Genomic DNA, 72,089 nt, shown 5'->3' with positions numbered 1-72,089 from the left:
TAAGCGATATAATATTCCTTAAAAGATAGTTTGTATCTGTTTCTTGGTTTATTATACTTTTTCTTGGCTGTCGGACAGCATACACCTTTCGGGAACTTGATAAGGTGATTAGGCAACCAGTATAATCCTTGTGACATGAAGGGTTGCATAACTTAAGTTACAATTGCTAGCCGTCAAAGAAATGCTAGTTCGAAAACCAATAAAGCTAACTAACCCTGGGCAGAAAATAAGGCTCGTAAATAGTGAATGTTGTAAGACGCTTTTTTAAAATTGTAGGATCCACTACAGAGAGACGAAGGTGATGTAAGAATAAGAAACTTATTTTTTAAAAAACAAAAATTTCAGTTTTTTATAAATATTTCTTTTTATGGAGAAAAAACTCCATCCTAAAAAGTCGACTTGTTTTGCATCTCTAGTCAAGGGCAAAGGATAAATTCCTCTAAATTTAAAACAATTTCAATCGCTTGTTTCATCTGTGCAAGGTACCGCAAGAAATAATAAGTTGATAAGAGAATATGAAACTGTAAACTTAAGATAATTAGCGATTCTACTAGATGCTTCTGTTGGAAATATATAATTTCTCCAATTTAATGAATACTCTTCCGTAATTTTTTTTACCGTCATTAGGAGGCTGTGCATCCAAGAAGAATGTAATGTATTTTCTAGTAAAATCTCTTTCTGAATTTCTTTTACCCTCAATATTGTAATTTTATTAATACGTAAAATTACTTACTAAATTTTCATTACTTTCAATATTGTAATTTTTATTTACAAGCCAATTTACTTTATACATTTTCATTACTTTTAATATTGTAATCTTTAATAATGCGTAAAGTTGCTCTCTAAACTTTTATTACTTTCCGTATTAAAATCTATATTAATACTTAAAATTGCTTGCAGTGTAAGCTTTCATTATTTCAATATTGTAATTTTCATTAATACCTAAAATTGCTTTCTAAAGTTTTAATACTTTTAATATTGTAATCTTTATTAATACCTAACAATACTTTGTAAATATCCGTAAGTTTTTAATATTGTGTAAAGTTCATTTGTAAGTTTCCCTTCTTACTTACAATATTGTATTTTTTTACTTTATAAAGTTTCATTACTTTTAATAATGTGATTTTAATTAACATGCAAAATTGTTTTGTAAGTTCCCTTTACTTTTAATATTGCGAATTTTACTATATCGTAACATTACTGATAAATTTCGATTAATTTTAATATTGTAATTGTTATTAATACATAAGATTATTTTTAAAAACTTTACTATTTTAATGTGATTTTTATTAATACGAAAAATTGCTTTCGAAATTTCCATTGCTTGTAATGTTGCAAGTTTTACTAGTACAGAAAATTGCTTTTTAAACTTTCATCATTTTCAAAATTATAAATTTTATTAATGCATAAAATTTAAAATCTATTCTAATACGTAAAATCATTATTAATAGAAATCGAGAATTTCGAAAATAGTCTTTTTGACTTCTCTGTTGGTTTTTCCGTTGTATATTCAAAAAAGAAAAAAGAAAAAAGAAAGAAAGAAAAGAAAAGAAAATTACACTTTTTCTCATACTGAAATTTATTTCATTCATGAAAACTAAAATGATATGTTTAGCTTAAAGTTTTACGATTAAGCCTATCTACTAAAGGAGGTGGATAATTAAAGAATGTGAATAGTTGTGATAGAATTTTTGCAATGAACGTATGCCGGGTAACGGGAGATCCATGGGAAACCACACGCATGACTGTGTCCACTGTAAGGACACATGGTTTGATATCGAACTAAGAACCTCTTGTAAAGCCATCAGAAAAAATATCTTCCCCCCTAAGTGCTCTAATTCCATTACTTGGGGTCCAGATAATTTGCAGTTGTGAGAACGTACGCCTGGACAGATGCAACCTAACTTACACGTAACTTTTCTCAGCACTGACAGCAGTTGGTAACTCTGATCCAGTGTTTATGCAGGTAAAATTGTAAAGTAGGTGACTAACGAAACAGTTCTTCATTCTAAGATGAATCTCTATGGTTCGGATCGTGTTGTCCAATGAACTCTACGTATTATTCTCAATATTACTGTGTATGTAACGTATGTTTAGAGAAATAAAAACACTGACCACTCATGAATCAGAAAATGCTTGAAAGTAGATGAAAATATAAAATGTAGAACAAATGCTGGAAATAAGTTTGTAAATAATTGCCTCCATTGACAGAACTTCTCCAGTTCTCCTCATTCCAACATCTTTTTTTTTCTTTCTGGAGGGGAAAATATCTTCCTTGTCACACTGAGTATGTATTGAAATTGAAACATTTGGAAAAGTTTGAACCTGACCAGGGTTTGAACCCCGGTACAACGAATAGAAGTTCAATGCGCTAACGGCTTACCTACCGCGTCACTTCAGCTTCTACCCAACGTATTACCTAGTTAAATCGTTTCATGTAAATCTATACAGAAGATACTAATGGTCGTATAAGGAGACGTTCCTTATGTGAGTGTTACAATGATTTACTCGAGACTTTCTTCTTTAACTCAAGAACAAGTTATATAGACCTTCGTCAATGAGAAAAATATCACGAAACGTTCTTCAAGTTGAAGCTACCGCATCGTTTTCAACGATGGTCCCGATTTACATTACTATTCTTCGTCACATTAACTTCTCATTTCCAAAGAAGAAAAGACGGCAAACAATATTTTCGCCTTCTTTAAATTGTATCAACCAGTGTAGAAATAGAAAGTTCTATTTATATCTTCTGTAACTATTAGTTTATTTTCTTATCTTTGTATGAGGAAGGTGTGGTACATTGGCAAAGCATGTGCATGTGATTATTATTATATATTACTTTTTCTAGACGAATTGTTTCTAAAGTGAGCTCCGGGGGTCAAGAGTAACCCCTGCCTCTACATCATGAAGTGAAAAATATAGATGAGTGCGTATAATTGTATGAATTTCGATGGCAACTGTCGCCGATCGGAAGAACATAGAAATAAAGTAAATAGATGCGCGCAATTTTATTAAAAAATTACATTATTACATGGCGAACGCATTTTATCTGATCCAAACGGTTATCGTGTAATATACCGTTACAGGAGCATTCAGATTGGCCAAATTAAAAAGACCTCAACGATTTATCCCTCTACATGTGACGTCTCCTTCATCGCCTTCGTGTCACGAAGTCGGAAGATCACGTGCCTACGGATCGTAAGGTTGGTGGTTCGCGCCCACGCCGGGTTACTTGTTAGTGTTTTCTTAGACTCCCTTTAATGTAAACAAATCACTCATATAGATAATTTAACATATTTTGTGTGAGTAATTTTGTGGTTCATTGGTGTTTCATCGCGTCTCTGCCGCTGGTGGAACGCTATTGGTATAATTTTCAAAACTGAAGTGGGGCCATAGCGGATCGTCGCTGCTAGGCATCTAATTTTTGCAGAGAAGTGGCTAGTTGCCCATCGCTGGTCCACCGACGCTTTCGGCATGGGATACCCTGTGCTTCAGGTTGTTTCCAAGTTTTCTTTTTCTACCTTTCACACATCAAATCTTCGCGGGCCAACTGTTGAGATGGCCACACATCACGTCTTCGTGAGCCAATTGTTAGAGAGTTTTATTTCCCAATATCGAGTAAACTGGATAAAATGTTGAACTCGACAATATGCAATGTATATTAATGGTTCGTGAAAGAATATAATTATAAAGAAATACCTGAAGATATGTATTTAATCTGTAGTTTCACATAACATTAGCTTCGATGTTCAGGCAGGACGTTAAACTTGCTCATATCTAAATGCTGCAAAAACATCCACTAATACTACTTCTATCACTCAGTTTCAACAATTTACTATGACAATTTAGATTTGAATTCTCTTGAAGACACACATACACATACATAACAAAGAAACAATTCAATATGGCACATCAAAATATAAACTAGATGAACTTCTTTGAAGACACTTCATTTTAAAACCAAAAGGTAGGAAAAAGATAACAAAAATGTCGGTATTGTGAACTTAGAAATTATTTCTCCGTAAGAAATAAAATCTTTTTACGTGCAAAGCTATTCGTCAATTACCGTGTATAAAAATGGATTTATTGAAGATTTTTTATCATATACATTTCAGTAACGGTATGTTTTAATCATTGAAAAAACAGAGATGGTATGCCTTTATCACTGAAAAACCAGAGGCGGTATGGCATACCACCGCATACCGTCTCAGTTCGACCACTGGTAAGTAGTTAGTGCGTTGAACTTCTATTCGCCGAACTCGGGTTCAAATCCTGGCCAGGCTCAAACTTTTTCAAATCTTTAAATTTCAATTTCAATACGTACTCAGTGTGACAAGAAAGATCTTCTCCCCTCCAGAAAAAAAAAGGTTGGAATGAGGAGGCAATCATTTACAAACTTATTTCCAGCATTTGTTCTAGATTTGATATTTTCATCTACTTACAATCATTTTCTGATTCATGCGTGGTAAGTGTTTTTATTTCTCTAAACATACAGTATGTAATGAAATAATACGTTACATACACAGCAGAAATATTGAGATAAACATATGGTGTTAATGGGAAAACACGCTCTGAACCATCAATATTCATTTCAGAATGGAGAGCTGTTTCGTGCGTCATCTATTTTGTTATCATTGTTAAAGTACAGTAGGATGATGTATATTGTTGATAGTACAATAATAACAGTTGATGTTTCAAATATCTGTAAACTCCTGTAAACTAGCTGAGATGTCCGTTCTTCGCACGAGAAAAACAGTTTTGTGGAAAATATTTGAACCTTATTTTCCTTCTAGGATAAGCATTTCAATGAATGACCAGTAATAGTGATCCAGTTATCTTCTTGCCCAGTGTCAGTTTGAGCGACAATAATTAATTCCTATTTATTCTTGAAGAGTTTCCACAGGCTATCTTCATAGCGACAAACACTAAACGATATTTACCAATTTTCTTTCTTTCTTTCTTTCTTTCTTTCTTTCTTTCTCTCTCTCTTTTTCAACACTTTCTGCCCGAACTTGCCAGCACAAACTCCCAACCATTATTAGTTTCTTAGTTAACAATCTTATAATTTCGTATTTGAAAGACAATCGTAATTACAATCGTAATTACAGTCGGGTATAATATAGTCAATGGCGTGCGCTGGCGGATCCAGGGGGGAAACTTTCTCATTTTATATATATAAATAAAACCCATCTCAGAGTTTGAAGCTCTTAAAAGTAGCTGTAAGTAGCAGTATGACAACCCATCACCCACCCCAGAAGTCGATCCTGGATCCGCCCCTGACGAGATGGCCCATAATTATGTATATCATATTTGAGTGACTGTAGTATTTATAATTCTGGACTAAAAGTTTCGATATGGCAACACTGTGTAGCCTCCGCCCCTGACGAGATGGCCCATAATTATGTATATCATATTTGAGTGACTGTAGTATTTATAACTCTGGACTAAAAGTTTCGATATGGCAACACTGTGTAGCCTGAGAATGGGGATAACGGTCTCTGGACTCTGTGTATGCCAGACAAAAAGGCGGAATGGTTGTATCTGAAACAGCGTGTTAAATGGTACGTTTCCATTTTACATGAATCTTGTAGCTGTCATAAAAAAGACCTTGCTACCCGATCTTTCTATCTACTGTTTAGATTTTACCACTTCTTGTAAGCAAGAAAGGTATCACCATCCATGCAGCACTGCACTCTAGTGGACAAACACTGAACCTCCTCATTAAAAACGTGTATTTTGGCGCACTTCCCCTCCCTGTCCAAAAGAATCCGTTGTTTCGGAAGCGGCGAAACTGGTTTTTCTTTTGTCAGCGGGAGGGCGATAGCAGGTAGCAAGCAAGACGTCCCAGAAAGTTGTGCATCGTTCAACTCCTTGCAAGATGGAAAAAATGTTTTATGACTCTTTCAAGACTGTGTACACGGTAAAATATGGTAGGGTTTCAAGATCTTTTTTTTTTTTTTTTTTTTTTTATGACACCTACAAGTTCTTCTGACGTGGCAACCCATCTTAAGCGTGTGAGTTTGAATTTTGCAACAATTACATGGAGACTCGATCTCCCGATTTGACACATCTGACTTTTTCTTAAGCCACGTTGCCACGTTAGAACTTGTAGCTGTCATAAAAAATAAACTTGAAACACTACCATATTTCACCGTGTACATACCCAATTTGGCTAGTGTTTCCAACTCTGAAAACTAAAAAACCGGTACCCCTTCAAAATTCCCTATGACATAGGTCTAAGTGAACTATTTCTGTTCGGACCCATCCATGGGAAGGAACTGTGCTATCGCGAACAAAAGTGCATTAGCACCTGTATTTTGCATATCCTTAGCACATTCACTAATAAGCTTAGTAGATACATTGTGCTATAAATGAGAAACTGTTATCGGTATTGATCATTTTGTTGTAATTACCAGTAACTTCTTTAAAATTATCGAAACAGATGAACAAATGTATATTAATCTTTACATGACAATTTTAAATTTAGAAAATGAAATTTATTCTTTAAACTTATACTTTAGCTACAGGAAATTCTTTAAGAAGCACGTTTTCACTCTGAATAAATGTATACATTTCCTTACAAATAAATTTCAATTTTTTCCTGATACAGTCCCTTTCATCTCTTTAAAATTATCTGAACAGAAGAACAAAATATATTAATTGTTGATAGGTGGGATTTACAGAATGAAAGTTTCTTTTCTTTTTTTTTTTTTAAATCTATACTTCGAACTAGATGAAATTGCTTCGAACTAGGTACAAATTTAAAAACTGTCATAAAGGGACTGGTAAGAAGTTTGTACCAGTCACCGGCTTTAATCAAAATAACAACAATATCTCCGGCCAGGCCAGTGAAAAACCGGCCAGTTGGCAATCCTAAATGTGGCCGAACTACGGGAAGCTATCACAGAAGAGTTCTACAGGATACCAGTACGGGTTGTCAAACTGCTTGTGACAACGTTGCTCTTCATCTTCTGGCATGTATGGACTTGAATGTTGCATTGGTGGACCATGCCACGGTTATGAATTTTCCCTAACGCTAGGAGAGGCACCCAAGGTACCTCTATGAGATTAATTCATCTGCACCCTGGCAAGGGTGAATATGAGATTTATTATTACTTGTTTTCTCATAGGAGTCTCTTAGGTGTCTCTCCTAGCGTTAGGGGAAATACATAACTACGGGCCCAAAATTCTTGTAAGAAAAGGTATAAGAGAATGTGTTTATGTTCAGGTTATGTTACTAGTTTCATTACTGCAGTCTTTGAAACTTCATAGACATAATTAATGGACATAGATGTGTTTAAAAGAAAGAAAGAAAAAAAGAAGACTGATTACTGTGTAATTCAAATGAACAAAATGAATCGATCCCTGTCGTTAAATTTCACCCCATATATTAGCTAGGATTTAGGATTTACATTTCTGGGCTGTCGGCATCTATGGTCATTTAGCCCGTCACTTATGAGGGATAACGTCCCTCCGCGATTACACTATCCGAAGGAAGGAAGCAGCCTGAGACCTATAAGTTAGGTACCACCCCGGCATTTGACTAGTGTGAATGAGGAAGACTCAGGAAAACCTCATTCAGGATAGCTAGCCTGAAAAAAGCTTTTATACTTTTTCGACCGAGTGCCCTCACCGGGAATCGAGCCCTTGACTCCTCCCACCGAAGGCAAGATCGTTAGCGACTTCGCTGCACGGGGCCACCCATATATTAGCATTGGAATGCCCTTACTAAAAGCGTTTTCTCTCCCTAAGAATCAGTCTCGGGAAAACTAAGTGATAAACACCTAAGTTAGACAATTATATATATAAAAAAAATATATCAAAATTTGTGCAGAAATTAACCACCAGTGTCGTTACATTCATTTTTTATTTATAAACAAGGTGTGTCCCAAAATCATGAAATATATTTTATCTTTAAAAAAAATATTAACAAGATCTGTATAAAAGGTTAATATTCTTGAAAGTACTGTTGATGAGCATATACACATTTTTTCATCGACTTTCCCATGCCCGGCACTTTCCTCAAAAGACTCCACCGGAATCTTCTTTAAATCTGTTGTCACAGCCGCTTGGGTAGCCTCAATGCTGTCAAAATAGCATCATTTGAATACTTTCTGAATCTTGGGGAACAAATCGAAGTCGGCCAGAGCGAGGTCGGGACTGTACGGTGGCTGCAGTAGTGTTTCCACATTTTACTTAACCAAGAATTCACGGACTTCCATAAAAGCGACATCCGATCTAACCTCTAGCGACCAAACTCGATCCATTTGTATGTGTTGAATGAAACGTACCAACTGTAATGGTGCAATTGGTTTAAATAGGTCGGCTCACGGCTTGTTCACCACAGAGCCGACTTCAGAAAGACCGCTCATATATCACGTCTACCGAGCCGATGGCGCACCTCAACCGAGCCGGCTCGAGAGAATGGTTCATTTAAGCCGAGCCGAACCTAGCTGATGGTTTATCTCAACCGAGCTGGCTCGAGCTGTTGGCTTGGTTGAACCGAGCCGAACCGGTTGACACCACTAGTGCAGAATTTGATCACCCAACTAGTGTTGTAAAAAAACGGTTTTTTTTCTGTGAAGTTTTTTTTCAATAAAAAACATCGTTCTTTTTCATGTTTTTTTTCAAAAATCTGTTTTTTTTCTGGCAACTATTATTTATTGATTTATGTGGCAGATTATTGAAATAATCAACAGAACTTGAGTCGAAGCCCTCGTAACTTACAAATCATTTGTTTCTTTGTACTTATACGAGCAAAATTGTGCGATTATTCCTTTCGGCCCCAGGTCATTTTTGGCGTTTTCCTACATTTCCAGTTAGTGACTTATTGCTCAAAAACTATTCATTTGATTGATATGGTTAAGGTCTTGTTTTTTAGAAAATAGAAGTGGGTATTTTGTGGTGTAAGTTGCATTGCATTGTTGCCAACGAGTGCGAAATTATTGAGGGAAATGTAGGGGTGAAAATTTACAAAAAATTCCCTAACCGAATTTCAAAATTTTTTGTATCTAGCACCACTGCTGCTATATGAGTTCAAGTCACCTAAACAAATCTTTGGTGTGTTGAAAAGGTACAGTGAAATCCTGAAGTCGCTGGCTTCCATTCAAAGAGGGAAAAAAAATCTGTCATACACATGAAATTTTGACACTTTTTAGGCCTGAGAAGCAAAAATCAAATATGCCAAGGCTACAGCTTCTCTAATTATCCTATTGAAACTTTTTATGGTGCGTTCTGGAGGGCAAAGAGGAAGCTTTCAGGTAGTGGTACGTTTGTTTCAATGTAGTCAGAAAGAGGGTAATAATAGAAGGGAAAAGGGAATTTTTCCGAATTTTTCACCTAATAGTGGGAATTAATTGTTTTGGCTGGAAACGCTGCCATCAGACAGACGAAAACTATCTGGAAATAAACCGTATTACTCCAAGAATATATCCTACAAGTATCATGGCGATATATAACAAAGTAAGCATGAAATTAAAAAAAAATCTCATTCTACCTCACAAATTCACCATTTTCTTACCAATTCCAGAAAATGGTTTATTATAAACCTCAACTGTACTTCCCCTAATTATTCTAGTGAAGCTTTTTGTGGTGCGCTGTGTAGGCTAAGGATGAGGCTATTATAAACTGGTACGTTTGTTCGAATGTAGCCAACAAGAAGGAAATAATAGAAATAAAAAAGGGATTTTTTTTCCAAAATTTGCCCCTAAAATCTGGAATTAAAATTTTCTGTAGCTGGCAACACTACCATCAGACACACACAAACTATCTTAAAATAAGCTTTGGTATCCCTCTAATATATCCAACAAGTATTGTGACGATATCTAATAAAGTAAGCATGTCAATAAAAAATATCTCATTCTACCTTTAAAAAAAATCAGTTTCTTTCCAATTAGAGAACAAGGTCTACTGTAAATCTCAACTGTACTTCCCCTAATTATCCTATTGAAACTTTCTATAGCGCGTTGTGTAGAGCAAAGACGAGACTTCAAGATACTGGTACGTTTGTTTCGATATAGCCAACAAGAGGTAAATAATAGAGACAAAACATATAATTTTTCCAAAATTTCCCCCTAAAATCTGGAATTAAAATTTTCTGTAGCTGGCAACACTGCTACCAGACAGACGCAAATTATCTTAAATTAAACATTGGTACACCACTAATATATCCTACAAGTATGATGGCGATATTTGAGGAATAAAGTTTCTAATTACCAAAAATATATTACGGTAAACAGAAAAGTAAATCAAGGGTTAGAACCTAAATACGAATTTTACGTACGCCGCCCCCTAATTACCCCATTGTAACGATTTGTACTTGCGTTTGTGAAGTAAGGACAAATTTTCGATTGGTGTAAGTTGACTTGCACTCGGACGTATAAATACCGATTTATAAACAAAAATTTCTAATTTTTTTGCCCAAATATAGGAGAATTTAAATTTCCCTAATTGGCACACTGCGCGCAGGCCCGTCCAATTAATGTCAACAGTTAGGTATCCATCCGAGGTATCTCCCTGGCAAGTCTTAAGGATGTCTTTCTACAACTAAGGAAGCTACAGGGAAAAAAAAGAAGTAAAGGAAATTCGAAATTAGAAAATTCTCGAATTTTTGACTGGGGTGAAATTTGAGAAGGAAATTCGACACCAGAAGAAAAAGAAATTAATATGATAAACTATAGTCCAGCCATATTTTGCAAGAATAATATCCCGATATCTTAATTAGTGTCCACACAGGAGCGGATTAAACAAGTGACACACCCGTGTGTGCCACTTTGGCCACCTGGGCCACCGAGTATACATTTGATTACATTTTGTAGTTATAGTCTCGACTAATAATAATATCGTTGTAAACAATAACTTTAAGGTCAATTTTCTCTACTTTTTACATCTTAGTTCCAACACTGTTGGTGAGAAATGCAGGGTATTTCAAAATAAATTTTGGGGCTTTAAGTCTTCGTAGTACTTATTACATTTTATGTACAATTATAAGCAATGCATCAAGTAAAAGAGCACCTCAAATAGTCTTTGCTACAAGTGTTCGATGTAAGATTCATTCGTCACACGGCACACATCTAGTCGATAGGCGAGAAAGGTCCATAAAGTTTCTGCCATATGGCACAAAACACATTCAATTTAGGAGAGTCTCGTTTCAACTGTACTATCTCCTGAGGATTTGCTGACGGCCAGGTGCAAACATTATGAGTGTTCACTTTAGCTGTTAGATGAAATGTCGATTTATCATTGAAGACGACACGATCCAGAAAATCTTCATTGTTATGCAGCAACATTTCACTTGCGAAATTGGCACGTAAACCGTAATCTGTAGGCTTTAGACCTGTAGCAACTGCAAATGATAAAGACGTAGTTGCAAGCTTCTCCTTAATATTCTTCACACAGACGGTTGCACTGTACAGATTCAGTCTTTATTAAAACACAAAAAGCTTTCTGCTCTCTAGTCTCCATCTTTGCTACTTGCTCTTTCTAACGGCAGACAGAAGAAACAATGCATGTACATGCGTGAGTACAAAACTGTTTGAGTTGCTCTTTTATTTGATATAATATTTATAATTGTAAGTTAATTGTAATAGATACTAAGTTTCAAAGCCCTAAAATTAATTTTGAAACACCCTACATTACTTCAAATTGAGTCATCCTATATTCATGTCTTTTATATACATATCATCAGGGCCGGTCCTAGTCAATTTGTCGCCTCGTGCAATGGCATAATTTGCCGCCTCCCCCTTTCTCCAGAAAGAAAAAATCTTAAAAGTCATGATTTTAAGTATGCTACTCCAACATGAACAACAAAGGTGACGGTAAGTGCAGTCGCACTCAGAAAGGCTTAAATACTTACTAAAAATGCAATCCCGTCGTGTCTGTTTATTTTTCTTTAAATATTAATCTATTATGTTAGTGAAAGATAAAGCAAACACACCTGCAGAGGAAAGATGGTAATCCTTTTTATAGAATTCACTATCGAGCTTCAATCTCAATGTATCAGTTTGCAATTCCAGTGCAACTAGCTCTTTTATCTTTATTTCTTGATTTTTCTTCTATACCTTCTAACATTTTTAAAAAAAAAAATTGTTTCTATCTTCAATGATAAGGAACTTGTTTCTGACAGAAACAAGACTAGTTTCATATCAAAACTGTGATAACGTACTACGTGGAACAGATATTCACTACTATTCGAGAATTGAATTCTTGCATTTGAAACAATCAAGCAATTTGTGCTCGGATTTATTCGACCATTTGCTTTAGCATTGTCCATGTGGCCTTAAACAAATGCAACCTAAACTTAATTTATGAATGTAGTATTCAAATAGAAGGTCAGCTTAGTAAATGTAACTACCATCCTCATGAAGTCTGTTTCCAACAAGAAATATTTAATTTAAGTAATATTGTAAAACTTTGTCTCATATAGGATCTTTGGGTAGAGCAGTTAATAAGAAGAACGTCCGGAATCGACTCTCACTACCAGTTTTTATTATAAAAAGTTTCCTTTATAAAAGTATTTTCACAAAATACTATACAAATTGATCTCTCTAGAATCAAGGTGAGTTATAGGTGGTCTTTGACCGTAAGGTCGCAGACACGATCTCCAACAGAGCCCCGTAGCAGGCTAAGAGGAGTGGATTTAAGGAACCAATGCTCCGTAGCAAGCAGAGGCGGGTTAAGTGGCCAACAGAGAACCGTAGCAGGCCAAGCGGCTGAGGTTAGGATTCCCAGACAGAGCCCCGTAGCAGGCTAAGCCAGGAGATGGGATAGGCGTTGTCCCATAGCAGACTAGAGGCCTGGGGCTAGGTTACTCCAAGAGTTCCGTAGCAGACTAAAGGAGGGTCTCCAAAAAACTGGTATCGAGTTGCCTTCGTCCATCCAATTTATAGGGTCCTTTGGGTGGCGGTGGCGCTGCTGCTCCGATGTCGTCGTCTGCTCCATGGGAGGGGACAGAAGCCGTCGTCTGCATGTGATTATAGGTCCCTCTGGTGGGAGATCCTCTTGCTGAACCATGTGGCAGTGTTTGTAAACATTGATGCGTGGAACTGCTTGTTTACCACATCACATAGGATATTACAATATACTTATGACAAATTTTGCCGGACCATCCAAGCTTGCCGCTCCACGCAAATGCACGTGTTGCATATATGGTAGAGCCGGCTCTGCATATCATATATATCTAGTCGACAAATTATTTATATATGACATTTAGAAAAATAGTATTAGGCAAATTAGTATTAGTTTTTACCTTTAGACAAGCTATTGGATACTGTTCGTGACATTATTTTTGTACTTATTAAAGGCCTGCTTTCACGAAAAAAAAAATTTCATTTCTACTTTTATTTCTTAGTTGATAGTGATGAAAACTGCTGAAACCCGAATTGTTAATAGGTATGATATACATGTAAATTGTAAAATATTTGTAGCGTATCAGTATCTAGCGTATAATTTATGTTGCATTTTACGGTAATAACACCTACATAAAAATATTTCATACTTAAATTGACGTAAGATGCATTACAAATGACTATTTGAAAAAAAACGAAATTTAGAAAAAAAACGAGAGGCAATGTTTTTTTTCTAAAAAAAACGTAAATTTCTGAAAAAATACGAACCGTTTTTTTTCTATTTACAACACTACACCCAACGTAGTTCGAACGGACGTGGTCTCGGATCAGACTGACCTAGCCATGACAAAGCTGACAAGGGAACCTTCCGAAAATGATAGTTGCAGTGAAAGATGTGACCTATGCCGATTGAAAGAGCTGTAAAAGAGATGAGCATCCCCAAAATATTAGCTGCCCATAGCAATAGGTTCAAGAAATATAAGGAATGGAAGTTTGGGAAACAGCAAGGTTGGACAAGGGGGGAAAACTGCAAAGTCCGCAAAAAAGGGGGGCACGGCAAAATACAATGCTGACAAGAGATGTATAGAAAGAGACTTGCCACAATAGGGAACAAATGAAGGCCACTAGTGGGGTTAACAGTGTTGCCAACTGCAATGAAAAGTACATGTTTTGAAAAGAGCACTATATGAAGTGAGTGTAATATTCAGTGTCAACTTGTCATGTAGAACATAATATATGACGTGTATAATCAGTGGTACAATCTAACAAAAGAAAATAGAAAAAACAGACGTACGAAAAATATGGAAAAGACGGAGTTGACATAATGCGCCACATTTGATCTCGAGCTGTACATATTAGAATGAACAAAACAAGAAAGCACCAACTATGCAGGAAACCGAAAAGAAAAACGAGTTCCAAAGTTGGCAAAACTGGTCATTAAAATCCAGAAATTCTAATATAGTTAGGCCACTCGCTTCACAAAAAGAACATTCCGACAACAGGCATCACTCGGAATGCATCAATGCTGGAGTGGTTGAGGCAATGTCAAGTCGGGGAACATGAAATGGTTGGTTTGAGCCAACAACCGATAATAGAAGTAGTGAACATTATGTCATGGTTGGGTCGTATGTGAAAATATACAGGGTGTCCCACCAAACTTTGTGACCTAAAAGATTTGCGAAATGAGCAAAAATGTGACGGAGCCAGTTGTGTAGGAATGTACCATGTCAGGGGGTGATAAAAGTCTGTAAGAAGCAAGTGCCCACAGGATCCCCATCATAGGGCCCCAGAAGCCAACTTCAAACTTTCAAATGGCAACAGGGACCGAGTGGTACCTCTCTCAATAGATAATGGAATGTGCAACAATACCTATAGGAAACATTTGCTATATGAAGCATGGTTTTCAAAATGGCCGCCACAAATATATGTTTTGTCTTAACATGGCATCGAACATTGTGATCTCAAATTGCTGCGAAGCGAAAAGAGATGTTGCAAATCCAATTACACTGGAATGTACTCATATCGAGGACCAAGAAAAGTTTATAAGAAGCAAGTCCCCCAGGACCCCCCTCATAAGGCTCGAGGGGTCAAACGCAACATTTCAAATGGGAACATGGGGCGGATGATATTTCTTTGGATAGATGCAACACCGCCTATAAGAAGCACGGGTTTCCAAATGGCCGCCAAAAATGCACGATGTTCTTCTCACCGAGCAGATATTTTTGGCGGCCATTTTGATTTTTTGTCAACTCTTCCGAATATTAATTAAGGCCTTCTCAAATACAACCGCAAACATGCAGAAGATTTAAGCGTGTTTTATGCCAACGTGTTTTGGCCAAGTTTGGCAGAAAGAAACCTAACTGATGTTGTGTTACTTGTTGATTCTTGGACAGCGAACAAAGACACCAACTTGCTCTACGAGCATATACCATCCGGAGTGAATTTCAAAGTTGAGCTGATCCCTCCTGGTTGTACGGGTCTGATACAACCACTTGATGTTTATTTTTTTAGACCATACAAGAATTTTGTGCGCTACGTTACAGAGCTTGTGTTATCAGATACTCACTTTAACATTTGGTCCCGCGAGAATTTTCTGAAACTTCAAGCCTTAACCCATTACCAGTTTACGGATGTTTATTCAAGCCTTTGATTATGTATGCTTTCTACAGGTATGGATATGTGATAGAGAGACCACCAAAGATTCCGACACCTCTAGAGTACTGTTTCGAGACATTCACAAGCGATCATTGTACCATGTGTGACGGATTGGCAGTATTCCGCTGTGCTCATTGCAAATGTATCTTTTGTTTGGACCATTGTCTCATCGAACAATTGCACGTACAATGTTGACGAGCATGCACAAATGATGCGAAGGCTAATGCCTGTTGCTGGAATTTTCTTTTTGTACAGCGAGTGGCCTAACTGTATTAGAATTATCTGCATTTTCATGTCCAGTGTTGCCAACTTTGGAACTCGTTTTTCTTTTCGATTCTAGGTACGTCGGTTTCCTGCATAGTTAGTGCTTTCTTGTGTTGTTCATTCTAATATGTACAGCTCGAGATCAAATGTGGCGCATTATGTCAACTCCGTCTTTTCCGTATTTTTCGTACGTCTGTTTTTTTCTATTTTCTTTTGTTAGATTGTACCACTGATTATACACGTCATATCTTATGTTCTACATGACAGGTTGACACTGAATATTACACTCACTTCTTACAGTGCTTTTTTCAAAACATGTACTTTTCATTGCAGTTGGCAACACTGTTAACCCCACTTCATTTGTCTCTTTCTATACATCACTTGTCAGCGTTGTATTTTGCCGTGCCCAACTTTTTTTGCGGACTTTGCACTTTTCCCCCCTTGTTCAACCTTGCTGTTTCCCGAACTTCCACTCCTTATATTTCTTGAATCTATTGCTATGGGCAGCTAATTTTTTGGGAATGCTCATCTCTTTTACAGCTCTTTCAATTCGTATAGGTCACATCTTTCACTGCAACTATCATTTTCGGAAGGTTCCCTTGTGAGAATCCCACCCACCCAACTCAACACACGCGAACGTGCTGCTACCTGTCGGGGTGCGGCAAATATATATTTAATGACTTTTGGTACACACCTTGTACCTATGCTTGTTTACTTTCATATCAACCGTATTTTTAAGGAGTTTGCCTTCCAAAACGCCTTTATACATATACTTCTCATGTTACATAACACTAGACTCCGCGTGTAAATGCTGGAAATCTTTGTACTCGCAATCAATAATTATTTATAGAAGCTTTGTGCATTTTGGTTTTTGGTACAGCTAAGATACCATCTGAGACGTGTACGTTGGCTGCAAACCAAATAAGACCCCCGTATGGGAGGTGCGGTGGTTCAACGTACGCGACTTTGGGGTGGGAAACACAGATTCGATTCTCAGCGAGAACTCGTGTGGTTGGGATCCCACGTTAAGTTGTCGGTCCACGTCTCATATAGCTTGGGTGCTGAAAAGGACGCTAAATCGAAAATCAAATCGTGGTAGCTCAATGGTATAGAACTTACCTCTGATGCGAGAGATCCCTAGATCGATTTAGGCCTCATGAATTTGCGATGAACAATGTCGTGTCTGTGGGTTTCGTCAATAAAACATACAAAATCTGAAGGAGGGAAAGTAATAAAAGACACTTATAGTAAATATATATATTTACTTATAGTAAATATATATATCAATACCCACTATAGGTTAAAACTTAATCGGTCAACTGGAATGGTATCATCTATTACACATATTGACGAAAAATACACGATCTGCAACTAGTTACTCTTGGAACATTCACGACCAGCAATACTCAAGATATTTAAGTGCCCAGACCGCCCATGTTTAAATGTCTATGCCAATCGCTCCCAACTTAAACCTCCTTCAGACTCTAATTGGTTTTACTCGTGTACAATAAATTAAAAAAAAAAAAAAAACGATCTAAAGTTTTGTACACACCTTCAGACCATGATCTAGTATAATTAAACTTTTGTTGGGTATGGTAGTCTGTACACTTTAACTCAAATCTGACCATGGAGTTTCCTTGTGGCTAAGCGGTTAGCTTACACACTTTTGGCATGGGACACCCGGGTTCAATTTCCAAGGGGGAGCTTATGTGGTTTGGATCCCACGTTAAACTGTAGGTCCACGTCTCATATAGCCACACTGTTGAGAGGGACGCTAAATTTGAAATAATTAAATGTGACCATGGACGGATAAGGGATCAAACGTGTTAAAACATTATACAATACATTATTACGTGGAAATGATAATAATAATACTGAAAATGTAATAATTTATAGAAATTACTATAGTTTTAACAATAATTATTATGATATTTATATACCAACACTGGTTTCAATGATACAAAAAAGTATGTGTGCTAGTGACTATGTCAGCTTTAATTTCCTGGGAAGCAAGCGGAGGGGTATTTAATTATTTGAGAGCAGCAGCTAATTTTTTGTATGGCAAAACTAATTTTATATTACTTGACATAACTCTGCCCTCCTAATAATTAGGTGTCTGGGGGTCCAGGTAAAGCCAGTGGGAGGAGTGCACCTCGTTGCTTTTCAGGCCCGTATCCACGGGGGCCTAGGGGCTAGGGTCTCATTATTTTTTTTATTGGCCCCCTTAAAATTTTTATTGGCATTAGGCTTGCAAATAAACTGTAACATGGTTGGATCGGCCACCCTAACTTCTACCGGGTCTCCCTACACTTTTGGACTGGCTACTGGCCTGTTGCTTCATTAGCGTCGTCACTGGTGAGTACGAAATTCACTGCCGGGAAATTAAATAGCAACAGTGATATAAAGATGGAATTTTTGGTAGTATACTATCTCGACTTACAAAAAAAAAAAAAAAAAATCTACCACCCTCACACCCTTCATTACGTTCCTCATTACATCCATGAACTTTTCTTTCCTATTTAGGGGGGCCGCGGTGGCTCAGTGATAGAGCGTTCACCTCTGGTTCTAGGGGTCCCGGGCTCGATCCCTGTCCTCGCCAAGGGAACCTTGTGGTGAACAAACACCGTGTGAGGGTTTCCTCGGGGTTCTCTCGTTTCCTCCCACTTTCTTCATTCCACAATTTCATTCATTTCTCATCATCACCGTCTCCTTTCGCCTAGCAGGCATAACCGTGAGACGTAAAACTCAATAATTTCATTTCATTTTTCTTTCCTATTTAGAGGAAAAATCTCTGAAATAATAATCCTTGGAAATAATCGAAAATGAGACGAGAAGTGTATTTTCAAATTCGAGACGAGACGAGAAATTTCTCGATTTTTTCAAAAATGAGACGAGAAGTGTATTTTCAAATTCGAGACGAGACGAGAAATTTCTCGTCTTTTTTTTCGAAAATGAGACGAGAAGTGTATTTTCAAATTCGAGACGAGACGAGAAATTTCTCGATTTTTTCGAAAATGAGACGAGAAGTGTATTTTCAAGTTCGAGACGAGACGAGAAATTTCTCGTCTTTTTTTCGAAAATGAGACGAGAAGTGTATTTTCAAATTCGAGACGAGAAATTTTTCAAGTCTTCTGGGCAACACTAGTTCTACCAAGTTTCAGGTCTCAAACACTGTTCATAGTAAAAAAAAAAAAAACTATATAAATTGATAAAATGATTGTACAAACACAATGAAGACCAATTATAAACGTTTAAAGATAAGCAAGTCATTACACAATACACTTTAATAACAAATATAATTTAAATGTCGTTATAACACACTGTTTGTGTACCTCTCGTGACGCGGAAGTATTCTGACAACTTCTAGATAGATCGTATGGGTATAAATTTTCTACAAAAAAAAATTACAAAGAACGAGACGAGAATTTTTTTCGAGAATCGATACAAGACAAGATTTTAACAAAAAAAAAAAAAGGCAAGACGAGGCGGGAAAACTTTGTTTCTCGCCTCAGCCCGCTCATGGGCAACATTATTTTGAAACATTGAATATTTTTACTTTCGGAAGATTACGCAGAACAGGAGAAAATGAAATATTTCAGTTTAACATCTAATGAGTATGCCCTTTAGGCTAAGGGAGACAGATGATTAAGGCAAGTGAATGGCGATGGAAGAATTGGTGGAATGAGAATGCGGGAAGAAACGAGAGTACCCAGAGAAAACCCACGGACACGATGTTGTCCACCACAAACTTTTTTGGGCCGAAGGCAGAACAGGGATAGGCTAGACATTTATTCCTGCTTTGCCTCCCACTAAGATTAAATAAAAATAATGATATATATTTAACGGTAGAGTTGCAGACGAAACAGGAACACTAGGAAGAGTAACGACGCTAAAAAGGAACAACAGAGCCCCCCTTCCCCCCCGTTGGCATCGTCAGCTGCCAGACATGTTGGCTAGATCAAGTAATATAAAAGTACTATTTTCAGAATACAACAAAATTGCTGCCCTCATCATTTATCTACCCCTCCACGTCACTCCCTAACAAAGAAATTAAAGCTGGTGTCGTCTCTGACCACAAATATTACGAAACTCTCAAAAGGAGAAGTTTTCATTACTCTGGAAGAAGAAGAGAGAGAAATGAGTAAACACTTTAAAAATAAGTTGCATTCAGATTATTTTACTAAAGAAAAATATCACTATTCGTAGGAGTCAGAGATTACATAGAGGAAAATGGCTAGAACTTCCTATTTGTTTTTTCATACTCTTTTTCCCTTTCCCTTTTCTTTCTTTTTTTTTTCATGTTGTAGAAAAATACCTGCACTGTATTAATATATTAGACCATTGTTGTATAAGTATCTTGTGAGTAAAAATATGTTACAAGTGAGGTGAAGTAATTCATATTTAAAAAAAAAAAAACTCATCTAAATTTTTGATATATCCTAATGTGTTGCCAAACACAATCATATCATTGGGATTAAAAGTCCATACTGAATGAAAACATACGATAGCTAAATATTGGACAGGATTTTAAATTTGCTCATACAGAGTAATTTACACCTCCGGTTTACAGGTCCAAGATTTGTGACTGCTCTTATCTGCTAATGTTTTTTTAGTGTTGCTTTTATGAGTGATGGTGTGATGTACGGATGTAGACTTTTTTTGTTTCTGACGTCAGAAGACATCATTGATTGGTAACAGCACCATCTGTTGGGTGAGGCAGCAACTAGCAGCCGCGCTTTGAATAACGGGTGAGGCACGCGGCTCCGTGTTAGTTGTAGACGAAGTGTCGCGTAGGGTTGGTTTCGTGCGCGAACGAAAGCTTTTGACAGACGGGCGTGTTTTAATTTAGTATTCTGGAACTCAGGGATTTTTGGTGCTGCCTTATACTAGCACCAATATAGATATATACTCTTTGAAGTTTGTATATTAGTGTGAGAGCGTGTTAATTTACGACAAGGTGCAGGAACTATTGGCCTGCATCGAGTGAGTGATTTTACGAGTTTTTGACAGGATCTACCGGCTGACATTTTTCTTAACGTAACATACGTTTTATTTATTGTGTTTGTGTGAATTTGCAGAAGCAGTGTGTGTTCATTTTGTAAATTAAGTGACTAAGGCTATTAGAATCCTTCCAAGGAACCTTGTACTTGTACCCAAAGGTGTTCAATCCGTCTTATCAACATGAATTATATGGAAATCACGCTACCGAATTATTCTTATGTTTTTAATTTTGAAGAAGAATTCGTTCATCAAGATACCAGGGTATGGATGACTAAAAACTGGAAGAATGGTTTCTATTATGTGGGAATTTATATGATCCTAATTTTCGGTGGACAGCATTATATGCAAAGCCGGCCTCGATTTCAGCTCCGAGGAGTATTAGTATTTTGGAATACTGCTCTAGCTGCATTTAGCCTAATGGGAGCGTGTAGAACAGTTCCTGAGTTCCTTCACGTGTTAAAGAATTATGGATTCTATCATTCAGTTTGTATTCCAAGGTATGCTTCCGTTTTCTTTTTTTTATAGTAATTATTAAAAGTGGGCCAAAGGTGTGTTAATGTGGGACTCGTGTCGATGTGGCCAGTTATATACAGTTCTCTTCAGGTCATTCAATCATGACTGACATTGTTTCTTCTTTACGTGTATTTTAGGTTATTTCATTCAGGTGAGGAAATTGTAACTTCTCATCATTTGTAGTATTGGTGGCATTTTTCTTTAAGTTATGGAATTTATAATGAAGTGCAAGGGGTGAAATTTAAAAATTGTGTGTGAATTCGTTCCCTAAACATTAAGCATTTTTTTTTTTTTTTTTTTTTTAATTGAGAAGGTCTATAATTAGGATTTCAGAAGGTAGTCCAGGAGAGGAAATGCTTCCCGAAGAAACAAAATTTATTCGAAGGCATATCTCCCAATTCTGCTCACCTCGGGTTGCCAGTATTTTTGCAATACTGCCCCATCTCTATTGTATCCGCCTTAGCCTCGTGTACTCACACCCCACGTATTGCAATTTCAGAACATAATGTTTTTTCCACATTCTTATTCTTGTAATTCTCATGATAATCAAATTTCAACAATGATTCGTCTCCATAGCCAAGGGGCGTTAACTATAATTTAGTTTTATAGTCTAATATAAAATTTGAAGATCTGGGAGTCATTTGTTCGTGATTTTCTTTTTTGAATATTTGCTCCAGTGACAACATTCACCTCTAACCAACTTGTGTTATATTGAAATACATAGTTCTTCTCAGTGGTGTCATTCCTATCATTTTACAGCCGGTTCTTTGGTTAATTATATGATTGTTATTATTTACTTAAATGATAACAACAATAGTGACAATGATTCGTACATATAACACCTTTAAATTGATATTTTGTATACTGATTTAAAAATGTACTACTTGAGAATTATTATTTGTTAGTACTGAATCTCGAGTTCAAGGAAAGCTTTTAACAACCGGTAACAAAATCTGAGAAATTTTAACAGCCTGCTGAGGGGAACCGGTGCTACCCGGCTGAATAGCACCACTGGTTCTTTTGTTATTTATAGCCTATGTTTTTCGTACAAGTAGACAACTTGTGGTATAGAAATTTTGGTGTTTTGTTGACACTGTTAAATTTTTTTCGAACTATTTCTTTCATGGGAAGACCAGGCACGTACACAGAGATTTATTTCGGGACTGGGTCCAAAGCTTTTAGGGAAATCTAAATTCAGTATGCGGATGCATTGTGTGAAAATTGGTATAATCACCCCTAAAATTAGGCCGAATTAACAGAAAAGTTGGGATTACGGAGAGGCCGGACCGCAGAAATCACCCTTTGCATTCGTTCTTGAATAACTGTAAGACATGTGCTAGGCGTAGCTAATCCCAGTGTTCTCAAATGCTTATAGTCTGTCAAAAAAAAAAAGAAAAGAAAGAAAGAAAAAAAAGGGAAAGGCGGTGAAATTCTGGTTATTGCAATATTTCTCTGGCGACAGGATTTAAAATTTTAATGTGGATCGTTAGGATGAGGACAATGCATAACTTGTAAATATAAGTGAATTTTTGGATATCAGTTGCGTCTTAATAAGTAATTACTTCGTAATGATGTAAAGAAACCGTAAAGAATTTGCACCACCTTTGGCGTAAATTTGGATTGTTAATGTTCGATCTTACATTGTTTTCTTACTTGCTTGTTTTAAAGTTGATTATCGACTCCTACATGCGTTTTAAATTAATATTTCTTTAAAACGCATTTTCAGTTATTTTTTTAAAATTAATGTTCATTTAGGATTTTTTTTAAATGTCTACTGTCACACTAGATAGTACGTGAACTCTAAATGAGCTATTGCAATAGGTTATTCTTCCTGATTTAAAGGATTCTTGTCAGGAATTAATACAGGACATCATTTTCTTTAGACCTGCTTTGAAAGACTGTGAAAGGTATTGAATAAGGTGTAGTATTGCCAAGTATTTAATTTTGGACCAGGTTATTCCCTGTAAGAGTCCCAGTTTGAATTAACACGTCCTGTAAAATGCATGCAACAAGTTCTGTGACTTCCAGGGAACTTCATAAGCTGGTTAGGCAACCAAACTGACACTTGTGATGTGATGGGTTGCATAAGACATACTACTTCGCAAGCACAGAAATACTAGTTTGAAAAACTAATCAAGGTACCCAGCCCAGGTGTGAAAATTTCACTCTTCCCCAGAGCTTTTATTTCTAAGTTGGTGCCCCCTTAAATTCCTCAGTTAATACTGACTGCCATTAGTCTTATATATTACTTATTCACTTATAATTTACTTACCGGTATTTATTAAAATAAGTTCTGACTGCTCACCGCCCAGGTGAAACCCCTTAACATAGAAACTAGAGATTGAGTGCATGGGGCTTGTGACGTAAGGGAGGATATTTGAAGGTTGAACGGGGAAGGAGGGGAATGGAGGCGGGAATTATTGCAATAAAATGTCTGTATCTCTGAAGGGTAGATATATATTTGGTGTGTAGATTTCCCATTTGAAATTATTCGACTGTTCCACAGTTTTTTCCCCCCAGATATTTCGTAGGATGGAAGAAGAGATGATGTTACAATTGTTACTACAGGATTATCATATCTCGGAATCCTTTCGAGGCATGACATTTGGTATTGATACTTTTCATTTAAAATAATTAGACGTGTTTCAGCATTTTCGGATATTTCCCAAACAAGGAAGAAAAACATGCGAGAAGAAACAAGGGTGGGGATTGTAACTGTTAAAACAGGATGGTCATATTTCGAAATCCCTTAAGATTAGACATATATTAGGGATATAGGATTTGATATATAGACTCCTTTTTCAAAATAAGTGTGCATGTGCCAGGGCGTTTCCGGAAATTCGACCGGCTTGAAGGGAGGTAGGCTGCAATTTCTAATTTGTTTTCTCAGTATATAAAAATGGCTTTGAGATTCTCTTTTCATCATGGGAAAACGGCTTAACTATTTGAAATGATAATTTTGACATATTATTTACTTATGAGGCATAAGTAATTAAGTAGTATTGGCATTTTCATAACTGGAGGGAATCCATGCCTCCTAGAACAGTACTACACCCTTATAATGCTATTGGTCTGCAGGCTATAACTAGGGGTCGTTTCTTACGGTGACGATGCCAGCTTTAATCTCTTGGGGGAAGAACTGTAGTTTTGTATGCCGAAGACAATGGCTTCATATAACTTGACGTACATTACAATATATGTCGGGGGAGTTGGCATATATAGACACCATTACGACCCACGCCTTCTTACCCCTCTGGCGTCATCATTGCATGTAATTTTCAGAAGTTAGGGTATATAGCTGCTCTTTAGCAAAATATCTTAACACTAATAGGTATTGGTTACTTACTTACGTTATTCTTCTCGCGTATTCCATATGTACTAATTTATTCCATATGTATGTATTAATTTATTAAGATGACTTGCTTAGGTAGTACCCCATTTAAGCTACCCTTTCCCGTCAAGATAACATTTGGTCGAGTGGCCCATATAGCTGCCTTTAGCGTAATGAACTAGGTTGGTAGCCAGTAACATTACTTGCGAGACAGCTCTCTTTCCAGTAATATATCACATTTCAGGGGACTGAATATTGTTGTTGTACTTTTGATTCTTTTTTAACGCAACCTCTCATAAGACATGCTTACTACCATGGAAAGGGGGGGGGGGGGTAGGTAAGTTCCAAGGAAGCACTAATAATCAATATATAACACCACATGCCCCTATGTTTTCGGTGTATTCGGTTAGGAGAGACAACATTCATAATAGTTTGTTCTAGTTCAGGAAATGAACATTCAGACTTTGTCCAAGGACAAAATCAACATAATACGCGCAGGCTTCTTTCGTCGTTGAGGGGCCTTAGCTTTACTTTTCAGAAATATGTTCCCCATGATGGAACTCTCAATGATAGAATGAAAAAAAATCTGCACGGATTATTCTCTAGTTATTCATTCAAGTTATCTTTGGGCTAAGTTTGAATGTTTATCTATTTTATTGAATGATTTTAAACATTCTCTGTCCCTACAAAAAAAAGGCCGGATTACGGGTGGCTTAGGAAGACTGTAGCTCCAGGCCTCAAGGTGGACAGGGGCATCTACTCTGATCAAAATATCAACTGGCTATAAAAAAGTCATAGAGATAGTCATCATAAAATAAAATATGACCAAAGATATGAAACGTATTTCCTACTGTACTTTCACAGAAATGTACACTATTAGGCGAAGTCAGCAGAGGCACATATTTTTTCTAGCGTCGGACCCCGAGTTGGGTTAATCCGGCCCTGTCTACAAAATGTATGGGGAAGATAGAAGACACGTGCTGCTATCTGTTAGTAATAGTCGGCCCTTTATTCTTACCTCAAAGCAAAGGGCACCCGGGTTTTCAAGTTTTTTCTCTGTAATTTCTATCAGTTAGCATTGTGTACAGAATGTTAACGTAAGAGACGTGCGTATTGTACGTATCCCTTAGTTGATAACTTGATTCTGTGGCTTGACTCTAGAAGTGCCAATGTCATAGAATTATTCCATTACTTTACATCCTGGAATGTTATACAACCTTGCTTTAGGTATTTGTAATATTGATTGCAGGAGTACAAGGGGTACAGTGAGAATCCTTATAATAAACGTAAAAATTTCTGTGCAACAGGACACTAATTCCTAACAGTAAAGTTGTCCTGATAGATGTCGCTTTATGCGCTATCACTTGCCTACCTGGCACTAATAGTTGCGGGATTGTATATAACTAAGTCCTTGAATAATTGCATAATTAGTATATGAAGTTTGGGATGAGCTGATGGGAAATTCAAAAAAATAAATGAATACCTATGTAAACGATTATAATCTGTAGTGTATATTGGGCAACAACTAATAATAATAATAGAAAGTACGAACCTCGTTCGGTGATGTGGCTTTGTAAGTCGCTTCTCTTGAAGGGAAAATAGTGTATTGGGAAGTGGCGTATACTATGAGGTTTGGTCTTGATCTACCAACTGCACGGAATTCAGGCCCTGGTCGTAGTGTGGGCCCTTGTTAGTATTAGGTTCTGTACTTCTTAACTTGCGTGTTGCATAAGGGCGTAAAGCATACACACACCCCACACAGGGAAAAGGAAAAAAACAGAAATTGTGCGGTGAATTTAGCTTGTGTGCCCTTTTTTCTGTAGTAAAATACAATGTAAATTAAATAACCCACATGTCGTCACTAGGGTAAATGCCCAATGCCATAAATTTCAAAACATTATTTTCACAGACTTCTGGTTTCTCTCTCAAAATTTGTACTAGAAATGCAGAATAATCGACTGGTGAACTGTGGGGACGTTAATCTGTGTCAATCATAGTTCAAGTGCAAATACCAGCTTAGCAATCGAAATGTTGAATTCCGGGTTCAACACACTTCTTATATTTATTTTGTACGATTTAGTCATATATTTATTTCTTGTGAATGGTTTGTAAGTAACTTCTATTTCTTCCAGACCAAATTGAGAAGTATGATTCTGAATCAAGAAGGTTGTTTTCCTATGCCATATCGATTATTCCTTTTGTTTTATTTGCCGTATTTCTTAATGTGCGGTTATGTATTCACAAGAACACAGTTTTTCGAAGCTTTGCATGTGTGGACTTTGACGAACTTTGGGCTTTTTTCGTGTTAAGTAATTATTAGTCCGTTGCTTTTTTTTATGCTATATGCATTGTTTTCAATTAATTGTAATGGCCAGAAATCCGTATTTCTTGGTGTCTGAATGTGATTCTATTTATAGTACTTGAGATTTTTTAGTACTAGTAGTAGATTATTTATTATTTGTGAACTACAAGATTACTTAGACCATTTTATTTATTTATTTATGTAGGTGCAACGAACAGCATCACTTTTTAGGTTTACGAAATAAGTTCATTTTTGCTTTCTATAAAACTATGCATAAGAATTGTTTTCATTTAACTTTGATGAAGTCTGAGATCTGTCATTCGGTATATCCCGTTTCTGGACCCCTCACCCTCAATTGTAGTTTTTTTTTTTCTATATTTTTTCAATGTATGAAGAAGACCAAAACTTTTTATTTCATAACTTGTATTGATTACTAGTCCAAATTAGGTTTAGGCATGTTTGATTGTTTTATAACTTATTTCCACAAAACGTCACTTTAATCGTGGATAGACATGACTAATAATTGCTAATTTTTTTTTTCCTTTTTGAGTATTCTTTGCTAGAAGTTAAAATTTAAAGAAAGAAACTGTAAATTGCACGCGACTTGGAAGGTTATTTCCATATTTTTCTTTTCTCTTTTCGTGCGCGTTATCGTGCTTAATTTTCATTGCTATCAAACCTGTTGGGCGTGTTTATGTACACGCTTCAGGGACCAACTATGAAAGAATGGCCACAGAACACTTCTGCTGTTTGTTACTTTTGTTTATTGTTCTTGTGAATAGTATCATAATGGTTTATCATATTTTGTTGCATTTCTTAAGGGGGGGAAAAAAAGTTACATTTTTGAAACTATTCGCACTAAACTTTGTTTCGTTATAACATCATTTGATATATGGGTCACAGATTCATTGTTTTAACAACTTCGGGCTGATTTGAATAACAATTTTCTTTGATGTAGAGATCTTTTCCTTTTTTTGTAAGCTATTTGTAAGCTATCAGAAGACAAAAGAGGGAAGAATAGAGTTCATTCACTTCAAAGTTAAAAAAAAAAAAAAAAAAAAAAAGATCGTTGTATGCATGTGTCGGTACTAATCTGAAGATAGAACGAGTATTTCTACAATATTTATGAAGGATTTCAAAATAGTGAGGGAACACACAGTTAGGATTCTACAGTAGTATTAGTTTGAGAACCTATTTGTTCTTGGAGATCATGTGAGGGAAATGCTGCTTCTAACATCTGTGCGTCTTAGCCATGAGCACCCGGGTCCCCTTTGGCTCACGAAAATATATAGTATATACTCTTAATACAAATAATAATAATAAAGATATACCAAACGTAATATAGCATCCAGGGAGATGCTCCGTAGAAAATTTTCTTCGGGCGCCCATGGTCGTAGCATATGATTAAACTCTAGTATACTAACTTCATAATCAAGCCATTCATGAAATGAGGAGGAAATTTGTAATTAGTTTCACGTCCCTTAGTTATGTCATGTACGCTAAGGGAGATGACTAACTTATGAATGTGAAAAGTCATGAGTAATTAGTGAAGTGATATGTGAATGTGTGAGGAAACGGAAGAACTTCGGGGAAACTCGCGGACAGTCTGTGTAGGACGAGATCTATAGTTGAAAGAGGCATCTCAGCCATTCTAGTGCGTTCGATGCTCTCCAACCGGGTTTCTGAACCCGAGCACGCGCGGTATAGCTGCCAGGATAGGGTGTAGGACTGAGAAACAATTAGTGTAAAAGTGACGTTTTCTATCTTCTGAGACAGTGATGATTTCAGAGGATGGCCCCTGAGATTTCGCCCCCGTAGTATGTCGCTGATCGTGATCAACGTGAGAAACCAGTATTATTGCAATATTGCTTTCATCCCCTGTCCCATGTTTCGAAATATGGGGTCGGTGATGAAAGCATAAGGTGGCTCACTGGTAGAGCGTTTACCTCTGTTGCGTGGGGCCCCAGATTTGGTCCCTGGCCAAGTAATTTTGTGGTGAACAACATCGTGTCCGTGGGTTTTCTCTGGGTTCTCCAGTTTTCTCCTGCATTCTCATTCCATCAATTCTTCCATAATCATTCACTTGCCTTAATTATCTGGCTCCCTTAGCTTAAAGGACATAGTCGTGGGGTATTAAAAGATTCCATGTTTTTCAAGTCCTTCCGAAAATTCTGACTGTTCGGATCCGTTTCAGTAAGGGATTTTAATGTCTAGTTAAGTTTTATATATATATAGGCATTTTTACAGCTCGCAGATAAAACTAATGTCTCTTATTCCCTTTTTTCTTTAACTTTTGCTATCACATTTCACTTTACTGTTTGTAAACAATTAGTAGAGAGAGTGGGAGAGGAATATTCTAATAGAGGTTTTATGTGCATCTGCTTATGTAAGATTAATCGTAGGTTAAGGAGTACTTTTGAAGGTTAAGCAGAAGTAGCGATCTCATAATTCTGATTCGTTGTGCTCGGATGTTTTCTTTTCTCATGTCTTGAGCGTGCATTGTAGAGGTTATTTTTGGTTTGTACTTAACGTTTTCAACTGATGCTAAGACTTACATGAGAAGTCAATCCAAACAATATGAACTCCCACTGGGGAAAAAAATCGTGATGACATGAATCGTTCTTATCTGTCATTCTGGTTATTTCCTTCCCTGTAATTAATTTAATTACCTTTTATGAGCATTACACTGCTGTCAATGATCTTGCCTCTTGATACTGGGAGATGTCAGACTGCCTTTTGTTCGGGGAATGTTAATGTCATGTACAATTGAATTTCTGGTAATGGTCATAATTGCACACTTTTTTAAAATGTACGTAGTGTTTCATATGTTATTTCTGCAGTTTCTCTGTCCTTTCGAAGCAGTAGCGTCATTTCAGATTTTGGCACAGGGGAGGGCAAGGTTGTCCATTGGCACTGGCGCAAATGCCGGGGATGAGGGTTACATGTCCCTCCCGATCTTGGAACTGGGGGACTATCCTACTCCAATAATCCTATTTGAAATGTATTTTTTTTGTTGGGGGGGGGGAATGTGATGATTTGTCAGAATGCTACAAAGGAAAGTGAGATGAAATTGATGTCCCTTGCTGTATAATATACAACAGGTTCACCGCAGAAATCATTCATCTACCGTAGTAAGAGTCTCATCTCCCCCCTCCTCAGAATAAGCCTCAAATTTGCCCGCGTCCCAATGTTGACAACTCTGCTCCCCTGATCCTCCACAGCATTGTTTTTAACATCTTAAATATTTTGAACACTGCTTATATATAGAGATAGATAGAAACGGTCTTGCCCATCTCCCCCCCCCCCCATGTTGTAAACAGATTTGCGCTGATGTCCACTGGCACAAGAATTTCACGTTTTGTTTTAAACTACTATATCACTATAGAATTTATTAAAAAGCATGTTTTTTTAAACTCAGGGGGAGAGGCAATTGCCCTCCTACCTTCCCGAAATGACGTCCCTGACTCCAAACATCTCAATGTTTAGTTTTTGCGTTTTTTTTTTTTTTTTCAATCATGGGGAAAGAGGAACTGACCACTCCAGAGAGCAATGTTTATCGACATAACGCTCCTATTAGTTTTATTAGCTGAATGCAGCACTTGGGGTCCTCCAGGCTCTTTACAGTGAGTACCTGGGGCAACACAGGGAAGTTAGCGTGGTGCCGACATAAACTTCTAGTTTCATAGCCTTTCCATTGATACGCAACCCTTGGGCCTTGATGGACTTTCTCGCAAGGGAAGCAGCTTGTATTGAAAGCATTAAATTCTTGGAACCGAGCCGACGGAATTACGTAAACGATCGCGCTTTTGATATTATATGCTAAAGAACTTTCTCTATAAAGGAATGATAGGTGTTCCGTGACGGCTGTTGGAAGGGGTAGGGGAAGGTATTACAGCCTGGAATTGATTTGATTTTAAGTTTAGCATCCCATAGCTATGAAACGTGGACCTACAATTTAACGTGAGATCCGAATCGCATGAACTCCCACTGAGAATCGATCCCGGGTCTCCCACGCCAAAGGTGAGTGCGCTAACTGCTTGGCCAGAGGAAGCTCAAGTGTACCTGGAAGTAACACTGCTTATTACGTATCCCCCTCTGAGTGCAGCTGCACCCTTTCATGTTCTTGTACTTAGATAATGTGCTAACGAAATGCCGTTGGGCTAATTTACAAATGTATTCTGATACTAAGAACGTTATGTTTTGAAATCAATTTCCAGTTGTAGTGGCAATACTCTGATACGGTTTGTCCGCAATGTCATACAATGTTAATAAAATCTAGTACAGTGAGCAGCATTTCACATTGAATACTTTATTTTGTGCTACTCTCCTATATACTAGTCTTCAATGAAAACAGAAGCTTGTTCTTGCTGTTTGTGTCTCCGTTGTTTTGTTCGTTACGAATTAATGATTCCTCTGAGTCTCCTTGGTGTTAATAATATAGGAGATCCATGGAGCGTTCCGTTTGCTTTGTGTTAGCCTTGCGCATTCGTGCATAATGGACTTTGTCGTGTTGTTGAGTGGTATGTTAATGAACTTCAAATAGAGAACTAGTTGTAAATGTTGACCTTCCCAGCGAGATGTTGGGTACGCGAGTTATTTATGTAAATCTTCTGAAGTCTGCGAGTTTTCTTTTTCTTTCTTTCTTTCTTCTTCTTTTTTTTTTTGTTGATATCTTATGTTTAATACAGAAATTTTCTTCCCAATTCTGATACATTATATTAGTTTCCCAACCGGTGAGCCGCGAGGAAATCGAAACAAAATTATTAATTCTATAACAATCAAATTGCAAGACAAAGATCTGTAAATCTAAAATTTAAAGTTTCATACTGTTTCTTTTCTGGAAAAAAAAATCTACATTTCTTATTTTCGAAAAAAAATATTTATCATTGTTATGACCATTATTGCTTCTTTATTTTTGCAGATTATTTCGTAACTTGAAATTTTAAAATATTATTCAATACTTCCGGCAAAGTAAACATGCATACGAATTACCTACATTTGTGTTTTAAAAGTAAAAGAAATTTGTTTGTTCGTTCGTTATTTAGTAATCCTCCTTTATAATGAAAGGTTGGATATAGTTTTCAAAAAAGAAAGTATATTTTTAACAACTTAAGCCCTATATCTGATTGCAATTGTTTTCTATTTTTAAATTAAAATGAAAAGTAAGCATAATGATTTACCAGAAAAAAAAACAGTGATCGAGCTTTCTTCTCTGTGAAAAGGATGTCAGTAATCACAAAAAACACTACAGTATTTTATATTTTCAAATAATAATAATAATAATAATAATAATATAATAATAATGTGCGCGGCGAGAATTCAAGTGACCTTGAAGTGTGCCGCAAGTTGAAAAAGGTTTGGAAACGCTGCATTTATAGTCTGATGGAATTTGTGGAACTGGTGATATGTACTTAGTATATGCTTCGTGTTGTGAAAAAAATGTTTTTCAAGCACCTGAGAGTGGAGTGCTGAAGGGAGCATCTTAATGATGTGCTTACTTGTTGGTCTAACGGGTTTCGTCAACGAAGCATATCTGTGCGGCCGTTGCATTTGTTTTGTAGCGTAATGTCAGCTGTAAGGAGGACAGTCTAAGAAGTGATGTGTGTTAGAATGAAGCCTACTTTCTCTGTTACATAGGTCTTCTCACCACAAATTCACTTGTGTTAAATAATAAACTTCTACAGCTACATATAGGGTACGCCTGTCGCATGTAGACAACGCCTAATTGCATGCCCATAACATAGATGTTGAAGGTACTTTATTACTTTGTGTTTCTGTTAGAAGTGATTGATTGTTAAACCACATGAATCACTACAGATATGCCATTTAATTAACAGTTTCATATATCTGTTGGACTGGACTCCTTGACGATGTACAGTGAGTGTAAAAAGTATTCATACAGGCAATATTTTTGTAAAAAAAAATGTGATTTTGTCCCGCTTTCATGAGATGTAGATCCAACTCACTAGGTAATTAGAAAAAGGTGTTCCGGAAAGAAAAACTTGGGGGAAGTATAAACAACAAATGCTATTTTGACCTTGGTTTACAGGGACAAAAATATAGAAGTCTGAAAATTCATGTGCAAAAAGTATTCATACAGTACCGGTACCACAACTCTCACAGGAATACCTCACTCTCCGTGTACAGAAACGAATGACAGGCCTGTAAAGACACTCAGGTTTGTTCTACATTCCCGTGGAATGCATTCAAGTTCACAACATTATCGCGGAGTTTGGAAGCGTGGCAGTATGGGGCATAAAGGTCGTGAAATTACAGAAGAGGAACGAATAATTATAATTCGTCTGCATAACCAGTGTAAGTCACTTTCTGAAATCACAAGCATTATTGGTAGGTCTAGAGGGACTATTCAAAGTATTATTGATAGAGTGGGATAGAGAGAAACGTTGAAAAATGAACATAGGACAGGTTGTCCAGTGAAATTAAATACGTGTTGTCAGTCATTGATAGTTCGAAAAGTAAAAAAGCATCCGCGTCTGAGTGTGCCAGAGCTTGCAAGTGAGCTTTATAATGAACTTAAAGCGCATGTCTCACATTCTACGATTCGCAATTACTTGAGAAAGCGTGGCTTCTATGGTCAGGTAGCCCGAAGAAAATATTTTGTGAGTGAAGTCAATAGGAAGAAAAGGTTAACATTTGCCAAAGAACACCGAAATACACCACAATAATTCTGGAACCGTGTGATATTAACGGATGAAAGCAAATTCAACATTTTTGCTTCCGATGCACGAACCATGGTGTGGAGGCGAAAGAATACAGAGTTTCGGAAACAAAACCTGAAACTTACAGTGAAACATGGTGGTGGTTCTATCATGGTTTGGGGGTGTATGAGTTCATCTGGTGTAGGGTCCTTGCACTTTATAGATGGTACGATGAACCATTATCAGTACATTGATATTTTAAAATCGAATCTCCATTCACCTGCTGAACAAATGGGCATTAGACAAAACTTCATATTCATTCAGGACAACGATCCAAAGCATTCCGCTTTAAACACACGCCTTTGGATCTTGTACAATACGCCAAAGTACATGCCAACACCTCCCCAATTCCCTGACATTAATCCAATTGAGCATCTATGGGACTACTTTGACAAACAAATTAGAAAACGACCGATTTCGAATAAATAAGAATTACAAAATGCTCTGCAAGAGGAATGGCAGAAAATTCCCTCATTAACGACCAAGAATTTGGTAACGCCAATGCCAAAGCGTATTAAACCTATTATAGAAGCAAAAGGATATCCTACGAAGTACTAAAGTGGCCCAATCTAACGAAAACAAAGACGCTAAGTGAAATGTATGAATACTTTTTGTTGATTGATATTTCTTTCTTTTCACTACCTTTTTGAATTTCCTGCACGAATAGTAGCTTCTCTTTATTGCTATAGTCCTAATTTGTTTCATATCAGTGTATTTTTGTGTCATGATTCCTATACTTGAAGAAATAAAATTCAAATTTTCAGTTCAAGTGGTGTTTGTTCACTGTGATAAGTTACATGTTACCATTTTCCGAGGTGTATGAATACTTTTTACATTCACTGTATGTCCGGGTAGTCATCACTGTCACCGGTCCTAGGGAAGGAAACTGTGACTCCAAGATTGCTTGGGCCTCCCAGGATCTGAATATCTTTGTTTAGATATGACAGCGATATCTGAATGGGCTCCCTGAAATTACACAGAAACCGGCACCTCTGACTGACCATTTGTCATTTGTGAACGCTTTCTATGCGCATGTTCGCGCTGTTCCTCGGTAGGAGGGATGATAAATTTTGGTTAAAAACTCCCAGTAATGTTTAAATTTCACTTTAGGGCAATTGATTCCTTGTTGTGCAGCTTCGGCGTTGAAAAGAGGCGTAAATTTGCAGTCGATAGGGACACACACACACACATACACATACACATACACATACATACATACATACATATATACATACATACACCCTCCATTCCAAAAGAAACCGAACTTTTGAAAACAAATAGTATCACTAGTGCCATCTGTTGTAATATTTTACCGGTAGATGGCGTAGTCCCTCATTGACAACTGGTATAAATGTCATGACATTTGGATGCACGGCAACAAAGTTATTGCGTTTCAACTGTCAGTGTGTTGTGTACATCGGTCGGAAAATGAGTTTCAAACAACGAGCTGCAATTGAGTTTTGTGTTAAACTGGGTAAAACTTTCAGTGAAACGCACCAAATGCTACAAAATGCATATGGTGATGAGTGTCTATCCCGTACGCAAGTTTACGAGTGGTTCAGGCGATTCAAATCGGGTAGAGAGACGCAGGATGATGACGAAAGATCAGGCCGTCCCAGAACCGGATTATCGGAAGAAAACATCGAAAAAGTGCGTGAATTTATCAAACATAACAAACAATCGTCGGTGAAAGTTATTGAAATGGAATTAGGCATTCCTCAAACAACCGCATACCGCATTTTGACCGAAGTTTTGGGCCTTAAGAAGGTTAATTCGCGGTTTGTACCACACAAACTCACCGAAGACCAAAAAGTTGATCGAATTGCGCATTGCAAAGACATCGTTAAAAGTCCTCGGCAGGATCGAAACTTCTTGAAATCGATTGTAACTGGTGACGAGACGTGGTGTTTTGAATATGAGCCCGAAACAAAGCGGCAAAGTGCTGAATGGAGAGCGCCGGATGAAGGAACACCCAAAAAAAAGTCGCTTGGTGAAGTCAAAAGTTAAGGTGATGCTGATTTGTTTTTACGATTCAAAAGGAATTATCCACAAAGAATTTGTTCAGCCCGGCCAGACAGTCACTGGAGAGTTTTACTTGGGCGTCATGAAGCGTTTGCTGGCAAGAATTCGTCGTATTCGGCCCGAATATCGCGAAATCGGCAGTTGGACTCTTTTGGACGATAATGCACCATCACATCGTTCGCGACTTGTAACTGAATTTTTGGTTAAAAATCACATTATTCGGTTGCATCATCCGCCCTATTCACCAGATCTCGCTCCGTGCGATTTCTATCTGTTCCCGAAACTGCATTTGGCGATGAAAGGAAAGTAGCACGCATCGATTGATGCCATTGAGAAGGCGACGACCGCCGTCCTAAAGACCATTCCAATAAAGGACATGGAGAAGTCGTTTGACAGCTTGTTGGAGCGTGCAAATATGTGTATCGATGCAGAAGGGGAATACATTGATTAATAAAAATGATTTGTTCCAAAATGTACATTGCTTTTTTGTTTTCTTAAAACGTTCGGTTTCTTTTGGAATGGAGGGTGTACATATTATATATATTTATTCTAGTATTCAAATCATGATGCCCTTCGTAAGTACCGTGCAGCACTCTAGTCCAGAAATTAGATATAAAGGCAGTGAGAACTTATGTGCCACACTTCACCTGCCCTCCCCTCCCCCCAACCCGTCGATCGCCCATTATGTTTCATGAATTGTCACTAGGGAATTTAGACTCAATGTTAACAAATACTTTGCTTTAAAGAGACACCTTTTGCAATTTCGGCGAGGAACAATAAATGCTCAGGAAGTTTACTGCTCACAAATTTCTACTTTCCTCCCTTTCCCCAAAAGAGAATAGTTAAAAAGTTGACAATCGCTCCAGGCTTCCGTTTCTTTAAATCCTCCGTTATTGTTTAGTAAACGGTTTTCTTCATCTTCACAAGCTTTGATGTCTCCCTTAGAACTCCAGTCAATCATTTCAGTTGCTCTGACAAACTTGCTTTTACATGGGCGCTTGTCATCGTGCACAGACTCCTTTCCAGCACTGAGACTCTTATGCCGTTCAAGAGCACAGCAACGAGAAATATAATTATCCCTACAAAGTTTTTCTTTCTTTCTTTAATATCTCAAATGTTTCCGTTGAACTTGAGACGTTGACGAAGTATCACAACAGGTTTATACTGCGTCACGCGCCATATTGGCGACCGGCTGAGCTGGGATTTTCTGCAAGTTCCCAACGTTATACACAAGATTCTCCTCCATGAGAACTTTTGACAAAATTAACTTTACAGCAGATAAATAATAAAATAAAGTTTCGTTTCCTAATTGCCGCACTCTTATATGCGTGGCCGAATGTGTGGAATAGTTTCGATATACTCTAGATTTCATCCATTTATTTATATATGAAATAAATGCGACTGATATTTTTGTTGTAATAGGCGTGTTTTCATTAATTTATATATGATTCAGAATAAGTGAGCAAATATTCAAGGTCAATGCAGATAGAAATGAGACGATATGGCGCGTATGCGAATGTGATTTTTTCCCTTTCATTTTTTGAATGAAATAGTCTGCAACTGGAATCCCTAGAAGAGAGAGAGAGAGAGAGAAAAGACGCACATGTCCCAAATCCATGTCTGTGTGGTCTCGTCTCGTTTGAATCTACCCCAAATAGTGTAAAGATTTATTGCAAGCAATGCAGCGTGCGAACCTATTGAGACATGACGTGAGGTAGTGATCTTAATACAAGTAAAGCCAATGTTTTTAAATGACGTTGTGGAAGCACGATGCATTTCTCAGGTTGCGCAATTGAAAAAGCAGAAAAAGGGGATGCTTATATTGTCGAGGAGTTGGACATTTTTGGAAGGAACCCAGATTTTGCAGAATACGAATGCCAGATTTTTTTTTCTTTCTTTCTTTCTTCGTATAGGCAGGTTCAACACATTTTAGCTTGTACGACTCTCGTTTAGCTACAGAAGTTCTCGCCGTTGTTAGAAGAGAGACAGGTTCAATTTTTCAGAACCAGTACATTCATGCTTTCGCTTATCTTTTCAAGTACAGAGTACAGAAAAAAAAAATAATTGGGAAGAAGTAGCTTTGGTGGGGAGTGTATCTGCGAATATCGGTGTACGTTTTTTTTTTTTCAATGTTCACCATGGGGTGGTAGGGAGGACATCGTGCCTTTTGTTGTTGAGGAGTTTACATAAAAGAATGACGGATCACTGGTAGCAATGCAATGTGAATTTTGCATCCGCTTGGCGCTTTGCGTCAGCATCCGTGGTCGCAGGAATTTATTTCAGGAGGGGTCCAAGTTCAATACGAGAATAAATTATATTAAAATTTGTAAAACCACCCCCCAAAATTATACTAAATTTACTGAACACAACAACACACTGAGCAAGGTTATGAAACAATAATTTATAGCAATGATCCAATGCGATCTTGTCCAATAATTAGTTTTTGGATTAGGGCCTGCAAAATTTTTTTATCGGCCCCTAAATAGGTTTTTTTTTTTTTTTTTTTCGGAATAAGGACATTATACTGAGTTAAGTAGCAGTTTGGCTACACTGTATAGTTCTCCGGATGTAAGGCGTACAAGAAAATTTTTGATTGAATATATTGGATCTTTCGATCCAAAAACACAATCACGTAACAGTTTCAACACACTGTGTCTTCATCAGACTTCCATTCTTTGTCTTGGAATGAATATATTTATAATCACATAGCTTTGCGCAGTATGTTGTGTTTAGTGAGAGAATATGGAAACAGGGGCTGATAGAATACTTACTAAGTTTACACAGAAGTCGCGATTTTAGGGTAGCCGGGCTCGCAAGATCCCCCTTGTCCTGCGTACGTCGCTATGTGTCAGTAACGGAGAACATTACTTAATAGTTTTGTTCAAAACGTGTTACAAGTGCATTATGTGTACTTTCTGGAAAATAATCCGTATTTTCAGTTGATTTGAATTAACTTCCCAAATAGGGACGTTCTTTCTACCGTATTCTCCTTATTTACTTGTAACCGTAGTTCAGGCTCTTCCCTAACCTCATCCTAGTTCTGTTTCAATTGTAGTTAATAACTTAAAGACAACGATGAATATTTAAAAAAAAAATGTGTAAAGTTAGCCAAGAAGTATCTACAAAACTCTGAACCAGAGTTTCTTAATCTGGGGGTCCCGACCCCTGGGGGGTCGCGAAGATAAACGGAAGAGAGAAATATAATTAGCATCTAATACCGGAAAATATTTTTAAATATTATTTTGAATTTTGTTCTGATAGGCATATTTTTATTATATATATATATATATATATATATATTGTTAAGAATAAAAAATACGTCTACTAAGCATTTTCAACAGATACAGAGCTGTTTAAAACTCAATTTAAATAAAAGAGGTACGAAATGAAACTAATCAGAACTGCGTATTGAAATATAATTAAAATTGAAAGCTAATGAAATACCTGAGCATGTTGTGATTTCACTAGTGCTGCAATGTTCGGTTCAATCTTCGTGACGCACATTATCAAGTCATTTAAAGTTTTTAATAACTGTCCAAGCTTTTTTTTTAAAAACCAAAATTAGAAATAACTATATTTTTTATCGTATGACCCAAAAATAAGGGAGTTATGAAGTTTTAAAATTTTCAAACGGCCTTCATTTTGAAACAGTATGGCGGATCGGATTTGATATTTATAATAAAAATGAACTGACCAAATTTCGTTTTAATTCGTTTGCTTTTAGGGAAATTACTATATTCACTATATACAGGAAATGGATTTTGCTATTATATATATATATATATATATATATATATATATATATATATAGAAATACATGGATATTGTGAAATCACCGCAATAGGTATATTAAAGATTCCACAGAAGCTTATTACAAACTAGAAATTATAAGGAAGTCGCTGGCAAGATGATGTGACAAAATGGGTTCGTGATAGAAATTAGGTTGAGGATCACGGCTCTAAACTATTAAGTTCCCAACATTTTGGAAATTTGAGTGCGCAGTTTATAATTGTTGGGTACCTACATTTATACGCTATACAAGGGAAACATAATTCATGTAATAGCATTTTACAGATACTACTTTTGGCACTTTTGTTAAGAAAATATATGTTCACTATCTGTGAGTTATTCACTAAAATGCAAAAAAATGGGGCTGAACTTAGCAAATAGCCTACTCGTTCTGCTACTTTGAGTTAACTTTTAAAAGAGGGGTAGCTATGAATGTTTCAGGTTGTTCAAATCATATTTTAAATAGTATGTAAGTTTAGTCTAATGCAGTACTTTCTTTGCTCTTTGATGAAAGAACGGTTGAGGATGGTTTTATTAAGAATGATTGATGTCCATCTGGAGCATGAGGAGGAGGAGAGGGTAGACATAAGTTTTTGAAGTTCATCATCCTTTTTCAGTACAGTCCATATGAGACGAGGACATACAGTTGCAAACAAGCCTGCTTTTTGTTTTAATCGGAAATTTTCCCGTTTTTATAGAAAAAAATCGTTATTGAAGAACCATTTTTGTTTCTTTGCAGTGGATTCTACAATTAAGAAATTGCGTTCTTAATATTTAGTACTTGAGTCATAATGTTTAGTTTGCGGCTAATTGTCTTCATTAGTTTTCAAACTGGTATTGCATTTATTGCCAGCAAGTTATGCTATTCACCATGTCACAGGTGTCGTTTTGGTTGCCTAACCATCTTATGAGGTGCCTGAAAATTATTCATCTTAGAGTTTAACTGGTTGCCTAAATTCGAGCTGCCAGCCAAGGAAAAAATACCATAAACAAGTGAGATACAAAAATTTTTTGTTACTGTATGCAATATTGTTCAAGTTATCCTTTCGAGAAACGCTCCAAAATTGCCACATTTTACATATGCTTTAAAGTGGAGGTTTGTGTTCCTAAACCATTTTTAGATTCGTCGTGAAGCGAATGCAGTTGTACTGCATTCCTTGATTTTTTCTGTGGATTATTTTGAGTTTGCTTCCATTGTACGAGGCAAAATTGTCCCATTTCAAACATACCTAAGTATTTACTTGCTCAGTCAGCAGGACTTTTTTTTTTTTTTTTTAATGTGAATTTCCCTTTTAGTTTAGACCACGAAGAACGTGTAAAAGATAAATGTAGCAGATAAGACGGAGGAATTTCTATCAGTTAATTTGGAAACCACTTGTTCTAGTACATTCGTTTTCCTCTGCAGGGGACATTCCATTTCAGAAATGTTTATTTGCTTCATCTTAGAAGTTATCAAGTGTGACCAATCTCATGTAGAAACGGATGTTGGTAAATTTGACAGTTTTTTTTTTCCTGTATTATTGAGTATTCCTTTAGTACTCGAATCTTTATAAAAAAAAAAAAAAAAAAAAAAAAACGTTGACCTGTCAGTCACTGCCCCTTTCCTCTAACACTCCTGCCTTTTGCCGTGTTCTGCTATACGTTAACCACTAATCATTTGAGAGGATTTGTCTTTCCTTGGTTGGTTCTTGGTTTGAAGGTTAACGTGCTTTCAGCACCATGGCTATATAAGACATAGATCCACAGCTTAATGTAGGATCCGAACCATATGAGCTCTCACCGGGAATTGAACGCTGTTTTGGTGTGTATGGTAAGCATATAGCTACGAGGGAGCTGTCTTAATTCAGAGACTAGGGTGTACAGTCCGCAGCAAAAACCTGCAACATGAGCATGTAAGTTTGTGAAACTACGCCTAACAGCATAGGGAATCAACATAATATCTAAGTGGCACGAATCACGCCAGAGAAACCTCGGCGTCCTCCCCTGCACAATTATTTTGGAGGAAAGGACTTCGTCCTTCCACAATAAACTTCCATGCTCATGTTGCAGGTTTTTTGCTGCGGACTGTACGATTACCTATGACTGTTTTGTGATAAATTTACATGTAGTGGTGCTTTACGAGTTACGCTGTAGTTAACATTGCATTAGGACGAACTCTGAATGCTTGATAGTACAAATTGTTCGTAAATTTTTACATTTTCTGAAACTTTAGTTCGCAGGAACATACCCTCTCCAGAGATAGTGAGGATTAAAAGTTCAAATGCAAGAGCCTATCACTTAGTTCCTTTTAGAGCTTAAGTGAAATTGGTTCATCTATTGAATTTTTATACGAAAGAAATTTTCATGGAAATAAGAAAATACTCATACATTTTTGTTATAATATTAGTGTTACTTCTGAAACTGATTAGAGTGAACGAACAATAAACAATATCATTAATGAGTTTTCTCATGGAAGCTTGCTTTGGTCGGAAATAACAATAAACAAACAATTTTGAGAAGAGGTTCTTACTTTCCTGTACTATCTTTATTGCCAATGAATTGCATCCAAGATAATACTGATACAGACATTCGATCGGAAATCGGGGCCGCGGTGGCTCAGTGGTAGAGCGTTCACCTCTGGTGCATGGGGTCCTGGGTTCAAACCCTGCTCCCGCCAAGTGAACTTTGTGGTGGACAAACACCGTGTGCGTGGGTTTTCTCGGGGTTCTCCCGTTTCCTCCCACTTTCTTCATTCCACCATTTCAGTCATTTCTCATAATCACCGTCTCCTTTAGCCTAACCGGCATAACCGTGGGACGTAAAACTCACAGATTTCATTTCGATCGGAAATCACATGGTCGCTTTTTACACTAATTGAGAATATACGTACAGGCTTATTTTCTTAATGTATTAGCCCTATTGACATGTGTGGAAACAGATTATTGCCGAATATGTTTCACTGTTAAATTTCGGACGCAAATCAATTCGTCCCTCTCGAGACAAAGGGGTGTATCTAATTTTTTTCTTCAATTTTTCCAGGAGAAAAGTTTAAAGATTTTATCATAATTTATTCTGTCGTGTTGTTAAAATTTAGTTTGATCTTGTAAGTTAAATACCTGAAACGAGGGAGATCAAACTAAATTTTAAAGACGATTGCCAGCTCCCGTGATCAAGCTCTGTAAAGAATTAAGCACGCAAAAGGACATGGATCAAATTTACATAACACAACTTAGTCTTTTGAGTACTTGGTCCAATTGTCTTTAATTTATCCAAATCCTTACTTTATGCTTATTACCCGCAGTAACTCTCACTTCTTCCAGCGAGGTTCTTGTCATCGGTACATTTCCAAATTGACCTGGCCATAGGTTACTAGCAATGTCTGTTTTTATTTATTTATTTATTTATTTATTTATTTATTTATTGAAACTGACATAAATCTCATATTTCTTCAGTGATGAGATCTATATATATGGCAATTCCAATGGTCCTGATTATTTAATAAAATGCAAAGAATAGGCGGTATTTGGCATTTAAGTAGTAATGTAAGCATTATCAAGCGAAATAGGCAAAATTAGTTCGGTTGAAATTTAAGCGACGGTCTCTCAAATGAATATAACTACGTTCATTTTTATTAGGCCATCTATCTTTAACATTAAGGATCAGGTATTTTTCCTCACATCCGGTTTCTACTCAGAAAGTAAAGCAATACGGAGTGATGACAACTATTAAGTCTTAGTATAACTTTTTTCTCCATCTAACAAATATATTTCAGATATATGTTTATGTATTTTTTTTTTTTTTCGAGTTTTGTATGATTTAAGGATGTAACAGAAGGAAGCGTCGGGTAAGGAAGATCTTCCGTGCTGTGAACTGCTATGTTTATTTTTGCTGATAATTACTTTCGCAAGGGCAGTATAAGTTAAGAGTATTATCTATATCATGATAGGAAGTGTGTGTGTGTGTGTGTGTGTGTGTAAGCAATGTGTTCTACAAAAGAATTATCATTTCCCACTTCATATTACTATATATTTTTTTTTTTACATGGCTGTAGAATTCGTTTCTCTCTCTGCAGACTCTTGCATTTTATGTAGTCCCGTTCTCTTCCCTATTGTCCCATTTCGATTAGCTTTCAGGCCAGAATGTTGAATTGGTTAAATCCCGGTTTTCAGGCTATAAGTGGTGTACGGCAGAACTCGGTCATGTGCATTTTACATTGATATCTCTCTCTCTCTCTCTGTGTGTTTGTTTGTTTGTTTGTTTGGAGTCATATTTATTTTACCTTATGACTAGTTTTGATGGTGTATACTTTTTACAAGAAATGAAACTAATACTGATGGTACCTGAAAAGTCGCTAAAGGAATTATTTACAAAACATTGTCGGTGTACGTTCAGTAAGACATACGAACTAGGAAATGGTGCTTGAGGGACGTTGAGCCTAATGTTGTCAACGGCTCGAGCAGCTCAGCTCACGGCTCAGTCAGCACCAAGTCGAACCGAGAATTGAACCGAGCCGAGCTGATGGCTCATCGCAATCGAGGCGGCTCGAGCTGTTGGCACAATTGATCCGAGCCGAGCTGGATGGCGTCACTAGCTACGGGAACTTATCCCAACACTACTCTTTTCCAGACTGTAAGTAATATGTGTAGGACATTTAGTTGAAATCGCTCGAAGAGTTCCAGACTCATGCAGAAACACATACACACATACGTTTTAGATATACACCTATGTAAATACAGATAAGAAGCGGCTCGCTTCACCGCTCATTTATAACCGAACCAAACCGAGAAGTGAGCCAAGCCAACAGCTCACCCAACTGAGCCGATGGCTTATCTCAGCTGAGCCGATGGCTTATCTCAGCTGAGCCGATGATTCATTCCAATCGGGCCGGCTCGAGCCAATGGCTCACCTGAACCGAACCAAGCCGGTGGCTTATCGCAACCGAGCTGGCTCGAGCCGATGGCTTACTTGAGCCGAGCCGGTTGACATTACTATTTAAGTCATGTTTTTAAAATCCACTAGCACTGGAAGTTCTGGTGAAGGTTCAAATATTAATATTAATAGTATTTATTTAAAAAAAAAAAAAAAAAAAGGATGGAAGGAAAGGAAAAAAGTGTAGTAGCGGCCACCTTAAAAATCATGCTTGTTTGACGTTTCTTCATTGAACGTTTTGCGGTTATTAAGTGATTAAATGCATTTTCATCTTTCTTTCTGAATTTATTCACATGTAATGCATTCTTTAGTTTCCAGCTTTGATTTTACATTGGGAGTACAATGGCTTAGTGGTAAAGCGCGCATCTCGGGTATAAATGGTCCTAGGTTCGATTCCAGTCCATGGAGCTTGTGGTGGACATCATATTGTGTGTGGGTATCGTTCATTAATTGTTCGGTTATCTCCTACTTCACTCTACAATTTTGCCCGTTTGCATTTATCACACACCACCACTACAGCGGCACCACTACAAAGCAACTAAAGCGAAGCCATAACCCACCCTGTTTGATGAGGCAGTATTGCCAGATCTGAAGATTGAAAAGTAGCGAGGTAGTGCTCCAAAAGTAGCGGATTTGAACTATTTGTAGCCCAAACATAATAAGGAATTATTTTGTAGCTAATATTTTATCATTCTTATCGATTTAATGCAACCCCTAGAGTGTGACATACGTCAGGTGTGTGGGTTGGCGACGGTCAGGCAGCGACCGTAGTCACAAGACGTTGCTATGTTAGGGCAAACTCCATACTTGGTCAGGAGCAGTAGAACTGCAGTGTGGAATGAACTGGGCAGATCGTAGTAGTATAAAATGGGCGACCTTTGTGATTTCCAACAGGACATGTTTACTGAAATCAGTTTTGTGAGCTCAGAAATACACTTTACACAACGGTATGTTTTCTCACTGTCATCTCTCACTTCTTTAATTCATTTGCTAAATTATTTCTGGAAGCCATGCATTTTTTTTTTTATTGTAGTCCATTTACTCATTATGTTAATATGGACAATACCACTGGCGTATTTACGATTTTGTTTCGGGAGGGGCTTTGCTAACTTTCGGGGGGGCTTTGCCTGAGATTGTGAAAATTCTGCAAGATATTTCATATACTTTACTATAATAAAATTTCGGGGGGGGGGGCTTAAGCCCGGAAGCCCCCCTAAATACGCCACTGGATAATACAGTAACACAACTAAGTTTGCATTGTTCACGTTTACATAGCTCCGTTCTAGGCATTAACTGAAACAGCAACACAGTCAGTGATGCTGCAACAGCGCACGCTCAACAAAATATCAGGGTTGCCAGATCTGGAAATTAAAAAGTACTAAAACTAGTTGAATTAGTATTGAACGTGTTAGTTTTAGTGAAGCAATTGTTCATTGTGAATATAATACTCAACTAACAATACTTTTATTGTATTATTTAAAACTAATAATTTGTAAATTCATATGTGAGCATAAGAAGAAAATAGCCTGTACATAATTAAAAATAACCCAGATAGTAGCATGTCGCCCAATTGGAAATTTTTTTGGTAGCGAAGGCACTTAAAAATCGTCAATCTGGCAATACTGTGATGTTACTTTTGAGCTGCCATATGAATCATTGGCGTCTTTACAGAAATAGCTGAAGGAGCAGCAGATGACTTAAGTATGTACTTTTAATAGTTATAGTTACAACTGCAATAGACTTAAAAGAATACTCCGAAAAAATAAATAAAAAGTTCTTAACAGATGAGTAGGACCAGTCAAGGACGCTGTACAAAAAGTAGGACTTCAGTTTGAAGAACATAGATCGCTAGTTTTAGAGCACGTAACCGCGGTGAGTCATGAAAGAACGAAATAAGCTCTTTCAACTGTATAAATTTATTCCCCAAAATATATAAATACAGGTAATGTTTTAGTGTGTGAAAATTCTAATATATTAAAAAGAAGACTAACTGTGCTACGCTAATCCTAATAAATTTTAAAAAGTCTGTGAGTTACTCTTATCCTAATAATGGGGGAGTTCGGTGGCTCAGTGGTAGAGCGTTCACCTCCGGTGCTTGGGGTCCGTGGTTCGATCCCAGCTCACGCCATGTGGACTTTGTGGTGGACAAATACCGTGCTCGTGGGTTTCCTCTGGGTTCTCCCGTTTCCTCCCACTTTCCTCATTCCACCATTTCACTCATCTCTCACAATCACCGCCTCCTTTAGCCTAACCGGCATAACCGTGGGACGTTAAAGATTTTATTTCATTTTTTCTTATCCTAATAAATTAAAAAAGTCTATCTGTGAGTCACGCTAATCCTAATAAATCAAAAGTCTGTGAGTCACGTTAATCGTAATAAATCAAAGTATGTCTGTCAGTCACGCTAATCTTAATACATCACTACATGTGCTATCGGATGTTAAACTATGCAGGCAGTTTGCCTATTTAGAACCATAGTGATGGTTTAATTGCAGCTTAAAAACTATATTTTTTTAAATTTGTTAGTTGTGTTATTTCGAGTTACATCTGCAGACAATATTAGGATATATTGTCCATTAAGTAATTTACATCAGAAAAATTTCCTTGAATTAATGCATACATTTGGTTTGAGGTGGTTGGTGAGGAAAATAATAAATTTGTTAAATATAATCAATTAGAGCTTTTAGAACAGGATTTTAACCAATGACATATAGCTAGCCGAAGCCTCGGATGAAACAATTTTAGAATCAACTTGAAGCAGTCGTTCTTTCAGAAAAAAAAAATGTTCCGGGGAGACACTCCTGGTACTATTCTATATTTATTATTATATTGTAGGTGTATTACTTTGATCTTCTCCGGAGTGGCAGTTTGAGCTCCGGGGGGAAGGGTAGTGCCCCCAAAAAACACGTCTGGAAGAAACACTGCCTTGAAGTGTGTTTTTGTGGGAACTTATTTATTCATGTGAGAACTTTTTTTTTTTTTTTTTTAATCTGTAAGAAGAGTGTTATTCCTTGACCTTGTTAATCCTGGTAAATATTTTCCAAGTTTCGTCATGTTATAGTAAGCGAGGTTTCAGAGTATTGGCAACAAAAAGATTTCACTGGTACCGCATGCGACTATAGTAGGGGCGAAAATATATTGCAGAATGTTCCAAGAATTTATCCTCCCGGAAAATTCTCATGAAAAGCCTCATACATAATAATAATAATAATAATAATAATAATAATAATAATCGCTGGTTTTGAAGTGCGACATAGAGCGAAAGTGTAAGGCGTGCGCCTGCAGTTCAATGTGAGATACTAGAATTTCTGCAAGGAATCGAACCCAGTGTCCGTAGAAAAAGCTTGCTTTCAAGAAATTAAATGTTGACTCACAGATACGAAGGGTAAGTGCATTATCATATATTTAGTCCTAGTCGAATCAACTAACCAAAGTAATAGACAAGTATTATTCTCTACTTATAAAAGGCTGGCTATGTTGAGCATGTTCAGTTGGTCACTTTGGCGATATGTTGACTTCATCGATCCCCAATGCTATTATTTCTTCACATCGCCAATCCTTAATTCAAGTAGCCTCACCAATTGCGTTACGAAGTAGGGCCAACACGAAACATACGTTTTCCAGAAATTTAACCTGAGCCCACATGCACATCCCATATTAGACGGCTTATTTACTCGGCCTGCTTATATGTATAATGGACATGTAATAACCATCTACAATTTCTTCCTACTTCTAATTAGGTCATCAAAACTGTTTTCTTTGGTTTCGGTTGTGTAGGGATGGTGTCAAGACCAAATGAGACGAGACTTAATATAGCCCCAGTCTCGTCTCGTCTCGCTGACAAACATTGGTCTCGAGAACCAATTCTCGTTCTTGTTTCGTCTCGAAATCAATTGTGTGAAATGAACAATGTTACAACATAACGTTCCCTGTATTGTTTTTAGTCCATTCTGGACCATAGAGCTATTCAGGTCCGAATACTTCCGTGTAACTAACTTTGTTACTAACAGTTGTGCTTTCTGTGTATGTGGTCATGGGTTCAGTTCCCACTGGGCGTTTCAACCCTTGGATGAAACCCGAATAATGATTCAGATCCCCTTCTAATCCATATATTTTGTATAATTTATGCACGGTATCGAAAAGGTATACTAAACTGTAATCGATCAACCGTATGGTCTACTGACTAGCGCGCGTATTTTTGGTACAGGGGTCCAGGTTCGATTCCCGGTAAGAGAGCATTGAAAAATTTAAACGCAAGATGGTTTGAATTCCATCTTTAACCTATATCCATGTCTGTTATAGCCTTTGTGCTGAAGGAGACACTAAAGTCCAATTCAATCATCCAATTTAAATTATATCCTGATACCGGTACTTTCTATCACTTTTCTGATTTGATCTACTGGTTGTCCTTTTTCCATGATTTAGCCCTATCCTATTGTGGAATTTCTGTTCCTACTCTCTTCCAGCCTAAACATTTTATCCTCAATTTCAGAAAAAGTTGACAGTATTGTTTGCTTGAGCAATTGCATAAAAAAATAAATTTTTCAACGTGTCCTTTCCAGGATAATTCGTAAACTGTGTTGCAAAATAATGTTTTGAATTGAAACTTGTTATGTTTGTCATCTTGTATCTTTGAGTTATTTAAATGAATGGAAACTGAATAAAATCTATTGAACCCCAACTCAAGATTGTGGTCTTTAAAACATTTTCGATGTACTTAGGTACCAAATTATCACTGGTGTCCTTCCCCCTCTATTCTCCCATGTATACGCGCACAACTGCGACCATCCAAGGGGAATCTGTCCACTAACTAACATATAGGCTAATATACAGTGAATTTAGGATAAAGAACAATATAGAATTTCTGCTAATATTTGAGATAAAACCAGGGCTCTGCAGACTTGGCTTGGTCTCATCTAAGCCTCGATAGGTTGTCTCGTCTCGGTTTATAAACGTCTGTTTCGATCTCGGCCTCGGTAAGATAGAGAAGATTTAAAACAGATGGGAGAGAAGAGGACGCTTCTAGTCACCACCATCCTTCGTAGAAAGGCCAATTGGATTGGACGCATCTTGCGAAGAATTTTTTTTCTTACCGCTATAGAAGGAAAGATGGAAGGAAAGCGAGGAATAGGAGGGAAAACCCAACTGATCGATAATTTGAAAAATAGAAGAAAATATTGGGAGTTAACATTTTCTGGCCCAAAACTAAGATTGAAGAAAAGTACCAGGGCCTGCCAAAAGGCAGAATAATAATAATAATAATAATAATAATAATAATAATAATAATAATAATAATAATAATAATAATAATGATGATGATGTCTGCATCGGTGTCCTATCTCTATTTGAACCGAAAATATTATAAATCTGCCACGTCCAGCTCCCTCCATAGGTCAAAAACTAACAGCTAGGATTTTTTTTTTTCTTTTCGGTATAGATTAGTCGTCCTAAGAATAATTCTCCCTAAGTGATAGATGTCACTTCCAGGATTCCATTTTGTGTCCACATAGAGCAAAATGGTCAGATTTTTGTTTTCTCTGTTAAGGCACCAAGAATGTTATCTCTACACTTATCCCTCTGGTGAAACCAGAACTAGAAGAGCCGTCATTTCCTGTTTCAACATTGAATCCTGATAATCTTTCAGTTTAACGTTCCACGATTACGCCCGTTGGGCTAAGGAAGAATGATGGTGATTAAGCGAAGTGAATGGTGATAGAATAATTGGTATAATGAGAATGTGGGAGGAAAGTAGAGTACCCACAGACGCGATGTTGTTCACCACATACATACTTGGTCAGTGATCGAACCAGAACCAGAGACCTAACGCACCAGAGGTGAAGGTTCTACCACAGAGCCACTGTCCCCTTTTTGGATCCTGATAGATGACATGAGAATCGATGTAGGTTTTATATATATATATATATATATATATATATATATATATATATATATATATATATATATATATATAATAATTTATTACGTGTCCTGTGCTGCGTTTTGGTCGCACATTCTGAAGATGAAGCTTTCTGACCAAAACTCAGAAATAAATCGTATATTGCGTTGTGTTTTTAAGTGTGTAGTTCTTCAGAATCGAAGGAAATATTGTAACTTAAGCATTTTATGATTTGTGAAAGCTTAGTGTTTAGAAAATTCAGATTTCATAGCTTCAGTATCACAACTTAGCATTAAACAATAAAAATTCTGATTCAGCAGACATGTGTGGAAAATTTCGTTTCGAAACTGCTCGTGTGAGCAAAAAAAAAAAAAAAAAGGTTAAGCTTAATGTAGCAGATTTAATTAGATTATGCGAATGAAAATGTGCAGGTCGTGCATATTTCTTTGTCTCTCTATGAATTAAATAAGAACATTACAATAACTTTGAATGTATTGTCTACTATAGGCCGCAAAATAATAATAATTAAAAAAACGTTCATAGATTTGAAGAAGTCACTGTGTGACTGAATTTAATTCAGTCTAATTTTGTAAAGATTGTAATTTTCCGCATAACATGTTGTACAGTCATATTAAAAGAAACTGGCCTACTGGTCATATTAAAAGAAGCCTACTGTTGGGAAGATGTTGGATGTTGAGGGCAGAAAGAGTTATGATTTTGTGCACATGCTCTCATCTAAAAAAGAAGAGTTTAGAAATTATATAGAAATGGTGATTATCTTTTGAAAGAAAGTTGTTATTAAAAGATTATGTATATATGCGTTTGAAGTAAACAAATAGCAAACAAAGGTAGCTTGCTTCTTAAATATAATTAGTAAATAAGATACGAGTGTTATATTTAGGTAAAGAAACACTTAACAGATTGGCGCAGTCGGTAATACGGATTTACACTCTAGTTTGTGGAAGTTGGTGTTGGGACCAGCGTTTTTGATTCTTCATGGAATTCAGGTATATGCCATGAATGCTTTCCAGAGGCATATTGTACTCTAGCACCCAGTTCCGTTAGTGAGGACGGAGTGGCCTCGCATAGCGTAGTCGTTTTGGTGCAAGCAGTCCTAGGTTCGATTTCTGGTGGGGGCACTCGGTCGAAAAAGTATAAAAAGCGAGATACATAAACTTGAGATAATCTCCTTCTCAATTTTTGGGTGTTTCTCAATTTCTCAAAGCGAATTCTGTTTATTATTACCTGGGGCCCTCACTGTCGGACACTTATTCTTACATTCTCAACGGATACTGTAGTTCCTCCATTTCTTGTATAAACCTTGAACTGTACTGGTTGTGGCAAGCGTCATACCAGAAAATTTCGGAACTAATACTTCTTTAGTCCGTTTAATGAAACCTCTCTTTATGTAAAACCACACAATATCAATTCGGTGTTCAATTGCAAACTCTACCACTTCTCCACAATACTTACATGATATTTACTTTTAAATTGTCGAACGAGCTCAACTTCGTCTTCCTAGAATCCTAGAAGTAATCCAATATTTCAGTGTACGCAAGTATATTAGCCTAATAAGCAGTGAGGCGTACCAGTTTTAAGTGGGACACCCCGTATAATATATTCACAAGGCCAGATAGTGCTTTAATAAAAATTCAGTTTATGTATTTCTTGTTCTTTTATGTGTTTTACTAAAATATTTGTTTTCTTTCTTTTCAGCTTTATCGAGCAGGATAAAGTGAGTGGATTCTGGACGTGGATGTTTGTACTTTCAAAGCTGCCTGAACTAGGTGATACGATATTTATAGTTCTACGAAAGCAGCCTTTAATTTTTCTCCATTGGTACCACCATGTGACTGTGCTGTTGTACTCGTGGTACAGTTACTCTGAATACACTGCCTCTGCCCGTTGGTTCATAGTGATGAACTACGTTGTCCATTCTATGATGTATACCTACTACGCTCTCCGTGCCATGGGTTACAGAGTGAATCGAGGCATCGCGATGGGAATTACGACAGCTCAACTCATGCAAATGATCACTGGCTGTGTTGTTAATGTGTGGGCCTATCAGTTGAAACAAGCTGGGGAAGAGTGTCACGTCACCGACCCGAACATCAAATTATCTTTGCTAATGTACTTCAGTTACTTCATTTTGTTCGCCAGGTTTTTCCATAAAGCTTACCTGAGTAGAAAAGACGGAAGTTACGAGAAGAAGTCTGTACTAACGAAGAGTGTTAAGAACGACATAAGTGAATATAATTTACAATATAAAATAAAGGGACAGTGATCAACAGATTAATAGTTTTTCAAGCACTAATTAATCGTTACCACTGAAGAGAGAGAGAGAGAGAGAGAAAGAGAACTTGTCTCTTGCAAAGAATACCAAAAAAATGCTCTCTTTAATAGTCAAAAAGAACTGCTTTCTCTGTGTAGGAAAACCATGGAAACTAGCGTAATACATAAGAGAAGAAAGAAAACCTTTATATTTCAAACAAGTTTTTTATAGGTACATCATATCCGTTGGCTTTTTTTTGTTGGTCCTACTTTGACATGGGATTTGTAATGTCCTATTATGTCATACCATATTACACGTATTTGTTGAATTGTAAGTTTAAGTGTACACAGCCAGGAAGTGTTTAAAACTATGTTATTAAGTGAGAGCAACAGAGAACTGTGATACTGCATACTAAGTAACGCAACGTTACTCGCAACTTGGGTCACATTTATTTTGTAATGTATGTTTAAAAAAAAAAAAAAATAATGTCTATCTCGTAAACGAAATACTGGAACAGCTGAAGCATATACAGGATGTTTCAAAACCAACACCGACAATATTTGGGAGGGGATTCCTGACACCAAGACAAGACAAAATAGTATAGACCAACCTGGGTGCAGAAATCCGTCATTTCGGGGTTATAGGTTGCCGAAAGCACGAAAAGCTGAACTTTAAATGTCCCTAGCTCCAAACTAGGGGACCTACTGTAGTCTGTTCAAGATTTCATTTAGGAACTAATATGTGCGCTATGAAAAAATACAGGTTTCAGAACCCTCCAATACTCACGCAGGAATTTTTATAGAGGGAATTTGACTACGGGCATATAATTTGAAGTAGGCTACTCACCAACTACCTTTATAAAAATTGTTGCGTGAGTACCGCAGGATTCTGAAACATGGGTATTTGGACAGGACACATACTAGTTCCAAAGTGAAATCTTGACCCGACTACGGTAGGTCTCATAGTATTGAAACTATGGACATTAAAAGTTTATTTTTTCATATTTTCGGCAGCCTATAACTCCGAAATAACTAATTTCTGAACTCCAGGTTGGTCTATACTTTTTGTCTTATCTTGGTGTCAGGAATCACCTCCCAAACATTATCGGTGTTGGTTTTGAAACATTCTGTATATTTTAAGGGCATAGTTAGGCTAGTTTTGTCTATTTTATTTTATTTTTTTTTTTTTAGCATATTAAACAGAGTAAAATAAACTCTCTTCGAGTCTATAACTGATTTGACAACTTAATGGTGTTGAATACTATCTGCCACAGCCTTGTGTTTTAGTCCATCGATTTATATGGGGGAATATTTTTTTGTTTGAAATAGATGGGATTTTAATGGTTAATTTTTGTTGATTACACTTTTTCAAATTCCTTTAAATGTCTCTTACTTTGTGAAACCTAATATTATTATATATATTTTCAATATTTAATAGATTTAAGTTGTACTATTAAATTTATACATAATACAAATCAATTTTAAAAAAGGGACATTTAAATAATTTGAAAAAGAGATCAATAAAAAAAAAACATCCATAATTAAAACTGCAGTTCATTTCAAACAAAACAAATGGCGTGGATACTCAGCACCATTAGAAGCGTGTGTACCGTTGTTTCGATTTATTTCTAGAAAGCATTATGTTGATATTTCTATACAATTGATGTAGTATGGGTAACCATCATGCAATTGTTTATATGTGAATTCAGTAAAGAAAACTGTGAATCACGTTGAAGAAATCAAATGAGTTATGGAATTGAAGAATTTACTTTTATTTGCAATAATTTATGATTTTTTTTTGAATTATCAGAGGATAAAATAAGAAACTAGCTTTTTAATTGCCCATAAAGGCGGAGAATAATATTTTCTTTCAACTACTGCAAGAAAAATGTCATTCCATAAATCTTGTATTTGCAATCATAAGATGCTTATATATTTATGTTGAATGCTTTTATAATTTTATTTTTAAATAAAAATTGTTCTTTTTGTGTTGTTTCCTGTAAAAGAAACAGTAGTTAATATTAACGCTGTTCAATTTTTTTGAAGTAATGCCAGTAAACGAATTCAAAAATTGTATACCCGCCCAATTCTTGTATTTCTGTCTTTCAAAATGTAGACAAAACAACACTATTGGTTGTGAAATGGTGGTTCTTAATTACCACTGCTCGCATTTATATCTATTTTTCTTTGTTATTGAAAATAAAATAAAAAAATAATAATTTTATTTATTTTTCGTTTTGTATAAATATTGTATATGTACATAAGAAATATATATATATAATATACACTGAGTGTGAATGATATCCTAATGTTTCTACCGTCAGGAGTGCAAATTAGATTTATTCGTATATCGTTATTGTTAACATTGTGCTACGTATGTGCACTTTTAATGAATATAAAAAAAATCGAAAACTATTGAAAGTGTACTTTCGACTGTATGACAAGGATTCTCTCCGATGAACGTTTACATTATTTATGAACTTAACGGTATATGTGTGTATTTAAAGAAACTAGCAAAAACAAGATTTCTATGGTGGCTAGCAAAATAAAACGTAAGAAGTTACCGAAGCGATTTTTTTCTGCTTAAGTAAAATTTTAAAAAATAGATTAAAACCATACGTTTATTTTGTGTGGTACTTATTTTATAGTTGATATGACTACTCCTGTTTCTGTAAGTTTCTTTAATGGACAGGTTTACTGTGATAGAGTAAATAGTTTCAAGTTGGTGAATCCCTAAGTTATATTTATTTTCAAATTCTTTTAATTCGGTAGTTAATGAATGTTTTATAACTACAGTGGAACAGAGCATAATGGATTTATTGTGCATATTAATTTTCTGTCTTTCGATATGTAACAGACAGTCAGAACATTTTCGAAGTTAGCAAATGTGCAGCATTATTATTATTTTAAAAAAATGGATGATTATTATTATTATTATATCTATGTTACTGTTGAAAGAGTTTGTTGCTTTTCGGGAATATTATTATTTTTAAAAAAAAGTTGATTATAGTTGATGTATGGTGCTGTTTTCTGTGCAGAGCATAATGAAGCAAAAGAATATATATTTAAAACAGATAATTACATTCCATAATTTGAATTCTTTTGTAAACCAAAATAACGAATTCCATAATTTGAATTATTTTGTAAACAAAAATAACCATAATGGACTAAATCCAAAAGAAAATTTGTACTAAATCGCTGAAATTTTATACTAAAGTTTGTTTTTAATTATGACTATGATAATGAATGATGATAGTTGTTTTTCATACTGTTACATGACATTACATATTGTAATTGATTTTTTAAAGCATACTGTAATTCTTTGGTTCTGTATGGAGACATGTTTGCACTAGAGTGCAGGTAATTTAGCCATTGTTCAACTTAACTGCCAAAATGTGCTTCAAAAATAAAACATTAGTTTAAAAGATAGCTCTGCTTTATTCATTTTGTAAGTTGCGTAGGAGAAATATTCCGAAAGCATTATTTTTCAGCTCTTAATTCAGCATCTTGAGCTTCCTGGTTGGTATGTGGATACCATACACACCTTTAATGTGGGAGACCTGAGTTTGATTCTTGGTGGAAGTTCGGATCTCGCGTTAAGATATAGGTCTGTCTCATGTAGTCGTGTTACTGTAATGGACACTAAACTCCGCGACCAACCAATCTACACCTAGTCCTGTATTCATTAATTGGAGAAAGAAGGAGTAGGTAAAGTTTAAATCTGGGTATCAAACGTGAAATCGGATGAAGACCACACCCATGCTGAGTTTCTAGTATCAAGCATGAAATTTTTTGGTACTCCAAAGTATCATCGTAGTGCTTTACATATGGTTAAAATCAAATACTATATATACTCGAATTTAAGACGCACTTTTTCTGCCATAATTCATGTATAAAATGGGGGATGCGACTTGGAATCGTATAAAAAAAGCCTCTGCAATGATATTGCGTAAATGTTTTTAAAGGATTAGATCGTTGATAATCTAACCTATGACGTAACGAGGAGTAGAAAGTGCTGAAATTGTGCAAATTTTCACTGCGATGTTGCCAACAACAGGATTCTAAAAAAATGTGTGAAATTCTGCACCGAAAGAAAATATACTGAAATTTGATATTAATTCTCGATCCTGAATGACTCGTCGTGATTCTCGTTTCTCATTGGCTTGTTATAGTTTTATTATATCCGCAACCAGCACACTGATTACTCATTCTTGTAGCAATTTATACGATGACAATATATAACAAATCTTTCTCACAGGACCTAAGACCAGTAACTAAGATACCTGGTAGACACACCTGGAATATGTGAACAAATGCTGATATTTCAAGGAAAGTTCTAGAAATATTTATATTTTTTGTTTCTATTATAGAAGTTCATTTTCCTTACAATTTTCCAATAATTGTTTGCTTCCAATAACTATTTTCTTAGTTTTAATTTTACAGTTAGACAGGACACAGAAAATTATTGACTGCGACATGTTCCTTTGTCCCCGTCTGTAACGACGCGACGCCCGTCCACGCATATAACTGCAATAACTGCAAATGCTATTGCCATCCATTACTTCGTATTTTTTCCCCTAAAACGACTTGCGTTTTAGTGACTGTTTTTATTAATCGAAATGCTTATGGTAATGATGGCAACGTTGCAAATTTTTTGCGCAATTTCTAATTTTGTTGCCTTCTCATTAAGGCTTTATCTGTGTCAACAGATAAGGAAGTGACTGTTTGCGCAATTTCAGTGCACCCCAAAAACTAAATACAAAGTGGTAGTGAAAGTGCATAAGCAGGATGTCATCTGTTCACACTGTAAGTAAGATTGTAAGAGAGTACCTGTGTTCTTCTTTCTAATCTTGAGTTTAAATGTATAATTTGAGCAAATAAACCCTATGATTTAATTTGTATTGTCAGATTCTAAGTTGCTTTATTGAATATCCAGGATGCGTCGTAGAATTGAATACAAGAAATTTGGCACAACTTTTGAAGTTTAGAAATGGGAGTGCATCTTAGATTCGAGTGTAGACGGTATTGTAAAGTCTAATATCTACAACCGTAATAGAAGTAAAAAGAAGGGCAAATACACTGAGTAATTGGAAGAGCGGTAAGAAAAAGTTTATTTATAAATCAAAGTTTAAACTTTCAATTCGTAATTTTTAATTTCAATTCAGAGTTTGCTCCTGTGGTAATACAAAGACGAGCCATAACCCAGGTGCCATATGCCATGATTGTCTGTAAGTGCAAGGTAAAATTGGTTCAAGAGGTAGTGTGTGTGTGTGTGTGAGAGAGAGAGAGAGACACGTGGATTATTAACCACGGGGCCACCATTCCCTCAGCATCTTCAGAGAATTTTTAGTGGCAGTGACGGTGAATGCTCATCGACGTCTAATACGTGAACTGTTACTGTAAAAATTAGAACTCGAACACAATGCTGCAGCAGCAATCTAAAATATTTGTCATGAGAAAGGGAAGGTGCAATGAACCACAGCATAGCGACTCGTTGGTTCCAGAAATTTCGTGCAGGCTGTAATGTCGAAGATCAGCCAAGGTTCAGTTATACGAGACACCATTGAGGAAAATCTGTCCACCAGCATACTACGATTATCAAATTAATTTAAGATGTTCCAACCCCTGTAGTGAGTCACCACGAACTCAAGAAAACCGTCTGGAGCTGCCGCATTGTGACTCTAGTTCAGACCAGAAGAGAGTGAATGTATGGAAGAACACCTACGGATAGACAATTTAGGGGGGGTGCGCCATAGACATGATGGGGGGTGGGCACCACTGCTAAATATGCCATTGAAGGAAAATTATCCATAAAATAAGGAATAACATTTCGTAAAACACTTAAGTATCTAATTCCTGATTCTTAGAAGTGTTCACTAAATTGAGTTTAACACTAACAATAATGCTTTGTGAAAGAATTTGTTGGAATAGCACATTTAAAATGTTAATGTGATAAACATTAAGCTGTATAGTAACTCAGTAATATTTATACTTTAAATTATTCAATATAGAACAGCAATTAACCTGTACCATATTTGGAGTACTATAAAACGACTACAAATTTTACCGTCCTACTCAGAATCAACCGTAAGATCAGAGTCGGAATCATCACATAATTCTTCAACATCAACATCACTATTACTCGCTTCTTCATTTCCTTCTGTCACCCATTTCTCTGTATCCTCTTCCAATGTCTCTGGTGTTTTGTTCTGTTCCATGCCAACAGCTAGTGACTTGTTCCTTGATAATCGTGGTCCTGAGTGTTGCATCCGTGAAACTTTAGGCAATCTCTTATTTAAAAGCTTCCAGTTATAAGAAGGATATGTTAGTTTTCCTGTCCTCTCCAATGGTAAACGATTTATTGTTTTACTAACTGTAGAGAGTTCTTTCTGTGGCAGCAGATGTAACGGGAGCACTAAGGATTCGAATGGCGACATCAGCTAATTCAGTCATGTCTCGAAACCCTCTCCACCAAAGTAGTGAGCTCATTTGTTCCACTCCGTCCCACAAAAACTTCCTTGCCCAATTTCCTTCCCTGTCCCTATGGTCAGTCAAATGTGATCTCAGTAAAACAGAATTCAATCCCATTTGTTTTCCAACTTCACAAACGAAGTTTACTCCATCCATCAATTCTTCAGCGGTTAATTTGCAGCCTTGAAAAGTGGGATTGGGGAGATCTGTAGCCAGATGAATTGGACCGAAGCCGGGTTCACTTGTTTGTTTAAATTTTTCCATCATTGATTGTTCTTCTGTTTTCGAAAGGATTGATGATGGTAACTGTTCTGTCAGAGTTAGATGAAGACTCTGGAATTTTGAGTGCAAAGTCTCTATCTGATACTCATTTTACTCGAAGCAATTAATCAAATCCACTATATGTTTCAAAATGGCTACAAGGTTTTCAATACAAATCCAGAATACATCATCGAGAAGTATTTTCTTGATTTCCGAAGGGCGTCTCAAGCCCAGTTTTATTGACAAGCACACTTTGGTGCGATTGTAAATGGTCTCCCCATCTTGTTTTTTCAGTCAACTTTAACGAAATTGTAACCCTTTTCTCCCTTGAGTTTTGTGTAAATGGTGCCTGCAGGTGATGACTATGTTTGATTGTTTTAACAACATTAATTACAGTTCCCAGTAATGCCTTTACCGATAGACATCCGATGATGTCAGAACAAAGCAAATGGAGAACATTCATAATCTCTTCAGATAAGTAACGTGCATTGTGTTTATTTTCTTTCGACAACGCGAAATCAACAAAAACAGGTTCAGGCTTTAAAATGACGAAATAACTGATAGATTCATTTCTTAAGTTACTCCAACCGTCACATTGTAAATATAGGTTTCTTGATTCCTCTAACCTCGTTTTAACTTCCCCTTACATTTCACTGTGTTGAGCATCTCAGTAACTCGTAGCCAGGCGATACCTTGATGAGAGAGAATATGAAGGACGAATTTTCTTTTTAAAAAATTCAATCCACAAAGGGTAATCAACAGGGGACACCCACTAACGAAGATCGCTTTGGCAATGCTTTCCTTCAACGCTTGCTGTAAGACTTCATTAAGGTTTCATACGTCGGCATTTGTTTTAAGAAACATCAATATTAAGATTCCATAATATAAGAAGCCATAAAAAGTCAAGAAAAGCCTGTATATTTTATGGAAATTGATGTTTTTTTCTTTTGTATAACAAATGCGACTATACCTACTATATCAAACTCACTTTCTCCTTGCATTAAAATTACTGCAAAATGTTCTTTTAAGTTGGAAACTAGTAGACATCAGATACCATCTTTTCATGATTAACTTGAACCTCTATAATGTTCGACTCGGAAACATTTTGATAATTTTGGTCGTCTCTATTCAATTAGTTGTAGCCTCTGATATGTAATGCTTTAGATACATGATCCAGCTTTCGTTTATCCTTTATTCGTATGACGGTTGTCTAAGTTGTCTGTGAAACATTTCTGAGAATTTTAAAATTTCAAAATTGCACATTTCGGGAAAAATTGTTGGATTGAAGGAGACTCAAAACATCTGTTCTCAAATGAAAATACACAATAACTTGATAAGGTTCTTGAAAATCGGCGGCGTATCGTAGACTTTACATTTAAAACTGGGGCTGTCTCCCAAGGGTTAACAAAGAGGGTTTATATACGATTTCTGTTTGGACAACCTAAGGCTTGAAGTCATACTACGATTTCTTAATTGTTTAAGTCTTGGCGAAATTAATCCAAGTTTAAAAGCCGTTCACACCTTGGTGAAGAAAGGGTATAGGTGGATAAGTATAGTAAAATAGCCCGAGATCAATCTTGAGATGACAAGATAGTGGTAATATAGGTACCCTCAGGATACATTAATTTCTCATGTTTCAACTCTGACTCTGATTTGTTCTTGAGCAATGACGTAAACTCGGAAAAGTTAATTATTTCTCAAGATTGGCTTGATCGATGTTGTTCAAACTTAGATGCATGTATAGGTGTACACGAAGGCTTCGTCTGAAAATTGTAACAGCTCATCCCCACCATTTCCCCCTTTCAAAACACTCGATTCAATATTTTGATCTCCTCTTTACCTATGAAGTTCTTCGAGAAAAATATAAAAAATAGGTTTTAGATGTCGTTGTAACCTAGAATAACATACAATATCCAAAATTGTATTGCGGGTGGGCCATGGTCAAAATTGCCTGCAAACCCACACCGCACATGAACGGGGTCAATTGGTTATGATTTTGCATATTTATAGTGAATGAATGAGAAAACACGCTCGATAGACCCCGAAATATTAGAAAAGGTCACCGGTATGGTTAACAATTGTTAAAATTTCAAAATAATTGAACTTTCGGAAAATACCCATTTTTTGGGTAGGTAAATACAAAATGGGTAAATACCCATTTTTATTTACCTACCCACTGGGTATTTACCCGACCCACATCTCTAATCACACCATCTTTTTCCTCCGTCTATTGAAACTGGACTTTATAAATTTATCACCTCTTATTAAAATATTGGATCCCTTTTAAAAGTCGTACACAGTGTCACAATGTGAAACAAAATTCACTGAATTATCTTCATCCAAAAACTGATCATTCTAAATTATAGGTATGAACCTCATGGGAATCTAGAGGACAACATTGCAATTTTTTTCTAAACATATCTGACATATTTGTTATCCGTATTTATGTTGAAAATAGCCAATACCAACTAATCACAATCTTCTGCACGCATTTTTATCGAATACGTACCGGTATCTAGTAAGTTAGGCTAGACATTTTCTGATAATGGAAAATAGTTAAACTACTTAGGAAGATTATTCTATTTCTGATAACAGAAACTGGTTAGGTAGTAAGGTTAGACATTTTCTGATAACGAACTAGTTTAGATAAGTTAGATAATAAGGTTACACTTGTATGATAATAGAAACGGATTAGGTTAAGTTAGGTAGTAAGGTTAGATTTTTCTGATAACAAACTGCTTTGGTTAGGTCAGACTTTTAATAACGGAAATCGTAAGATTATACCTTATCTGATAGTAAAAACTGGTTAGGTTAACTACTAAAGTTGAACTTTTTCTGGTAACAGGTACTGGTTAGCTTAATTTGGGTAAGTTACTAAGGTAAATTTTCTGATAATTGGAACTGGTTAGCTTCAGTTAGGTAAGGTTAGACTTCTTCTGATAACACGAATTGATTTGGCTAGGTTATTTAATATGGTAAAACATTTTTAAAAACAGCGGTTGGCTCAAGTTAGGTAAGTTAGTAGGGTCGTGCTTTCTCTCATAACAGGAACTGGTTAGGTTGAGTTAGGTAGTAAGTTATTATTATTATTATTTTTTTTTTTTACATAACCGGAACTGCTTTAGTTAGATAAGGTAAAACTTTTTCTGATAACAAAATGGGCTTAATTAGGTTAGGTAGTAAGTTAATACTTTTTCTGAAACATTAAATGGTTAAGTTAGGTGCTAAGGTTAGACTTCTCTGATAGCAGGTAGGCCTACTAGTTAGCTTAAGTTAGTATGGTTAGATTTTTTGGCAATAAGAACTGATTAATTTCAGTTAGGTAAGGTAGTAAGGTTAGACTTTCCGATAACAAACTTAGACTTTCCTGATAACAGGAACTGGTTAGCTTAAGTTAGATAATGAAGCAGATTAGATTAAATTTTTCTAATAACAAGTACTGAAGTAAACTGAAATAAAGACCTGTTTTCATAATATAGATGATTACTGTATAGTATTTCTGAAGAAAATTGGCGCATACAGTCCTACTTTTTTTTTTTTTTTTTTTTTTTTTTTGATTGGCTGCAGTTTAATAGACACAATAACATCTACGCTATTTGTCCCTGCCTCCCATTCTTTTATGATGGGAATTCAAGAAGTTCCCGAAATGTTGTTTTTGCATTTCTGGCATTTGTGATGCCATCACCCAATGACTCTTGTGCAATACAGTCCCTAGATTGCATAATTCTGAATTTAACAAGTGTGAACACGTCTTAACATGCAGTGTATGAGTAGTGTAGCTGAACGGAGGAGTGTATGGTGATGAATTGGCGCAATTTCGCATATCGAGCAACGCGCGAACATCAAGTTCATGTGCAAATTGGAAAAAATCTGCTTCAGAAACCTTGATAGCCTTAAAAACAGTTTAGCACCATCGGAAAGTATGGCTCTTCCCAAAGCTAAAAATGGGCCTTTTCCGTTTCGCCAACGTAGAAAAGATGAATATTAACGCGGCGGCTGAACTTCCAAAGATGCCAAAACAGGCCTTTCGTCGGTGTTTCCACCAATCGCAGGAGCGGTGGAATAAATGTTTGTGTTCCGAAGGTGCCAATTAAGTAAATGTATACTTATATCTGGGTCTGAGAAGTAGAGTAGTATAAGTCATAAAAGTATTAATTCCACAGGAGAAGCGGAAAAAGTGTTTTCAAGACCTTATTTTGTTCTATTGCGTCGATTGTTTACTGACGGAAAAGATTTTTCACTCCCTGCGTTCCAGTTGTCCACATCTCAAAACTTTCCTAGTGTCACTCGTAAGAAAAATTCAACTCAATTTCGACCAAAAAGTGATTTGGCATAGTTTACCTCTGAACCCCAGATATAGTGGTAATAAAGAGCTACAACAGACTTCTGGGAAGTTTTTGACTGGCCCTCGTAAAACTAATCATTTATCAGCGCCAAACTATTATAGCTAGAAACGAGAAAATTGGGTAAATACTCCTTGTGTCATGGAAGCAAGGAGTGAGAAAGACATTCTTTTTATTTTTAAATACTAACAGGATTTTTTTTTTTTTTTTTAAGGAGTAGAATGTCTCAGAAGTCTCTGGTTAGGGTGATGAAACTCGGCATTTAAACTTCTAATTAAAAACGAGCTAACACTTATTTCAGTATTTTTGAAAATTCCGCTCCTAAAGGAGGAAAGGGAGACAACTTCTGTAATATGCACATTTCCGATTTTATATTCATAAAATACCTAATGTAAGGATTCACTTCAGCTGGAGGTGTAAATTTCAGTGTGTGAACTTTTCATTAAAAATGAACTTAGGAGTTTCAGCGTATTTAAATTCCGTTCCTGAGAGGGTAGTGGAAAATGCAGGGTTTTGTTATCTTATAATTTCCAATTTTTTCAAGAAATAGCTCGGGACATTAAACTTAAGAAAGAAAGAAAAGGAATATTATTACGAAGGATCATTTATATAATGTGAGGCATTTCGGATGGTAAGGGCGAACTGAACAAAGACTTGTTTTGAAAAAAATGCAGTTTAAACCTTCTCCAGAAGCGTGAACTTAACACCACTATCAATTAATTATTATTATTATGTAAATTTTTATTAATATTCTTCGCACGGGGAGAATACGTTTCATTTTGAACGTAAAAGGCTGCATTTGGATTTAATTGGTATCGGAAGTGTCACTATTTATTTGAGCGACCCTGAAAACTATGGATTCGTCACTAGTATTGGTCTTTAAAAAAATTAATAATTTTAAAATACCTTCCCCTCTCCCTTCCCTAAGTTGCACCATCAAAGTGAAATAATAATAAACATCCCAGGCCCAAACCTCTGGTGGTTCAGGAGGTATAAAGTCACAAACACAGTAACTTTATATATATATATATATATATATATATATATATATATATATATATATATATATATATATATATATATATATATATATATATATATATATATATATATATAAAAACTTTGAAAATTGATCCGATGTTCACCTACCCGAAACGCTTCACATATTCTACTTCGAAGGATAGATAGGGGATTCTAAGTTTAATCATTATCTCTTATTACCTGAGTTTTTATTATTATCACCTCTTTTGAAACGCCGAACATACACCCATTGAATTAGTAGCCCTATGTTTTATATTTTGACAATCAGAAAATGTATATCTCATGGGAGAAGTTGATTTGACTAAGATTCGAAAGTAAGAAATCGTACATTTAGGAGATAGAAATTTTGATTTTTTGAGCAAAAATTCCCACGAAACGGAGAGTATTTTCCAATATATATATATAAAGTCGTGTGATGTGGATTAACTAAAGTTTTTGCCTAGCAATTTTGTATCAATTTGGTGAATACGTCGGTTTGGTATGAGGGGAAGCTACCTGACTCGGTCTTGACGTTGTAGAAAGTTATTTAGAGACGATAGTCTATGAGTATAAGTAATTCTAATGAAACCAAACTTGCGTCAAAAAGTATATCGATAAGCATTTAAAAATTCTGAGTTTCAAATACATATTCTCCATAAATTTTATTCTTACCGTGCGAAGTACAGGAACTTCTGCTAGTTAGTTAGTATAAACCCTCGCACTACCAACAGAGGATATTTTGTGCGCACCACAGTATGATTTTTTTGTAAATACTCTTCTGTTTTCTTTAAAATTGTAAAGAAATATGTTATTGATCAACATGCTTAGCTAAAGCATATACTTGACGATGGTAACGTTAAAGTATCTCATAAATTTGCTATCTAAACTTGGTGGACACAAAGTAACCCCCCTTCAACTGGTAGGAGATGTGACTGAGGTTTAGAAGTGTCACTCTTAGATAGCAGTATAATATATGGCTGTGTCCCGCCTTTTCTGAATTTGGTAGTTAGTCTTATCCCGTGTAATGTTCACTTGAGTCACTGTATTACTGTGACTCATAAATTTTCTATTTTAAGTTGGTGGGCACGAAGTATCCCCCGCCTTGTTAGGAGATGTGACTGACGTTTAGAAGTGTCACTACTAGACGGAAGTATAATAAATAGCTGAATCCTGCCTTTTCTGAATTTGGTAGTTAGTCTTATCCCGTGTAATGTTCACTTGAGTCACTGTATTACTGTGACTCATAAATTTTCTATTTTAAGTTGGTGGGCACGAAGTATCCCCCGCCTTGTTAGGAGATGTGACTGACGTTTAGAAGTGTCACTACTAGACGGAAGTATAATAAATAGCTGAATCCTGCCTTTTCTGAATTTGGTAGTTAGTCTTATCCCGTGTAATGTTCACTTGAGTCACTGTATTAGTGTGACTCATAAATTTTCTATTTTAAGTTGGTGGGCACAAAGTATCCCCCGCCTTGTTAGGAGATGTGACTGACGTTTGGAAGTGTCACTACTAGACGGAAGTATAATAAATAGCTGAATCCTGCCTTTTCTGAATTTGGTAGTTAGTCTTATCCCGTGTACTGTTCACTTGAGTCACTGTATTACTGTGACTCATAAATTTTCTATTTTAAGTTGGTGGGCACGAAGTATCCCCCGCCTTGTTAGGAGATGTGACTGACGTTTGGAAGTGTCACTACTAGACGGAAGTATAATAAATAGCTGAATCCTGCCTTTTCTGAATTTGGTAGTTAGTCTTATCCCGTGTACTGTTCACTTGAGTCACTGTATTACTGTGACTCATAAATTTTCTATTTTAAGTTGGTGGGCACGAAGTATCCCCCGCCTTGTTAGGAGATGTGACTGACGTTTAGAAGTGTCACTACTAGACGGAAGTATAATAAATAGCTGAATCCTGCCTTTTCTGAATTTGGTAGTTAGTCTTATTCCGTGTACTGTTCACTTGAGTCACTGTATTAGTGTGACTCATAAATTTTCTATTTTAAGTTGGTGGGCACAAAGTATCCCCCGCCTTGTTAGGAGATGTGACTAACGTTTAGAAGTGTCACTACTAGACGGAAGTATAAAAAATAGCTGAATCCTACCTTTTCTGAATTTGGTAGTTAGTCTTATCCCGTGTACTGTTCACTTGAGTCACTGTATTAGTGTGACTCATAAATTTTCTATTTTAAGTTGGCGGGCACAAAGTATCCCCCGCCTTGTTAGGAGATGTGACTGACGTTTAGAAGTGTTACTACTAGACGGAAGTATAATAAATAGCTGAATCCTACCTTTTCTGAATTTGGTAGTTAGTCTTATCCCGTGTACTGTTCACTTGAGTCACTGTATTAGTGTGACTCATAAATTTTCTATTTTAAGTTGGTGGGCACGAAGTATCCCCCGCCTTGTTAGGAGATGTGACTAACGTTTAGAAGTGTCACTACTAGACGGAAGTATAATAAATAGCTGAATCCTACCTTTTCTGAATTTGGTAGTTAGTCTTATCCCGTAAACTGTTCACTTGAGTCACTGTATTAGTGTGACTCATAATTTTTCTATTTTAAGTTGGTGGGAGGGCACAAAGTCCCCCGCCTTGTTAGGAGATGTGACTGACGTTTAGAAGTGTCACTACTAGACGGAAGTATAATAAATAGTTGAATCCTGCCTTTTCTGAATTTGGTAGTTAGTCTTATTCCGTGTACTGTTCACTTGAGTCACTGTATTAGTGTGACTCATAAATTTTCTATTTTAAGTTGGTGGGCACGAAGTATCCCCCGCCTTGTTAGGAGATGTGACTGACGTTTAGAAGTGTCACTACTAGACGGAAGTATAATAAATAGTTGAATCCTGCCTTTTCTGAATTTGGTAGTTAGTCTTATCCCGTAAACTGTTCACTTGAGTCACTGTATTAGTGTGACTCATAAATTTTCTATTTTAAGTTGGTGGGCACAAAGTACCCCCCTTGTTAGGAGACGTGACTAACATTTAAAATATCACTCCTAGATGACAGTATAGTAAATAGCTGTTAGATTTATTCCGTGTACTGTTCACTTCAGTCACTGTAGATTTTTTTTGACAGTTTCTAATTTGTTAACAGGTGGGTACAAAATACCCCCCCCCCCCTTGGTGGTTAGGTAGTGCGAGGATTAATAAGAAATTTGCAATTATTGTTGCTTTTTCTTAATACTTTCAGATTAGCTCACTATAATTTACATTTAGTTTATGATGAATGAGTGCTATAGTTTAAGTTTTTTTTTTTTTTTTTTTTTTTTTGAGAAATCTGAAAGTGTTCATGAATCGTGGATAGTTCTTATACATTGATCAATGTGTCAAACTAAATGGACAGTAGGAAGTGCGAAAAGAACATGGTTCTATCCCAAGTTGCGTAAATTTGTCGTGAGTACAATTGCGTCCCTGACATTTTTCGGTATTCTCCCTTTCCACCCACATTCTCATTCCACAATTTTTTTAAATATCATTTACTATCATTAATGGAATGCAGCTCCATTAGCCTAAAGGCATAACCATGGGACATTAAAAGATTTCATTTTTTAAAAGGACAGAAATGGAGTATTAAGAAAACTTTATTTAAATATGTATTTTAAGAAATGTATGAAATGAAATCCTTGAATCTAATAATAGAAATTCATACTTTCATGGAAAAACGTAATTTCACGCAATTTGAAATGATAGTGTTGTTAATGTGTTTCATCAGCAATCTTTCCCGGGACTTGCTCAAGTAAATGTTATCACATACAAGAGCAATTTTCCACGCTTTTCCTTCCCCCATCTTTTTCCTTTGCTTGTTTAACTCGAAAATAAACATTACGAAATTGAAAGGTGACTTGGATGTCGAAATTATTGCTATTTTTTTGTTTTGTTACAGTAAAAAACTAAAGACATCTCACACAGTGTATTGCAATATACTTTTTCTCTTGTTCCTAGTTAACAAGTATTTTCATATTACTGTTTCCTGTATTCCTGAAGTCGAGTTTTATGGTATTTTGAAAAACAAAAAGTTCATTTGACAAATAGTGTTGTCCGTGAGACCGTAATCGAGACGAGAACTATATTTCCAAATTCAAGACGAGAAATATATTTTCAAATTCAAGATGAGAAATATATTTTCAAATTCGAGACGAAAAGTATATTTTCAAATTCAAGACGAGAAGTATATTTTCAAGTACGAGACGAAAAGTATATTTTCAAGTACGAGACGAAAAGTATATTTTCAAATTCAAGACGAAAAGTATATTTTCAAGTACGAGACGAAAAGTATATTTTCAAATTCAAGACGAAAAGTATATTTTCAAGTACGAGACGAAAAGTATATTTTCAAATTCAAGACGAAAAGTATATTTTCAAGTACGAGACGAAAAGTATATTTTCAAATTCAAGACGAAAAATATATTTTCAAGTACGAGACGAAAAGTATATTTTCAAATTCAAGACGAAAAGTATATTTTCAAATTCAAAACGAAAAGTATATTTTCAAATTCAAGACGAAAAGTATATTTTCAAATTCAAGACGAAAAGTATATTTTCAAATTCAAGACGAAAAGTATATTTTCAAATTCAAGACGAAAAGTATATTTTCAAGTACGAGACGAAAAGTATATTTTCAAATTCAAGACGAAAAGTATATTTTCAAGTACGAGACGAGAAGTATACCGGTATTTTTAAATTGGAGACGAAAAGTGTATATTTGCAAATTCGAGACGAAAAGTAAGCTTATATGCTCAAATTGGAAACGAAAAGTATATTTTCAAATCCGAGACGAAAAATAGGCCTATATTTTCAAATTCGAGACGAGATTAGAAACTATAATTCTCTTCTCGTTTTGGAGACCGAGAAGAGAAATTTCACGAGTCCCGTAGGCAATAGTAGTTCATCTGTCATAAATCTCGAACGCTGTATTCACCGTGTGCATGGGTTTCCTCGGGGTTCTACTTTCTTCATTACACCATTTTCATTCATTTCTCATCATCACCATCTCCTTTAGCCTAGCCGGCATAGCCTTGGGACGTAAAACTCAGATTTCATCTCACTTAATGTTCGAACGCTTTATTAGTGTCACATGATTTATAGCATAAAAATACAAATTAATGGAATAATCGTACAAAACGTAGTGAAGAACAAGTATCAACATTTAACGATACACAGGTCATTCCATAATATACTCCCGTTTTAATAAATAGAGTTTAAATGTTGTTATATCACACCCTTCGTGGACCTATCGTGACGTAGAGGGATTCTGATAAGTGCTAGATGTGCCACCATATATGTTGATCATTATCATCTGTATGTGACCCTCCAGCAACAGTTCACCAATATTATTTTCTTTTCACCTTTGTTTTAGAGTACATAAACGTTTTTCTCTGTGTATGTTTTTGTGTACATGCGGCATAAACATTAAATTTTGACTTACGCTAGGTATATGTAATTGCATACACACACACTAGCTGAACCTGCGCTCTCTACACAGCGCATCATTCGCATATGAGCATAAAACTCCTTCTCCTTCCTCACAACATATGTGCATGCCCCTTTACAGACACAAGTGAAAGACGTCTTGATAAAAAAAAAAAAAAAAAAAAAAAAAAAAAAAATCGGCAAGGGGTATCATAAAGGGAAGATTTTTTCGGTTATTTTTTCTCAATATCTCGCACCGTTTGCAAGATTTGAGCCTACTTCCGGGTGGAGTTTCTAATTCATGTATGACCAATGTTTTCTTGCTTCTTGCATGCAGTATGTAATAAGCAAATGCATTACATATACAATTGATTATAATGTCAGTTATATATGGTGTTCATTGGGCAAAACAACTCAGAAAATAAAGATTTATCTTAGACTCGAGAAATGGTTATCCTTCCTTTTCATTATTATTTGGCCATGAAACAAACGCCTGAGACAAATACAACCCCAATATACAACAATGTGGTGTTGGAATGTATAACGCATAGGATATAATGCTTTAGTTTTCTTTTAAATTTCAACGCTTCCAGTGTAGCCTAAAAAATGTAATAAAGAAATAATGAGTAGACCATGTTTTTTTAAATATTCAATTAGAACTGGACAATCTGCACAAATTTTCCAATCGATCAGTGAAAACGTCATCTTTCTAGAGCCTGTAGTTTCCGAGATCTCATTGTCGAAAGAATTGACCACAAACATATAAACGTCCTCAACATATAGTTTAAAAGAACCCGGAAGATGGTAGCACAATTCACATGCATTTATTTTAGAGAAGGCTTATTACAATACAAAGACTTTGAACAATAATTTTATATCATAAACTTTATGAAAAAGATATAGTTAACTAATTTAGACTACTTAAAGTACAAATACTTAAAATGTTTGTCTCTGTTAAACGTGAAATCACACATAACCGTAAATGAAAGACTTGAAAGCTAAAGTTATAGGTTTGGAGCTCAGAAGCTTTTAATTGCTATTGTAGCATTTTAATAGATAGATATAAAAGAAATGTGACAAAAATGTAGTACATTGTTCGTGTATGGAAAATAATACATACGGCACTGCATCGGGAAAAAAAACGTGTATAAGAAATTCCATACACATGGCAGTCTACGCGTTAAAAGAAATCAGGACATACAAAACGAGAAACTTCCCTAGGAATCGAGACGAGAGGAGAAAAAAATCATTTGAGAAACGAGACGAGACGAGATTTCTACAAAATTTATGAGACGAGATGAAAAAACTCTTTTTCGTCTCATCCCATGGGGAACACTTTTGGAAAAGTAGTAGTGCAAAGTTAATAATGTCAAATTTATCATTCATTGATATGCAGTCGAACAATATTAAGATTTGAAAATTTACGGTTAAATTTAATTATTACGTATACAACGATAATGTATATTTTGTATGTACTTTCTAAGTATTGTTTCTATTTACGGGCAAAAGTGCTGTTTAAAAGGCACAAACAGTTTAAAAGAAGAATAAAAAATATATAAAGAAATAATTTAAATACTTGTATTATATCGAGATATTTCTTGTTTTTGTTGCTATGACAACATGTTTATCTGGTTGGTGTCGTTGTTAAAGTAACTAAGAAATATATAGAACGAAGAACCATCTTGTAAGGAGTGAATGTTAATTACTTTGATGTGTCAAATTCGATATATAGTACGTAATGTATATATTCTGAAGTGTATACTTGTGGTGTGATTTTATCATAATCTTACGTAGTATGTAAATATTCCAGATATATTTGGAATCAGGGAATGTAACGGAAGTAATAACGTTACACGTACGTGACACATTTGTGCACACGGAAGATTGTGAACTGATTCCTTGTTTACAAAGGACAGGAGAGATGTGACAGTATTGTCAGAGGTACTACTTTTGCGTTAAAAGAAATCAGGAGCTTTACGTGAAATTTGCATAAACTTTTCAAGAAAACAAAAAAGGATAATTTTATCCTAAACTAATTTGTGTAAGAGTTGTATACATTCTTAAAGT

The 72,089-nt window shown here is 36.1% G+C and overlaps 1 protein-coding gene across 1 annotated transcript; it reads left to right on the top strand.

The window, feature by feature from the left end:
• The first annotated feature begins 20,504 nt into the window (after positions 1-20,504).
• Positions 20,505-55,945, top strand: Baldspot (elongation of very long chain fatty acids protein baldspot). The gene is made up of 2 exons (XM_081760250.1): positions 20,505-21,262; positions 51,962-55,945. The coding sequence occupies exons 1-2, from the start codon at positions 20,946-20,948 to the stop codon at positions 52,527-52,529; spliced, it is 885 nt and encodes a 294-aa protein (XP_081616376.1). The 5' UTR covers positions 20,505-20,945; the 3' UTR covers positions 52,530-55,945.
• Positions 55,946-72,089: the final 16,144 nt, after the last annotated feature.

This window comes from Thermobia domestica, chromosome 5, assembly GCF_964235325.1.
Source record: "Thermobia domestica chromosome 5, izTheDome1.hap1.1, whole genome shotgun sequence".
NCBI classification, from domain to species: domain Eukaryota; kingdom Metazoa; phylum Arthropoda; class Insecta; order Zygentoma; family Lepismatidae; genus Thermobia; species Thermobia domestica.
The sequence above is the reverse complement of the archived record's forward strand: the minus strand, read 5'-3'. Positions and strand labels throughout refer to the sequence as shown.

Coding starts and splice junctions, on each gene's coding strand:
- Baldspot (XM_081760250.1), top strand. CDS start 20,946: ATGAATTATATGGAAATCACGCTACCGAATTATTCTTATGTTTTTAAT. Junction 21,263..51,961: donor CATTCAGTTTGTATTCCAAG/GTATGCTTCCGT, acceptor CTTTCTTTTCAG/CTTTATCGAGCAGGATAAAG.